Source organism: Polyodon spathula, chromosome 5 (assembly GCF_017654505.1).
Source record: "Polyodon spathula isolate WHYD16114869_AA chromosome 5, ASM1765450v1, whole genome shotgun sequence".
NCBI classification, from domain to species: Eukaryota; Metazoa; Chordata; class Actinopteri; order Acipenseriformes; family Polyodontidae; genus Polyodon; species Polyodon spathula.
Genome location: NC_054538.1, coordinates 31,122,867 through 31,194,955, shown reverse-complemented (window position 1 = coordinate 31,194,955; position 72,089 = coordinate 31,122,867). Strand labels below are relative to the sequence as shown.

Sequence of the window (72,089 nt, the reverse complement as noted above, 5' to 3'; positions counted from 1 at the left end):
AATAAACCTACAATTATGAGCATCCTGCAATGATGGATATCTTTGTTCTCATTCATTTGTGAAAAGCATTTTATTTATTTTTTTAATGAAAAGTCACAGCTGCCCAGCAATGTGAGGTCAGTTATAACACAATGTTCCAAATGTGTCATTTCAATTAGCTGTTTTATACTTATTGAAAGAAAACTTTTGGAAAGACTCCCAACAATACAAGTTACAATGTATCATTCAAAGAAGTGGGCTAGATAGGTCAATTAAACCACACTTTAAAGCTACAATTTTAAGAATTAACAAGGGGAACAGAATATGAACACAGTTTAATTTTTTATTAATCATTTGAAAATATATTTTAGACACAAAATAAACTTTACAATGTAAAGATGTTACCGTAAATACTAAGATGTGTCTGTAAGCTGTTGCACACAATTTATGTTTAAATACTATACAGTGCACTAAGCACAATAGTTAATTTCAGTTAACTTCAAATCGCTGTGTTTAATATGTAAGTTCTAAATGGTCATCTAAACCTCTTCAGCCAGAAATTAATTTGTTTCTTCACAATGAGTGGATGACAAAAGCACATTGAATAAGCAGCCACCTATCTTAAGCAGCCAAAAAGAATCAGTTAGTAGCAGCAGGTGGTAGCAGCAGGTATAATCTCTAGTATTAGTAAAAAAAACAAAACATTTCAAAGCAACATTATCAGCTGGTGATCTGTCAACACAGGTTATCTGTGATGGGTGCAGAGGAATTGCTTTTTTCACTTGAAAGATATGCTACTGACACACCAGCTGGAAACTGTACAGCTCTGTTGTGTGCCTGTGTGTACTATTCACCATGCACACAGTGCTGTGCAGTGATTATGTCACGTGACTATATGCAATCTAGGAGGGAAATTAAAATACTACACACTGTAAACAAGGAAATGGATGACAGTATGGATGTCACTATGGGTTACACATTGTATTTGTTTTGCAAGACCTATGGTGAACATATGTCTGACGTACTAGAACTGAAACCAGTCCTTGATACACTTTACCTATAGGCTGTTAATTACAACACAGTTTCACAAGCTTTGATGTGCTTGAATAGAAGTCACGTTGATTTTGATGTCAGTGCATTTATCTTTATCTTTGATGTTTAAAAAAATAATAGTAATCTGTACACATAATTTCTAAAATAGTCCTGTCCACATTCCGCAAAATATGATACTTTACCCGTGACACTGCTGTGAATTCTAAAGAAAATTTCCACGATTTTAACAGGGCCTTAATCATACTATATCTTCCATCCATTTTCAGTTTCATATTACTGTATGTATTTCTACCATTATTTGTCCTTTATTTAAAGTGAACAAAGCCATTGATGGATACCAGATTAGGTACACAAAACAGGTAACGATGTACAGCATGACAAGATTTGACACCATTTCAATTATCCGAAAGACCACTGAAAAATCTAATTGAACATTTACTACTTTCTTTCTTACAATTCTATCCTCACCATGAATCAGTTATCATAAATGCTTTACATTAATGGTGTACAAATTTAGTAAATAGTAAAATACTGCATATAATTATTGATTAAGACTGTTCAATATTAAAACGTGTTACTACAGCTCAGTCTTTAAAACTCTTTGTACTGGATGGAGTGTTTTACTAGGGACAGCACAAATCATCTTCATTATACCGTTCAGATCAACTTTAACAATATGAAAACATCTTTAATTTATTCATATCAAATTCAGAGGGAAGGGAATATTTTCAGTCCCCGTAATTGAACGGTTAATCTAAGTCCTTGTCATGGATAGCTTGGGTGGTGACGTCAGGCCAGGAAGATAGACACAGACAACTCTGGGTTATGAGTGTGCTGCTTGCGTGTTTTAATTATAAATAAAAAGTTTAAACGTGGGCCAAAGCAAACAGACAAAACACAAAATAAAGCGAACACTAAATCAAACAAGTATTGTGCTGGTTTAAAGCCAGCACGAGTAGCAATTGCTTATATTTGTTTCTAGTTCTTACTGTCTCGCTTTCTCGTTCCAGGTAACTACAGACCAGTAAGCCTGACTTCTATTATATGCAAACTTATGGAAACTATAATAAGATCCAAAATGGAAAATTACCTATATGGTAACAGGGTCCTGGGAGACAGTCAACATGGTTTTAGGAAAGGGAGATCGTGTCTAACTAACTTGCTTGATTTTTTGAGGATGCAACATCGATAATGGATAATTGCAAAGCATATGACATGGTTTATTTAGATTTCCAGAAAGCTTTTGACAAAGTCCCGCACAAAAGATTAATTCTCAAACTGAACGCAGTTGGGATTCAAGGAAACACATGTACATGGATTAGGGAGTGGTTAACATGTAGAAAACAGAAAGTACTGATTAGAGGAAAAACCTCAGAATGGAGTGTGGTAACCAGCGGTGTACCACAGGGATCAATATTAGGTCCTCTGCTATTCCTAATCTACATTAATGATTTAGATTCTGGTATAGTAAGCAAACTTGTTAAATTTGCAGACGACACAAAAGTAGGAGGGGTGGCAAACACTGTTGCAGCAGCAAAGGTCATTCAAAATGATCTAGACAAGATTCAGAACTGGGCAGACACATGGCAAATGACATTTAATAAAGAAAAGTGTAAGGCACTGCACGTAGGAAATAAAAATGTACATTATAAATACCATATGGGAGATACTGAAATTGAAGAAGGAATCTATGAAAATGACCTAGGAGTTTTTGTTGACTCAGAAATGTCTTCATCTAGACAATGTGGGGAAGCTATAAAAAAGGCTAACAAGATGCTCGGATACATTGTGAAAAGTGTTGAATTTAAATCAAGGGAAGTAATGTTAAAACTGTACAATGCGCTAATAAGACCTCATCTTGAATAAAGAGTGCAAAGAAGAGCGACCAGAATTATTCCGGGCTTAAAAGGCATGTCATATGCAGACAGGCTAAAAGACTTGAATCTGTTCAGTCTTGAACAAAGAAGACTACGTGGCGACCTAATTCAAGCATTCAAAATTCTAAAAGGTATTGACAGTGTCGACCCAAGGGACTTTTTCAGCCTGAAAAAAGAAACAAGGACCAGGGGTCACAAATGGAGTTTAGACAAAGGGGCATTCAGAACAGAAAATAGGAGACACTTTTTTACACAGAGAATTGTGAGGGTCTGGAATCAACTCCCCAGTAATGTTGTTGAAGCTGACACCCTGGGGTCCTTCAAGAAGCTGCTTGATGAGATTTTGGGATCAATAAGCTACTAACAACCAAACGAGCAAGATGGGCCAAATGGCCTCCTCTCGTTTGTAAACTTTCTTATGTTCTTATGTTCTTATGTTCCACCTCTGAACAGTCAACACTGTTCAATTCAGCCAAAGCTGCAGGTTTTTTATATTGTGGCTGAGGGGTCACCTGACTATCAATGACCTAATTTACCCCTCAACCACACTCGGCAGGGGTTTTATCATATGTGTGGTCAGCAGCCAGTTTATCAATAATCATTCGCTGTTGACATTCTCACGATTTTATGTGGACAGGGCATTTTAACCCCATCCAGGCTGTAAACAATAATAACAAAACGTTGTGTTTTTCTGCACAAACAATACATTTTAAATAATAATACAACAAATAATATAATACACATAGGGGTGGGGTGTACTTCTTCACAGTCCTTTATAGTTAATGTAAGTAGAGTAAATATCTTCAAATTGAATTTTCTTACCTTTTTATGAAGACTGATGTGCTCCTGATGATAAGAGGAAACTAATTTGATGTCTGAGAAGGAGTGTGCACAATACCGGTTGCTGTATTAGTAAATTTCCATTTATTGATTGCAATATTCGAAAGTTACACACATATAGCTTAAACATTTGTCGTTAGACACAACAAATGTAGCACACAGTTATAAACAGAAATCAGATAATGATCAGTTACCTCATTTTCTTGAAGAAAGCTCAGGTATGGCAATGGTCTGTCGCCAGGATTCAGGTAGCTGTTCCCACTTGCACTCTCAAGTGCTTGTCTTAAATATCTTGCCTAACTGTGTGTAAAGTGGAACTTTTTAATCTCTGCTTACACTCTGTTTTCCTGATAATATCTAAACACTGTCAGTTTCATGGCGTGAGTAACAATGCTGTTCTTTAACACAAGGTCAAATGTACCCAACTTTATCAATTCCTCATTCCTTTGAGTCCCGGGTTGGAAAACATCATTCCACAACTGCTTACTTTACAGCTGTGCTGAGCCAGTCTTCTTAAGTGTGCTCACAATATTTGTTTAACCTTTGTTGACCCTTACAGTAGTGTTAGCACTCAGTAAAAAAACTTTGGCTGATCTAGTCTACATTACAGACGACTATGGAAGACAGCAAGAACTGGAGCAGCTCCTGCCAAAGCACTTTAACACCTTAAAAAATACAATATTTGAGTAATTGCAAAATGAACTCTTTCGGAATGGTTGCAAGAAATGTGGAAAGGTGCAGTATATATTAAAAAAAAATAATAATAATAAAAAACAGAGAAACTTACTCTTTAAAGAATGGTGCTTTGTTTATCACACCATACAGGTGAGGTCTTTCTGTTATCAGCTGTGGCTACTTTTTGTCTTGAATGAAGATATGTTGCTGCAGTTATTAAAGTTAAGTTTTCTTACAATAATATTTCGTTATATTTAACAAAGCTAACTGGCTTTCACAAAAGCTCAATAATATTAGTTAACTAATCATGATTTACATATTTTTTTTTTAAAGTTTGGTAAACATTCTTTTTGGCTGACCTGGAAAAAAATGTACACGGAATTGATAACATTAATGTCTGATGTAAAGGCAGAGGTGGATTTTTCAGAAGGAAATGGTTGCAGTTTCTAAAGGATGCACACCAACAGTCTGCTGTTGGTTTAATTCCCAAGATATTTATCTGGGAATCCATCTGCCTCAGAATTCAATTTACCGAATGATTGGGCGGCACCTATGAATTTGTTTGGTAGGTAGTTAGGTAGAATAATAACATCTCACAGGTAATCAGGTTGGAGCACTGTTTTTGCTTTAATATATATCTGTCTACTTCTAAACAAACACCTATACACCAACTGTACAAAATATAACCACATTAACAGCAAAACGCAACAGTATGAAAAAGGTTCACAAGTTGGTAAGTTTTGACATGCTGTTGCCACCATAATTCACAAAATAATGTTTGTGGTATTCAATTTTAGAAATGGATTCAGTCATATTAACTTTATCCTGTTGTAGAATATAATCTTGCTCATATACAAAGCTCATAAGAAGATGATCTAAAAATAAATTAATGTGTGAGTTTGATGTACTGGGCCCACTGTAACTCTATGCATTCGCTCAAGGACTATGCTTTTGTATACATGTGGCCATGTTAAAATTGTCAATCAAATATCCAATTTAATCTGATCATGTTTTCATGTTTTGCAGATGGATTTCTTCAGCGATGGAAAATTAAAATAAAAAATAGCATATTTACATTCTATATTATTGTGCTGGGTCTTCACCCTGTCACTTACAGTACCATAACATAGATATCACAAAAGCAGTAATATGAACAAACATTGTTATGCATCCCTGTAAGAGGAGCTTGTGTGAGTCTGCAAATCCACTGCTGACACATCTACTGCTGCTAGTATCTCATAAACCATTCAGGCTGGCAACTTCATATTTTCAGTGTTGTGGTACCTCCTCAGGCAAAATCTAACCCTTGACTTTGATCTATGACCTAAGATGGCCTGCCATATTGGGGTCATGTGACTTTTTGGTTTGCGGGTGAAGATAAAATGTTTCAGCTTGATACTCAGTACATAATAATTTTCCTGACTTTTTGCAAAGCTGCTCCCTCCACAGTGTAAAAGCCCTGCATCTCACCCACCATTTCAAATATTGACTTCATATTTGCAGAGTTATATGGCCATGTGACCTTTGAAGCTGCAACTGCGTAGTGACAGTAGATCAGACAGAAATGCTGAATAGACTGATGATGCTACAGTTAATGAAAGACTAAACACAAGGCAGAAACTCCAGTTTGCCTCTTTAGTCAGCACGGAAGCCACAAGCACATTTTGAGTAAATCCCTTAAGGCTCTAGCAGATGACAGGTACCGCTGCTGTAGTGATGAGGTGCTGAAGGAGATAGCAGCGACAATAGATTGAGCTAGGAAACCAGGAAAGGGAGCAATTCAAACAAGAGTCCTCATCCCTTTTGTCAAGTCCGTATTTCAAGGCATAGTAAGATACCAGCAGCTACTGGAGTTCTGGCTATAGCTGAAGACTGGCAGATGCCCATGGACCTGAGAAACAGTTAATATTTCCAAGTTTTGTTGGAGCTTACTGTACACTGGGAGGAGCGCATAAAGGAGTCAAGTGAAAGAAAGAGAAATAAGTAGGAGCTTGTACATCAATGCTGTACTACTGGTTGCTGGGCATGATGTGACCCAATAAAAGTGGGCTGTAGGGGTTTCACTGGTCAGTACCCATGGAGGACACTTCAGACACTTGGTCTCAAGCAAGGAGAGAAAGAGACATTTTTACCATCAATGAAGCAGCAGGGAGAGCTGCGAGGTGGCTGTGGATCAAGAGGCAGGATCAGTGGCCTACACAGTAGTTGCTAATTGGGGTTACCTTAGCTGGGTCACCTGAGAGAGGGTGTATGCTGTTGAATAACCCAAAACACCCCAGGACCATCACTGGCAATGTGTCTAATGCATCATGTGTGTGTAGTTTTTTTTTGCTAAAACTGTACATTGTTATTCATTTACCTCATTGACATACTTTCACAGCAAATCCTATTTAAGGCTATTATAAATTAAATCAAATGTATCATTTTAATATCCATTATATCTGGAAGAAATCCATACCCATTTTCTATTAAAGAAACTGTCTGTGACACATAATAATACTGAAAATATTAGTGCTGAACTGCTTGCTAACTTGATTAATTGAGCCTGGTGCTCTGCAGAATTGAAATGGAATGTATCCAAAGTACAAGTACCTTCAGGAATGGTCTTAACATTTCTGTCCCCAGACCCAGGAAATATCTGAATGTGTAGGTTTGTTTGGTAATTAAAAATGAAAAAGAGCCTTAAAAAGATCTCACTTATTTTTTATTTCAAATATTGCATTGTTCTAGAACAGAGAAAAAAAAAAAAACTTGAGTGCCAGATTTTGAAGTTTAAAGTTACATTTTCTGTGTATAACTACAACTTTTGTGGCAACTATATATTTTCAGTGTTGAGGGAACTCCTAAGGGAAAATCCAACGGTACCCTTCTCTTTGACTTGTGACCTAAGATGGTTGCCATATTTGAGTCAGGTGACCTTTTGGTTACCAGGATAAATAAAGACTTGATGCTTTGAGGTACTGGCTTCATACTCGATACACATATGTACTCCTTCAGTCAAGTTTAATGATGGGTAAAAATAACACTTTTCTGGCAGTTTCAAATGTATTTTTGTTAAAAGCTTAATGTAAAGGGATATGCATCTCTGAGTAAATGACTATAAGAAAACAATCTGTGCCATTGATATGGTTAAAACAATGTGCAATGTAGCACTGTTTTTACTTTACAACAGCTGGAATCAAACTTTATTGACAGAATAATAGAAAACAGCAGTGTATGAACTGTACATACAGTACACAATCTCAGTGCGTGGTCTGTATCAGCGATGTGAAAGCAACAAGTCACATGACCACAGTACAGCTTCCATCTTAGGTCAAAATTAAGGAGTTTTCATAACATCTCATATGAATTATGAGATAAATCAGTAGATTTAAATAACCAGATTATTGAAAAGAAACAAGCAGCTACATCTAGTCAAGTCTATTTAGTCCTCACATTCCCACCCCTCTATCAGACCAGGCATCTTCAGGTATTCAAATTGTATATATAGCTCAAGATATTTTCTTACCACAATTACTCCAACTCTCTCCTCAGGCATCATTTGAAATACTTTTTTAGAGTTCACTTGAAGTCTCTTGTTTTTATTGTCTGGTGGCTCTTTTGGTATTTTTGCAGTGTCTCTTCACCCGTTTTGTTATATTTCACATTGTACCCATCAGAGCCAAACGTTTTCATTTAATTGTGCAGTACTGGCTATGTGGCAGACTGTTGTGCAATGTTCTGTCTAATTTGTAGTCTCCTCTCAGGTCTTCAGATTTTGTTGTGTAATTTTTTTCATTATTTTTCGATTCCCCCATTTCACTCTTTGTTTTCAGTTGTTTCAGATCACTGCAGACTATCATCTGCCTCTTTGAGCCCTATTTAAAAAGCAATTGCCTGCCAGTAAATAGATAGGACTTGAATGCTCTTTTGGGTACGTGCTTTGTACTTTACTACACACAAGTATTCAGTTATTCTGGCATTGATTGCAAAATGTTTCTTTGTATTTATATCAGGCCTTACACTTACTTCCCCCTTCTCTTCTCTGCCATCTGTCTGGATATCCCTTCAATCTTTTTTATTGCTTTTCCATCAGTAAAATGGATCCAGGTCCCTTGATTTTAATTGAAACGGTAAAACATGACCATGGAACAGGTTAAGTTGAATATCAAAATTGTGTCAATATATTCCTAAAGAGACACATGAACAGATTACTTATTTTTATTTTGTATTTTTTTGCATAAGGTTAATTTCTGTATACAAAGATGTTTACCTAATCTTGCATGACTCCCATATGAAACTTGTAATCTTTTTTCTGCACATGGTCGGTATTGTGAAAGGATTCTTTCTAATGGTTGCAGGTATACACAGTGCAAGGACACAGAGACAGTTATTCGATGTTGCTATTAGGGTTCCAGCAATGGTCTCCCTAGTGCGGGAGAAAACACAGTGTTTACACTGTGTAAAATCTCTCAAAACAAAACACATTTCAAAACACAGCTAATACAGGTGGCCAAGCTCAGGCCATGAGCTATTGCTACTATAAACCTGAAAATAATACAAATTGAATATAAAGAACAATAATAATACAACAGTTAAGATAATTCTGGTATTTCCCGTCTAAAAGTTTAACCGTGTATATCTGCATGGTAATTGTGTAGTTTCCCAGTTGTTATACTATTAATTTACCTTAGTTTACCATGGTTTGCAATGTCTTTTAATATGCTTTACCATACTTCTCTTTGCAATGTGTATCTCTGCTTTTCCATGCTTTCACTATGCTTTAATACACTTTGCTGTAGCATGACTGTAGTTCTGATTCGATTTTTTCAGGGTAATACACTGATGTTGTAATTTCAAACATTTTGTGATGGTTATTACATCTTTCTGTGTCAGATTCCCTCTTATTTATATGAGCCAATTTCTCTTTAGAATCCATTCTAGGATTGGAAAATCAATCTTATTTTTTTTTATTTAAATCCTTGAAACACTTTATAAAACCATCCTCGATGTTTTCAGAGTTGGTAACAGAACACATCTAAGGGAAGTACTGCAGGAAATTCGCCTAATTAGTGCCTGTTTCGCTTGATTTACCCAATTTGCTCAATTTGTCAAAATCACCTGATGCTTTGCCTATTATTTACTACCCTTAGCAAATTCTGTCTAAATGAATGCCATAAGAGTTGGCAACACAGGGGCTTAGCAAAATGTGACATGCTGAGCCTCACTGGACTTAATTCTTCTGCTGCTATTATGCACCCTCAGGGGGTTCATTCAATTTAGCTAACAATCTGCAGTTTAAAGGATTTTGTGCATTATTGCAGTGTGTGCTTCATTCGATAAAACAAGTTTTCCAATTTCATGGTCTTAACTTAAAAAAAATGATTTCCATTACATGAAGTTCAGAGTTAAAACTTCATGCTGATATTGGACTCTGCTCTCGCCAAGATAAGCACCAACTAAGACATAGCTTCTTTTACTGTAAACTAATGTGATCCATCTATGTTTCCTTCCATATGATGATGTAGATATCTTTCTGCCTGGTGTTGATGGCTGAAGTGTAATGCTGGCAACAGGGATCAGCCTATTTTGCCTCCCTGGCGTACCAGCATACACAATGGCTGCAATGCTGGCTCCAGGGATCAACCTCCCTAGGGCATCAGCATGACAACTGTCTGGACTGAGCTGAGTAAGGTACTTCTCTGGGGTTTTCAAGTGGGCACCTTCCATCCTTGGTGTTTCGTCGACAAGCCCACGACACCTTAAGAGGACACGCCAGTGATTCTGGCATCCCAGCATCACCCCCCTCCCTCCCCCACTCAGCTAAGCCCAGCTTACTTACCTTCCTTTACACCGATGTTGCTTTCTTTCCACGATGCTTGAGGTCCCCAACCAGAATCTCCTCTCTGCTGCTTCAGATAAGTTCTTCACTATGTGTCGCAACTCTTGACCACTGGATACAATGTCTCTGAGAAACCGAGTTGTAGAGTGTGCCACAAATACTCAACAACCTCCCTCCACTGGGTAAACCTGGACTCTCCATCTTCACTGTTCCGCTTCAGCAACCAGTTGAGCGTACCAAAGTTTCTTCCTTTCATACGTTTCATCCACAACATCCTCCCATGGCACTGTTCATTCTACCAGGTAAACAAGGCGTGATGATTCAGACCAAAAGACAATATCAGGTCGAAGGTTAGTGGTGGCAATCTCAGAGTGGAAAATAAGCTGTTGTCCAAAATCTGCCAGCATTCTCCAGTCTCTAGCATCTTCTAGTTGTCCTAGATGAGTTTTGGTTGTAATACCTTTTCTTGGTGGTTGCTCCTCTGGACAGAAGAATGTTGTTCTTCATGTGTCATATATCGCTGGAATTGGTTGCATCCTGTTGGTCATGCTGTGCTTGTCTTCCAGTGCTAAAGCCAAACATCGCAGCACCTGGTCATGATGTGTAGTAAACCGTCCTTGGCTAAGACCCACCTTACATCCTGTCAAAATATGTTTTAATGTAGCTGCCGATGAACAACAAAGGACACCATGGATCCTCTCCGACCCATAGATTATGGTTCTGTGGTGATGGTAGAATATCATATGTTGACCTGATGAGGAAACTGATCATGCTCAGTTTCATTGTCTATAGATCTCGGCAGCCAGTTTTGCGTTGTTCCACACTCTCCAATCTCGTCCATCCTCCCTGCTTGGCCTGGAAAACTGCCTTTACGCACCTCATCCTCTCCTCCTGCTTTTGCACCTCGTTGAATACCAGCTTCCTCTGTTGAGCTGGGGCTACTTTGTGCCATGTAGGAGGAGCTGAACTGAGACCAAGGCCTCCTCTTCCATGCTGTACTTGCCCCATCATATCACTGATACAAAGGGTAGTCTTGCATCTTCCACAGCTTCCTTTGCCACCCACTTTCTTCCAGTTTTCAACACAGGTGCTGCCACCCTCACGCATTTGTTATGTGACTCTACCTATGTAATTTCCAACTGAACCTTGGTACACTTAAACTCCTCGGTTAGAGATGAGACTGGCAGCTGCAGCATCCCTTTATCATACAGTCCCACTCTGCTGAGGCAGCATGGAACTCCTAACCATTTCCTGACGTATGAACTGATTAACACTTCCAGTTTCTCTGCTGTTGTCAAGGAAACCTCATACACAGTGAGTGGCCACAGAAGTCTTGGGAATAGACCAAACTGAAAGCACCAGAGTTTCAGTTTGCCCGGTAAAGCGTTGCTGTCTATGCTGTTCAACCCTTAATTTGACTTTATCGAATTATTTTTAACTGATCTGTAAAAGGACTTTCTTCCCAACAGTTTCCATTTCTCACCTGAAGAAGAGACCCTTAGTTGTACTTCTCATATATGGATAAACACGTCTTATCCTGTCCTACATATCAGATTCTCCTAAGCCAGCCATTGAAGACATTATAGAAAAAATATAAGCTAGAGATAAGTTAATCCTTCAACAAAGCTTTCAGGATGAACCACACATAAAATCTAACCAGTTTATCTACAGGTTTGCTAGTTAGAAAATCTGCTTAAAGATGACTGACTTGGTAGCGATCATTGGCTTTTATGTTTCTGGTTGGTTTATAGTGTATCTTTGTATGTGTGGATATACAGACACTTATTTACACAGTAGTTTCAATTAGTGTCCATAGTGATCATATACCACAGTATGGTGTGCGTACAAAAGAGCAGGTATGGAGGTTGGAATATTAGGCCTCCTTTCCCAGTATACATTGTATTGTTAGATATTTGCATATTAATCTTGTTTTGCATCAAAATGACTCCACAGGCTGACATACATTATTCCAATGCAGGATTTGGGGGATTATAATTAGGGCTTCTGATTTTCTGTGTTTTCCGTTTTTCGCATTTAAAAATTCAATTGATACCTGTTAAGCCATTCATGTATCTCAATCACAACTGAGAAAGGTGTTAGTTGTAAAATTGATTTAATTTATCGGGGTTTTCTATGAAACAATTTAATGGGCTTTTAAATTGTAACTCTTACTTTTTCATTTAAAAAGCAGAAGCAACTCCTCTTTATCAATGTAAATACAATGAAGCAGAACAATTGTAATAAAGTGTGCCCAGCACAAAATACTTAATTTTTCATTATAGTTAATAACGATGAATCGCTTATTAAAATGTTGTGATCTCATTTGTACATTCTTCTTGTTAATCAAAAATTAAGGCTTGGCCAATTTAAAAGCCAATTGAGTTGTTTCACAGAAAAAACACATAAAGTAAATCAATTTTACTATTCACTCGTTCCTCAGTTGTGATTAAGATACATAAATGGCTCAACAGGTATCAATTTAATTCTTAAAGGTGAGTAGAAAAGTCAGGGTAAAGCACCGAAAATCAGAGGCCCTAATTATAATCTCTGAATAGCTCTTAATTGTGTGGAGCAGTGCATATAGTAATATAGTACATAGGTAATGGAAAGCATAGCCTGCTGTGGTTTCCTCATTTCAAATACAGTGCAGACTTTAGGAAAAAAAAAAAAAATCAGAGTATGACAAATTACCTAGATGACATTATTTTGTCTGCATTATGAAATTATTCCTCAAACCAGAAATATGCTCAGAAACCTGAGAGTTCTGTATTGCTCCAGGGTCAAGAATTATTCTAATAGCTAAAAGCTCTGAACAGAGGAGATTAATAACGGACAATGGGTTTTAAAAAAAAGACTAAATTAAATCTAGCCACCCCTGAAATTAAACAATGACTACAGCCAACCTTGCAATTAAAAAAAATAAACACTTACACCATTGGTTTTTGCGTTTTGACTTGTTTTTACCACAAAATTGCTAATGTCTAGCCTTTACCTCTCAATATGCGAGCCACATTGTGGGGCTCGATGAGACGTATGGCTCAAGAGACATCTGTTGGACACCACTACTCGTCATCCCATAGGAAGGCAAAATTATGTTAACGTAATATTTCAGAGAAAATGATCTTCCTAGGTGTTTACAGCCACTTATATTAAAGTGTAACAGCTCACCTTGTAGTGTTTACAAAGAACATATTACTTCCTTTGCTATATTTTGCACTGTCCGTATCACAGAGATATAGTTTCACATCAGGGAAATAAACTTCTAAACTTTACTTAGGAGGGTTTGCCAGGAAAATAGAATGAAATATTGTGTTGTATACATAGCATGCCCCCTTTCCAATTCTAGTGCTCTGATTAAAATGATTGGAATATTGTGGGAAGAGAACGTGAGCATTGTTGCAAGAGGGAGCATAATTTGGCAAACGCTCTTGAGTATGAAATAATGTAAATCCCAGGTGATTTAAGGCCTGGCCATGATGTGTGAATAAAAATAACAAAACACTTGATTATGTTTAAAAAAAAAAAAATACAACACAGGACACAGCAAGGGCTGTTTTTTTTTTGTAAATGCTGCGTAACACTTTAAAATCACTTATACAAAAAAAAAAAAAAGTTTAAACATTCTCTACCATAGTAGATCATGCAAAAGACCCCAATATGTGCATGACATATTGAGACAGTCTAGTTTAAAGGATAAACGTCTCCCCATATTTTCATCTAAGTTGTGTGTCTGGCCTGTTGGTGGATAGATGCTGTGTCCATTATTTTCACTACATGAGCACACCATTCTGCAGCATGAACATTTCAGTTTACTGAAAGCAATTAAAAGCTTGTAGAGGTTTTTTTTAATTGTATTATTTATTTCAGTGCTGTAGCAGTTTTGTTCGTGCATTGAGGGGGACGGCAGCGAGCTACTCTAGGACGGCCAGGAAGGCCCCAGCCCCTCGTCGCGGCAGGATCGCCATCAAGGCAGGCCGCTATGACAGGACTTTGTCTGAGGAAGCCTTCCGGGTGAAGTTGGCAAATGACATTTAATAGAGAAAAGTGTAAGGTACTGCACGCAGGAAATAAAAATGTACATTATAAATATCATATGGGAGATATTGAAATTGGAGAAGGAATCTATGAAAAAGACCTAGGAGTTTTTGTTGACTCAGAAGTGTCTTCATCTAGACAATGTGGGGCAGCTATAAAAAAGGCTAACAAGATGCTCGGATATATTGTGAAAAGTGTTACATTTAAATCAAGGGAAGTAATGTTAAAACTGTACAATGCACTAGTAAGACCTCATCTTGAATATTGTGTGCAGTTCTGGTCACCTCGCTATAAAAAAGATATTGCTGCTCTAGAAAGAGTGCAAAGAGCGACCAGAATTATTCCGGGCTTAAAAGGCATGTCATATGAAGACAGGCTAAAAGAATTGAATCTGTTCAGTCTTGAACAAAGAAGACTACATGGCGACCTAATTCAAGCATTCAAAATTCTAAAAGGTATTGACAGTGTCGACCCAAGGGACTTTTTCAGCCTGAAAAAAGAAACAAGGACCAGGGGTCACAAATGGAGTTTAGAAAAAGGGGCATTCAGAACAGAAAATAGGAGACACTTTTTTACACAGAGAATTGTGAGGGTCTGGAATCAACTCCCCAGTAATGTTGTTGAAGCTGACACCCTGGGATCCTTCAAGAAGCTGCTTGATGAGATTTTGGGATCAATAAGCTACTAACAACCAAACGAGCAAGATAGGCCGAATGGCCTCCTCTCGTTTGTAAACTTTCTTATGTTCTTATGTTCTTATGTTCTTAAGTTCTGCTAGCGGCCTTGCTGAACGGCTGGGGCCTGTAGAAGGAGGGACACCTGGTAACAGCACTGGAGCATAGCATGTTTTTTGCTCGATTAATTTGTATAACAGAAAAACAAAACACAGGGAATACAGCCAGTGGCTAAACCAGACACTGATTGAGATCTACAAAAAATTTTCTTCACTCAAATGGTCAAACAAGGTTATTGTCATGTCCAAGTAATTACTTCTATATGTGTATATACTGTATGTATATGTATATATACATCTTATTGAAAACAAGACATTTTGTGTTTGAATTGAACGTAATGGTCTCGAGGAGTCGAATGGATCAAAGTTCAACCATATTTTCTTCTAGAGGAATTATCACTTTTTGACATCACTACTGTGATATTATGCCTCTTGTTATGAATGGCTGAGGATGCAAATAAAGCCTTTTATCCATGTGAGTGTGTGTGTGTCTATTATATATATATATATATATATATATATATATATATATATATATATATATATATATATATATATATACAACTATTCTATAATATAACATACTGTCATCATGTAAATAAGTCATAACCACAAATAAGTCACTTACATTTATTCATACTCTAGCCTATTGGGACAGGTTTCTCAATGGGTATCCAGTCTTTTATATTGGAATTCCATTTGCCTTAAAATGTTATCTTTAATACTGTATAGAGACATCAGTTTGTCACTTCCAATCAGTAAGCACCACAAGGAGTCTTCCAGAGAGAGATGTTCCACTGGCAGCTTTTCACCCACAAAACAAGGCTAAACACAGTCAGTTAGCATCAGTGTCTAAAGTTATACACAGACCTTTTGTCAAAGTCCATTAGCCTTAAAAGGTTTTACGGTACTGTGGTTTAACAAATTGTAGTAGAGCATAGGAAAAGTGTAGTGAAGCATGGGAAACCATAAAGAGGCATAGTGGTGCAGAGTTTAAAAAACATAATTGTGGTAAGTGCATAACATAACCACGGTAGACTGAAATACAGGTTAATAGATTATGGCAGGGCAGAAGCCCTGCTGGTGTAAATAGTGTTTGGGGGAACGTAAGGTTGGCAGGGATGTGGTTAAATCTGGCTCTCCCAGCAATCAAAGGTGTGGTCATTCTCCGATTATGTAAATGACCACGTGTATATAGTGCTGGCTTGTATTTTAACCCCTTCAGTGCTAAGGGGCGTACGCCATACGTCCTAAAATAAATCTCATTTAAATTTTTTTTACAATGTGAGGAATGGTTTATGCTCTGAAAGCATGTGCATGGTGTATCGGTCACATCATTTAAAAAGTGCATGATTGACGTGCAAACTGCCCTGTATACGATTTCTCTGTGTTATTTAATGTCAGATGTGGAAGTCAAACAAGCAAACAAAAATGTCTGTATTATATTTTTTATAGTGCTTTGATTGGCACAACATTCGATTGATAAAACTTTTAGGGCATCTAAGGACCTATTTTTAGCAAACTTAATCTTACCTTCATAGTTATTCTCAGAACTCATCGATCGCTATTGATTACTGAATGCTGTCTCTGTTGTACCTTGGCATATGTGGTAGTAAATCAGTGTTTGGGCACTCTATTGTCCAATTGCTTCCGACATTTTAGGATATGTGTGGGAGGGTTTAGTCTCTCCACATGTGATTGGTGAATTGAACATGTCATGGTAAATGATTGATGCGTAAACTGGCCAATAGGATTTCTCTGTGTTGTTCAGTCTGGAATCCAGTAAATCAAATAAACAAACTGAAGAGTTTTGTATTTCGGATCGTGGTTTGATTTGAGTAAATCCTGACGGCTACAACAATTAGAAGACTCACAGGAGATATTTTTTTGTCAAATTTTATTTTATTTTCAACAGTTATTTTCAGTATTAATCAATCGTTATTGATTGCTGTATACTGTCCCAGGCTATGTTGCACCATCCGCATTAATAATAATATTATAAAATATTGGTATATTGGTGCCCTAAAGGCTGCGAGTGAGTAATCAATTACACAATTTATGTAGCGGGATTTAGTCTTTAGAAATTATATTTTGAATTTAGTTTTTGTCTACATTAAAAAATATGTATAGTTTACATATTGACCTGACGATGTATGTTCTGTTTTAAATGTTTATTATTATTATTATTATTATTATTATTATTATTATTATTATTATTATTATTATTATTATTATACAAATGTTGACGCAGCCATTACAGAAACATACTAATTCATAACATATTAACAATGCAAGACACATGCAATTTGTCTAATTACCATGTTAGTAAATTACTTTTTTAGGGCTCAGAAATTGCAATTTGTTATTGTTTTTCCCACTTAATCTGCAATATCTCAATCAGTTGAGTAGATATGACCAAGTGAATTATATCATTGGACAGTTCAGATTGTGCTGAAAAAAACAATATATAGGTTTCTCACAGAGACCTGTGAGAAATTCGACTTTTAAACAATTCAGTCCCAAATTAAAGAAAACCCTCTAGCAGCGAAGGGGTTAAGATAATTCACACATTCCCCAAGTAACGTGGTGAAGAATAGAAACACCAATACAAGGCAATAATTACTTGGAAAAGCCCCATCTAGGGATCATACAATTATAATAGCCATTAAAGAGCTGGTGATAAACAGCCAGACAAGAGAGAATCATTAACCAATTTAGCTTTCGGACAAAATGCTGGAAAGAATGGTTATCAATGTGGAAGGAACCAGGACTCCAAAAACAGGGCCATCAATAGTGTATATTGATACAGACCCCTCAGAAGAGATTATTAAAAGTATTGCAAGTATTATAGTATATCCTAAGGTGCAGGATTGTACCTGTATGGTAATACCACTCATCATATTGGCATGGGTCCTGCAAACAGCTCACACTAAAGGCAAGCAGTGTTTAAGTATACACAATGTACTAAGGAAAGACAAAGTTATATTACACTGTTTTGCTTCACAGCAAAGATGCTGTTTGTTTGTTTTGTTTTTTTTCTGCCAAGAAATCTTGCCTGTGAATAAACTCAGTACATCAACATTGCTGGTATTATACAACAACTAAAAAGTTATTTAAAACTACAGCTAAGGCCAAAAGTTTTGCATCATCTAAATTTTTAGGATTGAGACAATTAAAAATAAAAAATAATAATAATACAAAATGATATTGCAAAAGTCTACCGGAAGCCATAATAGTAGTACAGTATATAAGAGTTCAAAATGTCACATTTTTCAATTTGTCAGTTTCTTAACATGTTAACGGAAGATTATTTAACAGGTTTAATTCAACTTTATGAAGCAAAATTAGTTTATTCTACAGGGTGATGCAAAACTTTTGGCTAGAGCTGTACATAGCTGTTGCATTTTGCCGATAGCTGCCTTCATCAGATACATTCAGAAAATTCAAAACTTGAAATTAAATAGTGATGATTAATCAATAGGGAATGAATAGGTGATAATTGAATGACATAGCAAATGAGGGTTTGCCCATCCCCCCAAACCTAAGTTATAAACTTAATTTCAGTCGTTCAGGACAAACCCCACAATGTTATTGAATTGGTAAAAACAAAGTATTTTACTGATGCAGTATGCGAGGAATGAAACAAAACATATTTGGCATTTCATCTATCTGGATTGAAGATCTCGTGCCTGGCCGTCGGATGAGGCAGGAGACCCCCAAAATAATATCCAGATAAGCCTCAATGCTGCAGATAAGTAGTAGAGTGAGATAGATTACTGATTGAAACCAGCTGCAGGTCTGATCAGCTGTCTGGCTGTTGAAGAAGGCAGCTGTTCCACCCCCTCAAAAAAGGGGATCTGACAAGCGACTCAGTATCGATATATTTCGCCAACTCAAGACAGCAAAAAAACAATTAGCTTTCAGGAGAGGAAAACAAAACCATTAACTAACAAGGGAAATAAACCTCTGGGAATCCATGGCTAACTAAATGTCTTTTCTCCAGGCAGGTGCTCTGAAACTATGGACAGAGTGAATGAATTGCTTTTCTGAGATCAGAAATGCTAGCCCTGATGTATAGCTGATATGCCTCAGATGACCACCGCCCTAGCTGTTTAATTAAGTGGTCAGAGACTCTTTGGCAGGAAGCTGAAGAGACTGCTTCGATTCTGAATGAATGGCCTGAATATTTGTCTGCTGGGAATCCACACCTGGACAGAATCTGACGAAGGTGGACAGAATCTGACGAAGGTGGTAAATTAACCAGTGACAAGTGACGATAGTTTTCTTTTTGTTCAAAAACAGAAAAAAGCCAGTAGAAAAAGAATTTCAAGAGTTTTATTGAGTGAAGCAGAGAGGTACCCGGTTCTGAGAATGAAGCTACACCAAGAAAGAATATCTGACGTGATAGGCAAACTAAAGAGGGAGGAAGGCGCCTCGGAGTGCTAGAGCCCTTTGAGGAGTAAGGAGAGTTGAGATTTAGTGAGACTAGGACTGGGAGCACCGAATATGAGTTTATGAAAAAATTGAATGGCTGAAGACCTGCTTTGATGGAAGACCCTTTCTTGTGACTGTTTCGAAGGAACATGAAGAATAAGGCAATAACTGAGGTTGAGTAAGAGGGAAATGGAACATTGAAGGTAGCTTGAAAGTTTTTAAAATAGGTCTAGATAGACCACTATGTTTCAAGGGTGTGTGATGTGATACTGTGAAGCAAAGTTTCATGGGCTTGAAGGATAAGGGGGTATATTGGGTGATTGAACCAGAGAGAGAGACAGCAATGTTATTTAAATAACCTGGAACATGTTTTGCTGTTAATAAAAATTGGTTATAGACTGAGATTTGGAAGACTTTCGAGAGGCATAATTCTTCGGAGAAGAAATAATCTAGGATAATGGAATCTGAAAGTGAGTTTGTAGGAGCAGCGAGCTGCAGCAAATTGGAAATGAAAGAACGACCCAGCGGAATGATTCTCATTGCGTAGTTTAGATGCCCGAGAAGAGACAAGAGCTCAAGTTTTGAGCGTGGGGCTTCTGATAAAAATTATTAAATGACAGATATGATACATTCTATTTTTTCTTGTGGAAGTGAGGCTTTGATAAAGTTGGAGTTGAGATTAATTCCCAGAAATTCAATGGAAGTGGAGGGGTCGAAGGTATTTTCTTCAGCTAAGGGAATTCATAATTTAGAAAATATATTTTTTAGAATAAATAGGTTTTGAGTGGGGTGGGGAGGATCGACAGACAGAGGATCAGAAATTGCAGAAAGGAGGTTTTTGGTAAATAGTGCTAGACAAAGGGAGGGCTACGAGGTTGGTTGAAAATCTATTAGATAGACCATGCAAAAGGTAGGAGACGAACTGGAGGTCGGGGTATTTAATGAGTTCTGAAGTAAGCACTTGGATATTGACAAGGGTGGATTGAAACTTTATTAAAATTTTGGCATGTAATCTTTTTGTTTTAGATTGGGAATGAGAGGCTTGGGTTCTCGGGGCAGATTGTTTTTTACATGTGCATCACCGCAGGTACTGCAAATGTGTAGGAAATTGAGGGAGGAGAAAGAGCAAATGCCCTGGTTAAAATTGTTGCAAACTTGACAACCTCCTGAAAAAATAATGGGACACTCGCGGATGTCCATTGAGCGAGAGGGAGCGAAGAAGACAGGAGCATTAGAGGCAGTTCTAGCAGGGAGACGGGCGGAGGCAGGAAGGGTTAAAGAGCAGGAGATAGTAGAATGTGAGGTAGAGTTACAAATAGAACATGCGAGAAGATGTAAACTGGTAAAGAAGTGAGAAAATAAATCTTGATCTCCAATAGATGCGCTAAAGATATTAAAAAGACAGAAAGATTTCTGCAATTGACAATCCTGCTGCAGGTGTAATCTAGAGTGTTTGCAAGCAAAGAAACAAGGTTAATATCGGCACCTGAAATAATTTGTTGTCGCAGAGGGAGACAGGTTGATCACTGTATACTGTATTTAATTTGATCTATGAGAAAATACCCTTGCATTAACTCTCACATTACTATCAATTGTGTAAAATTGTACCCCCCCAACCCAGTAGGTTTCTAGACCAGACTATTGCTATGTATGTATCTTATCTGATTGTGTAATACCTTGCTGCCTTTCTTTCTTACTCAAAGTTTAACTTTGTGTTTTAACAAACTGTTCCACTGGTGGCTATTTGAACTGCCTCTGCATCTATATCTTTCATTTAATTGAAAATAATCTATGTTGGGGGTTAAAGTCTAATGATTGGGTATATATTAAAGATATTTTAATAACTAGATAATTTTAATAGCTAGTGAATGTGGCATAGTCAGCTAACTATATTATATCAAACTTACTGCTGATCTGTACACATGGGGGGCACAGGAAAGTGAACAAATACATGAAAGGCAAACTGTCTGACCAATTTACTAATATAGTTATTTTAAAAATCACAAAGTGCATTTTTTAATATTTGAAACAGTGTAAGAAATGGGTTCTTTAATGATTTGACTCGACAGCAGTGCATATCTGCATTTCCATAACACTTTACCATGTACTTTGAAGGATAGATTAATCATTGGAGAGATTATATTCAATTGCTTTTCAATGTCTTCTTTCTGTGCTGCCCCCACCCTCTCCTCCTACTGCATTTGTAAAGACCAGCTGCATTAAAACTGCAGTAAGAATGTGTATAAAAAGAACAGGAGTAGCCTAAAGGCATCAAATGTGTCTATAAAATGTGATGAGCCATCTGCTCTGTTGATCAAATTGGGAATAATTCAACAAGAAACAAAAGGTTATCTCACAAAAAAAGAATATATATTATACATATAATACATTACAATACATACAAAATAAATAATTATAGAACAATAAATATCAAATACTGCCTGGTTCAAGCCAGCTCCAGGAAATCAGATATGTTTATTTTCTACAACTGATTTATATTTAACATACTGTAACAAACCTGGGTGTGCTGTAACCGCGTTTAATTTCAGCAGGATTTCAGAGAAGTCAGAGCCAGGAGAATCGCGACCAATCAGAGACTCGGCTTGCCGTGTGAGTGTTACCCAGTTGCAACACTGTTGGCACAAACCAAGGGACGTGATGTTGCAGCAACCGTGTCTAGTATTGGTGGCTGGTGCACAGGGGGCATGCCCTGAATGAGGAGATAAATAGCGGGCTGCTACTGCTGCTGAGACAGAGACACAAGCTGGAGTGAGAGAAAGAGTGCAGCGGAAACAGCCAAGGAAGAGAGCAGAAGAGAAACAGGATGACAGAAACAAGAAACCAGGGACTGCGCTTAGTGGCTGTAGCACACTGCCCAAACAAAGCAGTATGAGTCCCGGCTTCATAAATCATGAATTCGAGAACCTGCAAAGCCTGTGTGAGACTGCTTCATTTTCCCGCAAACATTGCAATACTTAACATCTGTAGACCAGGTGTTTCAAATAAAAAAAAATACATTTGCCAACTGGAATTACACACATTAATTAGATTTTAATTACATCAATTACCATCTTAATGCCTGTGGCTGCAATGCATTAAAAAAAAAAAAAAAAACGTGCTAAAGCTAATCTTTCGGGTTCAATTTTGTAATGCCAATTTAATAGCCCTAGTAATTTTAATAGCCCTAATAACTTTAATAGCTAATAATAATGTTGTTTTTTATGTTTATTGTTTAATCAGTAGCAAATAGGTAAATCAATCTCTTGCAAAATACTTGTACACCACGCACAGGTATCAAAAATGGGATCTCTATGGTGAAAACCGGCCTACATGCCATTTATATTTGTATTATTTATTTTTTCGTTCCTTTGTGGGTTACTCGCCATTTCAACACATTCCAGTCTTGACCTTTGTTGCTCTGCTACAGTTATGATTGTCTACAGATTGGCGTTAACTGCCTTTCTGTTTGCGAGTGAAAAGATTCAATGAGACATATTTTGTTTTACTTGGGAAGTTAAGCACAGTGACCATACTGGGATGCATATAGTTTTTTTGTCCATATAAAGCTTATTGCAGTATGCCTGCCCAACCTATGTACCGATCATCGGCGGCATCTGTCAGTCAATTTGTAGCTTCACTGTGTCACTGTGGCAGGGCAGTAGCCCTGCTGGTGTAAATAGTATTTGGGGGAATGTAATGTTGGCTGGTATGGGGTTAAATCTGTCCCTGCCATTCTCCAATTAAGTCATTGCGTGCTAATTGGAGAATGGCCAAATGTATATTAGGGGAGTATACTCTTGTGAAGGAGAGTTAGGTGAGTGTTTGCAGTGTGATTTTGAAATATACTGTGAAGGCGAATGTCCAACCTGTATTGTTTTGTGTCAACATTTTGTTTTGGCCACTGTGCCTTGTTTCTTTGAGTTTGTGTTTAATAAAAAAAAAAAAAAAAGTGTGCAACAGCGCTTTAAAACTGCAGTCTTTGTCTCCTGCCGGTAACCAGCCTTGCCAGTGACGCTACCCTTTCACAGTCAATACTATGCGTTCTCCCCTATACACATAAGGTAAAAAAAATAATATTAATAATAATATAAAAATGAACATTGTGGGGTTTTTTTTGTGTGTAAAATGGTTTGCTAAAACTTTTAGGTAATAATAAGCTATACTCAGCACCAGGACCCATTGTTAATTATATATCTTATTGATGTTAAACAGAATAACTTAGTAAATTATAATAAATGTATTTAAAGCACAGTGCTATACATACCAGAAATACATTTGCTATATTTGCAGTTGAGTAAATAACCAAATCAATACATGCCAATTGTACACTATAAATAAAGTATTAATAGAGGTTGACAGATAATCTACTGGAAATAAAATTAGAAATGTAGAATCTGCTCTGCGATACATCGGTAAAAATTAAACTCCCTCAGGCACATCACTAAAAATAAAGAAAGAAGTGATCTCAGGTAAGGCAAACTTACTGAGTAAAAGGCAGAAGAGAAAAGCAGATGAACTAACTGGAGGAGAGGTGTCATCAGTCTGTACTGTGTGCCTGAGAATACCTGTGGTCAAACAGTAGCTGGTGACTAGAGATAATAGCTGCCTTACAGAAAAGCTAAACTGTACAAGCCAGTATAAAAACCATCAATACCATGTGTGTTTGGGCAAATCAATATTACCCACTGCACATTCTACAGTTTTAAAACATTTTTTTTTTTTTAATATTACTTTTTTAACTTGCAAAGGCTGTTTTAGTATGCTGGTGTGCGATTATAATTTCTATCAAGAAGATAACAGAATTTATGATTTGATCATTGCATTATTCACATATTTAGGTCAAATAATCCTAAGGTTATTTCAAATCAGCCAAGCTCATGAGTTGCTGGATACAAACTGTGTTTAAAGGGCCCACTAGTGTGTAACAAACTGGCATCCAAACCCACTGAATTGAATGGATAGGCGATGGCTGGACCCAGACCTCAAACCATACGGTTCAAAGACGAACATCGTACCATCCCGACTACAGAGCAAGCTATGTCGTTGAGAGGTCAGTACAGTGCATGTCTGTGGCGGAATGTCCCACCCTTTTATGTTTATAAGTATTTTATGTTGTATGTAGTGCGTTTAATGTTGGTGTTTATGTATAAAATACACAGGATATAAATATGGGTTACGAGCACAAGTGTTTAAAATGTATATTTGTATTTAGGCACAAGGATTGCACAACACTTCACGTGCAGGTAAAATAATGTGAGCACGGGGAATTGCACTTTTATTAATTCACGTGCAGTTGTACCGAGACTCCAACTGACTGATTGATTAGCAATAGCACGGTACAGCTGCATAAAAGCTGCATGTTTTCACACACTCTGGGTTTGTGTGTTCGTGAGTGGAGAACGGGTGAGAGAGAGGAGTTTTTGAGATTAAAAATAACAATTGCTACAGCGTGCTAGAAGTGCCAGTACGGTACTTGTTTGTTAGGTTTGTCCACGTTTGTTTTGTCTGTCTGTTTTGTTTGTTTTGTTTAAATCTTTTTGTTTGTTTTATTATTCACTGCCATTCATCAGTGTTTGGAGTCTATTTCTGGTCTGACGTCACCCCTGCAAAGCCATCCTGTTCGCAATGTCTTACACGCATGTCAGTGTTATTAACTCATCAGCCGCAAGGAGGAGATCCATTATAAATGCATTATAATTTGATATATAAACAAAAGGGTTGTACAATTCTGATGTAAATGGCATTAGAATTGTCAAAAATTATAGTATGTGGTGATTATAGGTCACTTTGAGCTGCTGCTGTGGGAAATAAAAAACTTAAGACGTTTTAACAGTGCTGTTAAGTTCATGTTCCAAAATGCCGCAGACTCAAAGATATAAAAAGGTGTTATATATGTGCAGCTGTTTGCTAATTGAGCAAAACAATTGTATGTGACCACAATACTGCATTTAGGGAATACTTCAGAATAATTATCTCCCTAAAAGGTTGGTGAATGTAAACATACTTCTAAAACTTTATTATTTTTTTTAAATCTGTTTACCAGACAGAGAAAGGTGGGGTTGATCTTTTAGTCACAGCAAGCAGTCTCAGTGGAAAGCCATTTGTTAGTCTCCTATCAGCGCTTGCAGCACATATATATCTAAAACACTGCTTCTTATCCCACGGACTCTGCAATTTGGCAGATTGTATAATAAATAGCCCTACTGAGCACAGTAGGAGTAAACTTCAACTCTATAAAACATTGCCTTTTTAACATAAAAGGACAGCTGTCTTTCACATGTATTCAATTTTGGATTTATACCTCCAAAGAATTTGATTAAACTCAGATTACACGTTCATTGAAGAATATTGGCATTGTAATAAGAAACTGCATATCTCTGGCAAACATTACTAGGTCTTTCAAATATAAGAAATAATATTTTCCAGTTTTCAGGGTCACAGCGCTGGCTGTATTCAGAAAACCTTAACATAGCTTTTAGAAGTTGATTCATGAAACTATTGTGAGACTGTTTCTATAGAGGGTTTGGTGTTCATTATTCTGTTCAAAACATTATAGACCCTTAGAAAACGTTTACATAATGCTTTGATATATGGCCCACTTCATTGTTACAAACACTGTTAGATTCAGAATAGACAATATGCAAGAAGTAACCTATAGCTGTAATGTCTTACCATTCAAAACAGATGTCTGTTCTTCATTGTTGATACCCTTCTGTGCATTCATTGTACAGGCATTCCAGTTTGTTTACATTTTGTAAAGGTTCAGTTTCAGCTCTAGGTATAGTGTTCCATCCCTCTCTGAAGCCTTGTCACTTTGGAGTCTAGTCATAAAGGGTTAACGCCTGTCGAAATGAAAACAGCACTATATGAATGGATTTCGTCCATAACCACCTATTTAACGGCAGTTGCTATTCATAAGAGATAATTCAGATGCGACGTTAAGCCCCATCGTTTTTCGTCTATGAAGACATGTTTTTAACAAATTGAGAGAAAGGTTAATGATTACCTCATTAGCATCATTTTCATTGGTCCGGAGCGTCAACCTGCTATTAGTAAGAGTGAACAAAAGCAAAATGCTGTCGATAACTAGGAGTTATTGAACGCTTTCTACAATCAAGTCTAAACTAACGACAGCCTCGGCACAAAATTTATTTTAAAGACATATTTTATTACTACACTTGCGCTGTTATACAGTTTGACACACCCATGATTAACACTGCCTATTTAAAAAAAAAAAAAAAAACTCTGTAGCTTTATATCAAGGAAAATATTTAATATAAATATATACTCACACAAGAACATATTCTCTGGCATAATCATTTTTAAACAGAGATATGAAGTGGAGAGCAAGTGAGAGACTGAGAACAGACAGACGTTAAGTTATTTTATTATTATTTATTTGCCGAAAATCTTATGTGTGCATATGGAAATGTGTTTATAATGAAAATACAAAGTACTTATTTAAAAAAAAAAAAAATTCTAAATTATGACATGTCCCAAATTTTTGGCAGACATGATAGGGGCATTGGAATCACGTTTTGAAAGCTGCCCGTGACTGGCAGCTGCAGACTTGGGTTTCGGTAGTACTGTCGGTGGATTCTGTTTTTCTTTTTGCAACAGCTATCGACGTCACCCAGGGAATATTAATAATGCTGATGATGTCATCAAAAAGAGGCGGATTTTCGTTCTTGAACGACTGTATACCCATTCATAAAGTGCTTTGCGACAGACTCCTGTATTCTCAGATCATTATATGAATAGCAATATGGACAACTTTCGTAGTTTTAAACAAAATTAGTTTTATTACAACAGTCAGCAAATACTTTTATGAATAGGGCCCTGTGGAAGGGTGTGGGTATTCACTGACACGGGAGACAGAAGTGTATTTGTAAACACCGCACAGGTGCCCAGTTTTATTTGTTTCTTATTTTATTTTTTTCAGGAATTTATTTTAGCCCGCAGAGGGCGCTGTTGTCTGTGGTCTGAATACCGGCAACGGTAAGCAGGACCACAGGGTTACCAACTCAGGTACAGTCAGGTTAATGCTGACTCACTCACAGGTGCTCAAAAGAATAATGAAAATGAAAGGCGAAAGATAAAGGGAAACTAAAACACTGTAATAAAACTACAAAACAAAGGTGCTGCTTACGCTGTGCCCCCACTGCCGCAATGCCGGTCAGCTCAGGTCTCCGTCTACGCTTGGCTATTCTCTATACACTGGGGTTGCCAGAGTTCCCCGCATATATACACGTCCCCTCAGGTACTTAATACTTTATTTTATAAGGTCTTGTTTCTCTAGGCTGGTCGTCTCCCTCATCCATGCTTGCCTATTTGCCAGCATCTCTTTGTATTCTCAATCACAGCCATCCGAATGCATAACCAAGCAAAGTACTTATGGGCCGAGCAATCCCCCAAGGGATCCCACCTCTCAGCCACTCAGAGAGAGGGAAAGCCAACACACCCTCTTCCCCACATCTCCTTGTCATCGCCACGACTGACAGGTGGATCTTACGGGGCTACTGCCCTCGTCCTGCAGTACCACGCATGCGCCAGTCAGTCTTTATAATTTACAGGAGTGCTAACCAAGGTTTCTTACTTTTTATTAACATTAACAGTATTATCACTGGTCTTCATTTACTCTTAAAGATATTTTAGTTCCTTGCTTGTATTATAAATTATAAATACATCAAAACACCAGATTCCAGTAAGCCTTATATCATGCACAATCAGTTGACAATAATTCTTAAAACATGAACAATGGCATTTACAATGTGTTGTTTTTATTTTTTATTATTAAAACATGATTTATACTGTTAAGGTTATGCCCACCAAACATGCTCACAAGAATACGCTCCTATAATATAAGACAGGGTCAAAAGTACCTATTAAATTATACAGTACTTTAATCGGCCAGTTTCTCGAGATGAAAATGTGTTGCTGAATCCTGGTACCTAATTACTCCATGTGTTGTAGCTCACATTAATTGTGTTGCTGCAATTAGACCATGCGACCATGGCAGTTACTAGCTATGAGGACACTGAGGCCATGTCCACTGCTGTTTTTTGCATCATCAATGCTGATGTTCATGTAAAAATTCTAGTAAAGTACAAAAACTCCTAAATTTCCTGTGTTGGTTTGCCGTATAACATAGATTTGGAGGCTGAATAGTAAATACCAAGCAGTCATATAAATACTGCCAGCTATAGCTTGAAACCTAAGTTTGACCTCTGTAAAATATCAACTCGCTGCACGTGACCTATAGCAAAGATGTCAGGATGCAACAGTTAAAATTATTCCCACCTTGTTTATAACATTTGATTAATTTGTAAGTATATTAAAATCTCAGTTTAAAAAGGAAGTCATTATATTGCTAAATTATTTGAGTGTCTTTCAAGCGATTTGGTTTGATTCATATTAAGTTTCAACAACTAAAGCTTTTAGTCTGATTAAAACAAATCTCCCTTTACCATAATTTAGTCACAGTACCTGTCATCAGGGAGACGTGCTTGTTCTCTGAGCTACAATATGTTTAAACTGTAATTCATTAAAATAATTAACTCCCTTGGTTTGTTTGTATCTTAGTTATTTAGCAGGAAGATTGTGTTTTATAGTAAAAGTACAGCACTCCTATAAAAATAACTTGGATTCTATTTCCCATCCCCACTCATACATATACATTTTGAAATGTGTTCAGATTATGCTGTTGTTAAATTCAAATTGGTTACATTTTATATTAAAAGCATGTTGTAACACTCCATATGTTCAGTGAAATCAGGCATGCAAAATGACATAAACCATTCACACCTGTCGGGGCTTATGATTTACTGGACATCCTCCTGCACCGAATAAAAAACGTGTACCACAGTCATTCAGTATCCTCTATGTATGTGCATAGAACATAGAGTCTGACCATTGTAAAGTACAATTTTTTTTTATGTTTAATATTCTTGAGTAAAATCTTCATTTTTGTGATTTACATTAAGTTAATATATTGTGTGTAGGGCGTCTATTATCCAAAATAATTTCACACAGTTTAACGACAACAACTAAGCTGTAGTTTGAAGTCCTTGTAGTGTTTATGGGATTAAAATTGAATAAGAAATGTGATTAATTAACAAAACTGATATAACACCACACTTTCTGTATTTCTATAGGGAAGGAAAACATGCACAAGCTGTAATTATTTATTATAGACATCCCTCATTGCCCTACTGCCATATCTCACATTTTACACTGGAACAGTTTAAAAAAATGTTAGATATGGTATTTTGAACTGACCCCTTGCTGAAGTTAGTTTTTTTGGAGGCATTTATAACAAGTACAATTTTTCATACTGTATTTGATAGAAATATTGACAAAGAAAGCAGTACTGTGTTGTTTTATCTGAACCTGTTAAATCCCCAAAAGCATTATAAAATGTAACAATAGAGAGAGGGTCAGCTCAATTATGGATGGCCCATGGGAAATTCATGGATGAGGACCCTACATGATCTGGAGTTGAAATAAGATCTCACGGTCACCTCTTTATTCTATAGGGCACTCTTTCAAAAACCATGGCATGGCTGAGTAGCACTAGATTGTAAAGATCCATCTACTGTATCTGTGTTGAAATATTCCCAGTTGCCATGTACAACAAAACACCATATCACAAAGCTATTTCACAAGCTGATATACTTTGCTTCAGTTTAACATTTTATCCTAATTTGCCATCTATTACTTTACGCTGTACTCACATGGTACATTGTTTATCACCCTGCATAGTTTACAAAATACTGTGGTATGCTGAACTGCTATTCTTCCTGGTTTGCTTTGAAATACATTGTAAATTCAAGATATCTTATTTTTCAGTCAGGAATGCTTTTTTTTTTCATTTCCTGTTACAATACAATACAATAATGTAATTGCCGCAATAACTTGGTCCATTGGTCTCACCAGTTAGAGCCTTTAGCACAATCAGCTATAGCAAGAAATGAAGCCTCTCGAGACGAAACCTACTGAAAGGTGGAGAAGGGAAAGGTTGTCGGTGGAATAATATATATGAGTTATATTACTGAAATCCAATTTTAAAAATATATACAAAAAAATAAATCCACAAAATGTAAAGGATTGGGTAATTTATCACATTTGTCACACTGAGTTGAGCTAGTGCAACTGAAATTGAATCAATGATGCCATTGCTAAGCGCTTGCAGTACCCTGTAGATCACACCATCTCTTAAATATTGGTGTCATCAATAATGGAGGAGCATCCAATCAGGTAAGATGGGCTGGATGGAGACAATCATTGGTAACAGAGAGGAGTGTGCACGTCATTCTTTAATTTACCCTCCTCAATGTTAGAATTACAAGTGTTTTTTTGAGGTTTTCTTTTGATGTTGTAATGCCGCTGTTTTACTGTATATCTCTGTTGTAATGATCTCCTTGTTCAGTTGAATGCAAAATTGTACCGTTCTGTCCTGATTTTTAAAATAATAAAAACTGTTTTCCAAAACGGTTTAATTGAACCAATTAAACTTCCATCAAAGTCATAAAGTAGGTGGCCCATCCCCGCCCTGATCACTCAGCTAATATAAGTGAAGATTAAACAATAATAGATATAATAGATAATACAGTCACCACCACTTACACCTCACAGGGTTATTTTGGGCAGACATTTATGTTGGACAAGTAGCGTTTGCTGTTTTTCATTCCTGTTGATTTCAATAACAAAGACATTGTTTATCACCATGTTAAGTAAGTCGTATATACAACGTGGTAATGAACCTGATTATGGTTGAAGGTGAAGGTAATGGGTGAAGGTAATGGGAGTACTCTGTAAATAATGTGTGTTTGTAAACTGTGTTATTCTTGTTCAGATCTGTTATCGTTCTCTGTGTGTTTTGGCGCTTGTGTGACTTAGAGCTGAAAGACTGCCTGTGTGTGAGTGCGACACTGAGGAGGGTGGGAGCAGGTCTGACACGAGCAGTTACAGATAGGGAGTGTTGGACCAATGAGTGAGAAAGGGGGAGGAACTTGGGTGTGTGTGTGTATGTGTGTGAGGAGATGGACAGTTTGAAAGAGAAGTGGGATCTGGCTACGGGAGAATTGAGAAAGAGTTAAGAGAGGTTGAATTTAAGAGTGAAAGGAGAGGAGTGAAAGCCATTGTTCACTAAAAGCTAAATAAATAATAAATACAGAGGTTTCCTACTGCTTTGAACAGCAACTGTTGTCTGTCTCATATCCTGGAAACCCTGCAGCTCAGTGCTACACTATGTAAATAAATCCTGTTTGCCTGAGGGGCGTATCAAATTCAACCTCTGTCTCGATCTCCTGCCTGTCACTCAGCAGTGATTGTACGCATCCACACGGCAGGTGGATAGATTGTCATAAGCATTAATACCCTGCATCTTTCTAAACAAGGGATTTAATAACAAGGGAAATAATATAGTACAGTAATTGTTACAGCTCTATATAATGGTATTTAAAACAGGATTCAGGATTCAGGATTACTCCGGTCCCATTGCAATCAGATACATGATGGATTACTGTACTTTGTATTACATTCATAGGTTTTAATACATATTTTTTTTATTAGTATAATGAGCGTCTTAAAGATTTTTAACCTCATACATGCTTGTTTGTTCTGATTACTGTACAGGTGATTTTGGGGACATTTTGAATGTCATGTTATTGGGTGGGAGTTTATACTGTCCATCGTTTACTGCTGGTGAATCATGCCGGCACAAACACAAACGCGCCCATTCTAAGCAGTGGCGACTGACGGGGGGGGGGTTGAAAAAAATGCCCATTACATGAGAGTAGATGTTGAACTGATAGGGTACATCTCTGGGGTCTTCAAGTGGGCACTTTCCATCCTTGGTGTTTTGTTGACTTGCCCACGACACCTCAAGAAGGCTCAACAGTGATTCTGGTGTCCCAGCATCACCCCCCTCTATCCCCCACTCAGCTCAGCCCAGCTTACTTACCTGTACATCAGCGTTGCTTTCTTTCTATTGTGCTTGAGATCCCCATCCAGAATCTTTTCGTCAACCACAGACAGTTGCTGCTCCTTTCTGCTGCTTCAGATAAGTTCTTCACTGTGCGACGCAACTCTTGGCCACTGAACCCGGCGTCTCTGAGAAACCATTTTATAAATGCTGACCCACAATTGAATTTTGATGCATTAGCAGGGAATTCAAAGGTGATGTGTTACTTGAATTTTGAGTTAGTGAAATTATGTGTTTCTTTATCCTTATAACACCTCACAATGTGTTGAGATAGACAGTAGCCAATGTATGTCCATGATCTATAATAACAAATTTGTATTCAGAAAAAAAAAACATGAATTGTGACTATGCTTACTAGTTTAAGTTTAAATATTAACCTTAAGTGTGCACATGGAATAATACAAAAAAATCAGGGGTGCTGCCAATAGACAAACACCAAGAGTAAAGACTAGAAGGAAATAGGTATGTGAAAATCAGATGAAAAAGTGGTAGATTAGGCTTGCACAGCTACTGATGATCTGAAATACATAAATACTATTTATTTTGTAAAAGCTTATAAACAAATGTAATTTACAAAAACCAAGACAACTCCCACATAGGATAGCCCACCTGTTCACTACACAACAATAAAATAACATACACATTATTGAAGATTATAGTATAAGTGGCACAGAATAACAAAAATAACATATCAGACATCAATTAAATTTGGATTGAAGTTTGAGAGTACTGAAAAGAGGAAACCTCTGGGGATATCATAGCTTAATCTTTCAGCAGAGAGAAATACAGTCATTAAATCAAAGACATAGAAAATTATATGAAATCCCAGTTCTCTGATTAAAAATCCTCTAATAGTCATTTTAAAGCATGAATATATTTAAGTTGCATGAAATTCTGTCTGGGCCTCTCATAACAATATTGAAAACAATAAGTTGCTGTTTTTTTCGCATTGTCATCCTCAGTGCAATTTTTGATGGATTTGTTCTCCCATAAACTGGCATTTACATAAGCATCTGCGCAAAAAGTGTGAAAGGTCCAAAAAGTCACACTCGATTAGCTCAAATTACGGTTTGTTGCAAGGCTGTTAGGATTTATCAAGGCTTTATATGACACTGTAACACCCTGTGACGTGACACACCCCACTCCTGTGTGTATTTTGTATAATTTTGTATTATTATTATTATTATTATTATTATTATTATTATTATTATTATTATTATTATTATTATTATTATTTAAATGGCATTGTTTAGTGTTTAAATACAAAATGTTTTGTTATTGTTGTTTTACAGCAATTAAATTCCCCATCCATGCTAAACTCATGTCGAATGTAACCATCTCCAGGTTGATTCATTTATTGCTAATACAGTCACATGCATAAAAAACTGTCCGCTTTGGCTGAATGGGGTTGGTGATCAAAGTGAAGAACGAGAGATGTGAGTCGTGAGATAAGAAAGCAAGAATAAAAACAATTGCTACTTTTGCTGGATATAAATGTTTGTCTGTTTGTTTTGGCCATCGTGCCATTTTGTTTTGTGAAAGTGTTTTGTTTTCTGTTCAACCTTTTTATTTAATTAATAAACACGTGCATCAGCGCTTCCATACCCCGGTACTGTATATATATATCTCTTCCTGGTCTGACATCACCACAAGCCACCCGGTTCACATATCCCAAGAAAAAGAAAAAAAAAATCCAGAAAAAAATGAGGTCATTCATACAGCAGATGACAAAGAAGTTACATATTTAAGTAAAGTTGCCTACATGGAGTGCTCCTCACTTGGTGATTATTCCTCAAAATGTTTTCTATATGGATTAAATATTTAAAATTAAAAAGTAAAAAGAATGGGGTTGTAATTTAGCGCATTCCAAAATCTACAGATTCTTTAAATGTATCCGAAGAATTAAGTGCAGCTCTAATTGTACCATCAAGAAGGTGGCATGGATCACAAAGACAAAATGCATTGAATTCTGGAATAGCTTTCTTGAGGTCTTGGCATAGCTTTTTCATATAACTTGCAGAATCACTGTATATGCAAACTACATCAGACCACGATTTGTTGAACTTTTCAAGAACTTTCTGCATTAAGGTTGCAATTGATACAACATTGCCGGCTTCAACAATATCTAACTTTGCCATTACAGTATGTCGGCAATCCTCTTTACTTTTTGCAGCAGCTAGATCGGCATGCATCTCAGGAGCCTTGTCAGTCTCAAGCACTTCAGGCAAGTATTTACTGTACACTTGCTATGATTTGGGCATTGGCTTGGCTGCCAGTGTCTGATTTCGAAACCACTGTCCTATTAATCCATCAGCTTGGTTGAGGCTAAATCCGGACTGGGCCATAGCCGTGACAAATTCGTAAGAAATGTAATTTTCATCTTCACGTTATCTTTTAAACAGAGTAATTGTTTCTTTAAGAGACAGCTAGCTTGGAGCACCAACTGGCTTTAGCGGTGGATTCTTCAATTTTAAGTGAGTTTTTTAATTCATATGTTCCATGATGTGTATGGCTGTCTTACCTTTTACAATGTGGATTGAAAGTAAGGCTGAGGGGATGCATCGTATTGTTTGAAAACTATCAAGCCTTTGCATCATTTTTGTGTAAAAGGTTTAAACAAAGAAAAGTTTTTATTCAATTTGGAATCGGACATTATTTTTTGCATTAAGCGCAGAGCTTCTTTGCTCCCCTCAAGTCTAATCTATTTACAAGATTTAACATTTAACTAAATATTAAATCTCTTAACGAGATTTAACAACAAATCTTAAATCTCTTATTCACATACAAACTCCAGATTTAGCTGGCCAGTTAAATATTTAGCTAAATCTTAAATCTAGTTAAGAGATTTCAGATTTAGAAAAATATTTAGCTAAATGTTAAATCTTGTAATTAGATTTATAAATTATATCTGAATGTGCACATTTAAAAAAAAAAAAAAAAATATATATATATATATATATATATATATATATATATATATATATATATATATATATATATATATATATATATATCTGGGGAAAAAATACAAGAGTTAAGTCAAATCTGGGGAATGTGTATTTTTTTTTACACATGGCACCCTATATATGACTGTTACTAAGGGCAGTACAGCAAACCTATACAGTAAAACTTCTATTATGCAAACTAAATGGCACAGGGGGTGTTCAGATAATCAAATTGTTGTTATAATCTACTGAATGGAATTACAACCAACTGATTATCACTCATTCTCCTAGATAGACTATCTGTTTAGTTTCACTGGTTTTATGATTACCAGATTTCACTGCAGTAATTTCATTCTGACCTTCATTTTCAATGTATTGCCATTGGTGTTGCCATTCTCTGTAATGCCTTTAGTGCATGATGATACTGTGCATGTCTTTTTCTGAGACAAAACACATCTGAAACTAAGGTAATGGAGCTGACCAAAAACTATGAAATCAGTTTATGATAAATTGATTCATCCTGCCTCATCAAAAAGTAATTTGAATATCCTGCATCAGTAATAACATGTTTTCACTGAATATGTTAAAGAACCTCCCGACCATCGGTAGTAACATCTGCAGTGCATCCATTTTTCAAATCTCATATTAACAACTGGACTCACTGATAGCCAGACTGAGCACTCCTTCAGTTGTGAGTTCTGGGGATCAAGGCAGTAACCAAGGGTCTTTTTGGTGCTGTCTGGTCAATTGAGAAGCTGGTTTTCTTGACGTGAAACCAGTCTCATGCAATCTGTTTCTCACATCTTATTTGCTTTTGGTAACTCCAGTTGCTGTCCTGAAGAGCATATTGAGCCCATGTGCAACTGACTGGTGATTCCTCAGTGCCATATTGTGTAGATATCAGCCAATGCCTGGCGTGCCTGACACCTGATGCCCTTGTCCAGGACGCTGTGTACAAACCTGTGTTTTGATAATTTGTCCACAATTGGGAGACAACAGAAAGGGTCACACCAAACTGACCAGCTACAGTACATGTCTTTGTATATCTCCAGATTCCAGCATTCAACCCTTCTGCTCTGGTGAACATTCGACTTGTTTGAGGTCTGACTGACATAACATGACTTTCGTCTTGTGTATCAAGACAACTATCCACTGAAAGTATACCATATTATACCTTTCTAAAAAGCTGAGAATCTGAGGATTATTAAGAGAATAACCTGTTCACTCTATCATAAAATATACCCTACAATTACCTAGTTTGAATGTAAAAAATACATTTTATAATATACTCAAACATTAATTTTCATTTAGAAATATCTCATTAAGTGTAATTTAGTGAGCTCCTACCTAAAGACTATCAGTGGTAGCCACAGCTCTCAGGAAGTAGGATTAGAAAGAATTAATACCGTGTCTGGTTTTAATTTTACAACAAGTTGTTTAACGGGTACGTAATGTAAAAATGTTCGCTATCAGATTGATCTGTCAACTCATCAGCATTTACTGTAACAGAATAAATAAATATTTATTTCTGATCGGTAAGCAGTTTTGGTTATGTAAAGTAATTTAATATGCTTTCCGGTAATTTTTTTATTATCAGAGTGTTTTAATATATATATATATATATATATATATATATATATATATCTATATATATATATATATATATATATATATATATATATATATAGAGAGAGAGAGAGAGAGAGAGAGAGAGAGAGAGAGAGAGAGAGAGATTCTTTCATTTTTTTTTATTAGGACTTGTGATTTATTTATGTTGTGTTTACCTGCTGGATGAGGGAGACCAGGATATGCTTTTGTATTTGTAGACAGTGCTCCGCTTGTGGAACGGAATCTCGCACTTTACCGGTTGCCATTGACTAGATAATTATTACTGTTTAACTCAGCATCTGTTTTCCATTAAGATGATGAAAGAGGTCAGATTGTATTAATCCTTTTAATTGCTTGCACCTTATTGTCCTTCCTGCCTATAAAACAAGGAGGTGAGCAACAGGAAAATCAGAGGGGAACTGGACAGAGAAAATGAAGCTGGACAGAGGAAGAGCCGGGTCAACCATGAGGGGAACAAGAATTAGAGTGCAGTAATTGAGCTAAAGTAACCAGGAGAAGAAGAGTGAAGAGCTGTTGGCTGTACAGTAGCTGGGCACAGTTGGATTTGTGGAAGGAAGAGGATAATGAGGACTTGGATTAGGCCAGCAGGAAGTATACTTATCTTGGCTGGATTATCAAGTGGAATATACGTTGCCGACATCACAATCAGATTGAGGAACCTGGGAACGGTCAGCTTTACTGTGTGCTGTTGAGTCACCACTCCAAGCTGTTCCAGCTTCCCTGCAGATAAGCCCCCCATTTAATTTTATCAGTGTTTCCAAAACCAGCAACAGCAGCCACTTGACTAATAATCAAATCTGACCTAAATAGGGCTACCTGATTTTAAGGGAGGGCAGAAAAGCTTGATTTTCACTGGCTGTTTTCCTGCATACTGAACTTGTGACACCGTCTGGGACTCCCCTCCACTCATCTTTCAGGCAGCTAGGGAACTCACTGCCCAATCGCTTTTCTAAGTCCTGCTTGCTAACCCTGATAACATTTGTTCCTATCACAATTAAAACTGGAATGGCTGCATAGGTCTGGTCTAGAAAAGACAAGTTCAAATGCAACACCCCTTGATGTGGGACCTCGTGACCTCCAGCCCCTTTTATGCAGACAGCTGGTCTCAGGTTTCTGAAGGTGGGGTGTTGACGCCAAAACCCCTCAGTAACTGATGTCATCTGGGATCCTGAATCAATTAGGGCTCTACAGGGGACACTGTTAACCACAGCAAAATCTTCATTTATTGGCCTAACTAAACTGGAAGAATTTGTCTCCCCACTGCATTCCAACTGTGGCGCACTATGAACACAGTTAACTATAGGGCTGCTCTTGTTTTCGGTGCCATCCACTTGCCCCACAGTGTCAGGCTGTACTAGTTTAATTGAGAATTGTTTTCTCCTACACTGTGCTGCATAGTATACTGTAAGCATTTGGCTGGTTATGGCACCCCTGAGCAATGTGGCCAACTTGACCACACTGATGGCACACAAAGGGCTCCTGGCAATGCGGAGGCCTCTGAGTTGCTGCTCCATCACCACTTCCTTGGCTACTGGCAGGGACATACCTTTAGGTAATAGCAGTTTGTTGCATAACCATGGCCTTCAAATGTCCCATCTTCTCAGACTGCTGTCTCTAGTGAGTGGTAAGGTCCTGGACCAGTGTGGTAAGGCCTTGAACAGCATCACTTAACCCAGTGTAGCTGCTGCTTCCTGGTGGGGCAAAACATTACTTTGCGTACTTTGCACTGACTGCAGCCTGCTGCATGCTGCTAACACTCTTGGCTCTCACCTTGTTGTTGCCTTGTGAATTTTTCTCCCTCAACAGCTGTCTCAGTTCACCCTGTAGCTGTCTGAACCTAATATAGTGAGGCTGCATGGGGGCAAGACGATCGCGTACATCTTTCTCACTTACTGCACGGATGAACTGCTGGGTGAACTGTCTTGGAGTGCTCCGCCTCCATTTATTTTTTCTTTATTGCTCCTCAATAAGGCATCTAACTCTATGGCATAGGTGGAGGCCGACTCACCTGGACGCTGGTGTCACTCATAAAAGTCTGCCATTGGGTCAAGGGATAAATGGCAGTCACTGTACTCAGCCCAAAACTCCTCAAAAGCTCTGGAGGCGATCTGCTATTCTAATGGAAGGTTCAATACGAGCTTCCAGGCTCCATCACTCAGGTAACGCACCAGTGTGTCAAAATGTAGGGACTTTGGAACATGCGTGGCACTTAACAGGTATGGCATATCCTTAATCCAGTCTTCTATATCAATCCTGCAATCTTTAGTATTGCTGAATAATGGCATACCTCGCACCTGATGCATCACTGGCACATGGGCAGGAGTTGGGCCCACTGGGGACGTTTTTTCCTTTTGTCAACTGGGGCAAGGGCTCTGCTCTCCTCCACATCATCAGAACACCTTCTGCCCCTAGGCATCTTCTGTGTCCAGTACTCCCTCAATCCAGCAGTAAAAGCTTTTCCTTCCCAGCACTAAACTGCTTAGCCATAGGTTTGCTTTATTAGTAATAGCTAGTTGTTCACTTAAACTTTATTATTATTATTATTATTATTATTATTATTATTATTATTAATTTTATTAATTTCTCCATATTCACCTTTTGTTTATTTATTTATTTATTTAATTTATGTCTACACTTCCCTTAAAAGCTGCCCACCTGGATCACGGCACCAGAAATAGAAAAAAATGTAACCCTTATTAAAAAAAACATTACATGCCGGACCACACAGTTACGTATTGGGCAGCCAGGCTGCGTCTCCTCGTAAGCATCAGTTTCGGTATGTTTGGAATGGGAAGTATCACTGTGGTTAAAACAACTTGTTGTTTAGCGTACTCTGCATTGTGTTGTGTATTATTTGTTTGATCCGGACTACAATCATTTTTATGCAGACTCATGAACAACAGAGTTTATTTTCGTATCAGCTTCTGCAAACGAAACCAAGTATAACAGACGGACATCAGCACACTGTTGCACAGCTGGAAGCCATTTTACACCTAAATCCAGTATGCTAAGGTAAACAATCCACATGGAGAAGGCAGGTTTCCTTCCTGCCCGGGAAACAGGAAGCGTCCCAGAATTTCCCACCAGCTTGTAGTTCTTTTGCTGACTTGTTAAACCAGCTGGCTACACATGCAAACAGATAACCCAAGAATGAGGCATGAACTGAGAGCTTTCTTTAACCTAATGTAGTAGCAGACACACGTTTTAAAATGAGAATGCACATGTGCTATAACTAAAATTTTGACTACTTAATTTAGTTTTTTAAACTTTTAACTCAGAATTTATGATTAAGCAATAATATACTACAACTGGATCTTCACTGCTATTCACATAATCATCCATTGCTAAACACTTCATGCAAAATGTAGAAATACTAAAGAAAACTTCTGAATTCAATGACAAATGTTTCTACTAGAAGTCTTTTTCAATGTCTTCAATATAAATGGGTTACCTGGATATGAACTGTCTGCTCTTCTCCACTCAAAACAGCTTATTTAGCATTTAAACAGCAAGATATAAAGTTAGATGTTTTTCTCTTAGTCTATTTAATGATCACAGTTACAATGATTATAATTATAGTTGCTCTGATTAATGAACTAAAGATCTGATCGCAGATTAATTCTTTTTACAATTTAATTGTGCATAATTGTATTTTTGAATATAAAATAAAATCAACCAATAGAAGAGCTGCATTTTTCTCTGCGGAAGACCAATCATAAGTGAACAGAGGTGGGACATAAACAGTTGAAGGTCTTGAGTAGGTTTAACCAATGGGAGAGTCAAAGATCTGCTCTGGTTTTACAGATGTCCAATCATTAGTGAGCAGGGGCAGGACATAAATATGCTAGGGGAAACGGGGTAGCTGAATTTCGAACGATATTGCTAATATTATGGACCGTTATTGAGAATTATATTGAGAAGTTCAAAGTCATATTTTGAATTGCTTTTTACATTGTAGTTGCTGTGATTACGAATCAATTTTCAAGAACTTTCTCAGAATTGGAGACTGTTAAAAAAAGGGAGGTAAACCAGAAATACCTGAACTGACACAGGAAGGGAAGATATATACTCACCACTTTCAAAATTCAAAGTATGAAAGGTATCTGTGGATAATCAGTAGCTGTCAATTAAAAAAAAAAAAAAAATATATATATATATATATATATATATATATATATAATATATATATATATATATATATATATATATATATATATATACTGCTGGAACTGTTTTTGTTCAGTACAGAAAAGGTAATATGGAACAGCACTGGCTACAGCAATCTAGGATCTCTATCGAAGTCAGCACAAAAACATGAGCGTTCTCAAACTCACTTGAGCCACTGGAACACTCAAAACTTCTGGACAAACCCAGACTGATGTTCAACTGAATGAGCAGAAGCTCAGGGATACAATACATCACAATGAGCAACTAATACAATTCTGTGCAGTTCTTAAACACTTTATTGATTATGTTGTTTACCTTGGCAAGCAAGAACTGGCATTCAGAAGACACAATGAAGGCACCATTCCTTGAATAGACGTAATTATGCAATATTTACAGTGATGTCAGGATAAACAAACTCATTCACATTTATACGTTTCATCGTTTACACGTGTAAATGAGATTCACCCTATCCTTCTCTTTGGCAATTTTTTTCAGCCACAAACCTGATTTACACAAGTGATTCTCCCAAACGTGCACGCGCATCGCCATTTCATGGAAACACCATGAATGATACGCATTACAGCTGTCAGCCAGTTGTTCTCAGTTGTTCTCATTTATATGCTATTGGACAGATAGTAAACATTTAATTGACTGTCAAAAGTGTTTTGTTTTTTTTAATGAAAATGACCTACATTTAAAGATGTAACACTGTGTCAGTTTGAAATGTATGCAAGGAGATGGATAGTTTAAAAAGTAAAACGTATCTCTTGTTTACAGTTAAACAGATAATCATATCTGATAGAAATAGAGGGATGGTAATTTTGAAAAAATTGAAAGTTCTGTTCTATTAGGCATTATTTTATGGTAACCAATGATGAGTTATAATATAAATGGTACAATCAACTTGCGATGCATTGCTTTAGAAAAAGAGTTTACTATGACTCAGTACGATTTTAAAATGACCTGAAAAAAGGACAAGCTCATTTACAAGAGCATCGCAGCTAGATTGCAGAGTAATACAGCATAGTATCCATGTCATTTTAATAACAAACTGAAAAACCCTAACACAATAAGACAGTCAACAGTTACATATGCCGGCATAGGTTCCTTCCTAATGTAATCAGACACAGTTGTGGGCCGTTGATTTTGTGATCTTAAAAATGTCTTGGATCTGCTTAATGTCTGTGTCAGTAGATGGATCTTGATTTACATCGGATGTAATGGAATCATGCCTCTTGTTGTTTTCTTTTTCTATTCTGAGAACAGATAAATGCAATTATTTGTTCAATGATTCCCTCAAAGCTTCAAATCAGCAGTGAATGTGCTGGAAGTTGTGCAAACACAAATAATTCCCTTAAAGCAACTAATTACTTACTATACATTTCTGCCTCCTCAGATAATACATGGGTCAAGTGAGGAGATGAAACAAGTGTCTGCATCACACCCTGGTGATCATGTATTGATTAGACAGCAAACTTGTTAAAAATATAGCATTTTTATTGTTGAATGTACATTTTATTATTATTTTATTTTACATAAATTACATTTTACCAAAGACAGATGCAATTTGAGTTAGTTTTGAGTTTTTTTTTTTACAGCATCACATGGATAGCGGTGTCCCTTTCTCGCATGCTACTAAACAGCACTGCCTTTTACCTCTTAAATTGTACAATAAAGTGTCCTACCTCTGACACTACTACACCTGTGGGAATATGCTGTGCCATTTTACAATAAGTATTTATGTCTGACATATTATTTTTCCATTTTACTATTTAGCTCCTAACAAATTGCTTAACCCTGGTGTTTAAAATATTGTCAAAATCAAATTACAAGTACAAAATTAACTACTAAACCTGTCCCTCATCTTCCTGTTTTCTACAACTGCTGATGTCCCTGTAGCCATATCAATTAAGAAAAGATATCTGGCCTAAATATGCTTGGCATCGCTTCTCTAACCACTTTCAATATAACATTCTATCAATGTATTCAGGAATTATTGGGCACTATTCACAAAACTTTAAGGATTTAAGGAATATTTTAGGATTGTTTTTAAAGCCTATTTAGATGAATACAATTTCAGTCCAACTGTTTTAGAGAAATGTACTCTCTGTTTACAAAAAACAGTTTCAGCTAAAATAAAGTAACAAACACTCTTTAAGAAACAATGGAGACAAAAATATAAATATAATAAAACACATTTTATTTCAGTTTGATTACTCTTTTCCTCCCATTAAAAGAAAACGGGTAATGCCTAGTATTTTAATGCTACTTGATACCGGTAATATTAAATGGTAATTGAAATGTCATTTAAGTGTAATCATTGACATTTAAAATCAATCTCCCAAGAGTTTGATTTTTAACTGTCATTCTACCGTGGGCCGCTAATACATTAAAACGTACAGAACCCATATTACTACAAACTTTTTAAATGGAGTAAAGTGACTTCGATAAATTGTTATAGACATAGATTTTTTCTTATCAAACAATAACAAACTCATAAGGTCAATTTCTGTTTGTTATGGCTGACACGTGACAAATCACTTATTTTAACAGTATACTGCAATTGCATATGGGGGAAAAAACTAAACACAAAACTCTCTGAATTAGTTTAAACCCTATGGCTTATTCCATCAGAAAATGGTAACAGGAAAGACTTCAGCTTTGACTGAAGGAGACAGAAGATCGAAGGTGGCCAAATTTCTGATAGAAGTCTTCTTGAGCGTGAACAAGAGCATCTTCATCAATGTATACTGCAGCTCTTCTGGAAGTGACATAATACTGCACCTTCCTGAGACTCCACCCCATGACATACATGAGGAGCCCACACACTGCAGCCGTAGACCTGCCAACCCCAGCATTGCAGTGGACGTAGACATTATGGCCATTCTCTAGAAGCCCATGGAGCAGGAAGACAGCCTGAGGCAACATTCGTATCCTACCTGCAAAACAGATTCATTTTCATTATATTGAGATGCACTGTTCCAAGATGAACATTAAAAGCTATTTATAATCGGGGCTTGTGTAACTTGCAGCTTTTGAAAAAAAGGAAATCAGGATAATTTATTTTGTACTAAATATTTATTTGATTACTGACAAATGCAACTTAGGAAAAAGAAAAATCAATTTCTATTTGTTCTGTTCATTGACCTTGAAGCCTCTTGGCAGATCTCCAACTTTCTCTATTCTGAGCCTAATGAGTGCCCCAGCATGATGTTAGGGGTACTAGGTTGCAGGAGGTGCCATCTTTCAGATGAGACATGAGGTCCTGTCTACTTTGTAGAAATTTGTACATCTTTCAAGCAGGACCAGGGGTATTAACCTTGGTGTCTTGGATAGGTTCTGATATAGATCAATAAATAGGGGCAGGACATCCCAAAAAAGTTGGTATTGCATCTAAGTGGCTGAAACATATAATAATAATAATAATAATAATAATAATAATAATAATAATAATAATAATAATAATAATAATAATAATAATACTGGCTGTCTTTGATCAGCTATGATTTCCCCAGGTGCATTCTACAGCGTCATGATGTTTGCCATAGGATTACCATGTTTATAATATTTTTAGTGTCAATGGCCAGCACACTTCTGGTGCAACTGGCCAGATATAGTGATACATTTAAAACAGAGCCAAATGTATACGTCTTATTAAATACATCTTTCAACACGGGAGACATGAAGGGAGGCAATCTTTCCCTGGTGCTTACACTGCATGTAAGTAGATATACACATAGTGCAGCAGGCTAGTCACGTTGCAAGTAAGCTGTGAAATAATCATCAGCTGTTTTAATGAAACCCTAACTACTATAGTAGTAAGAATGTAGTATATACTAGCTGGATACACTGTGTCTACCTTTGTTTATCTTTCTTTACAGTAAATAGGACACCAGTTCTTTGGTTTGTAACTTTTATCTCCTTGGCATATGTTTTTGTGCATTGCTGTACTTTGCCACAATGTACAGTTTTAAGTGAATCAATACTGCTGATTCAAAGATAAAGGTTACTGTGCAAATGTCAAACAAGTAAGGATAAGTGTGAAACAAACACTTGTATTCTACACTGTGGCACAGTAGCACAACTGCCAGACTGCTCATATAATCGGTATGAAAATCTATAGGCAAGCAGGTCATAAGGTATTAAAAGGAGACAATGGAAAATACATCAGTGTCCTTATCAGTATATAGAGGTAGTGACTGAGGATGATAGATTTCAAAAGATGACCATTAAATGGGAATCAAGATTAAAAAGCTTTCCCATCAACATTGACTAACTTTTGCAACAAGAATAACCTCATGCTTTACCTTCTGTGCTCATGTCTGGAGTTGGGATCCATACATAGACAAGACCGTTGTCTCTGTATAGCTCCATCATAGTCTCCGGTCTCATGGACTCAGATTTTCTGGGTCTGCAGCCACTGGAATTCTGGACGACGTCCCACTCAGTTTGGAAGTTCATAACTGCAGTGACGCCCAGCTCGTGCTTCAGTTTCACTGTTACATGTTCTAACTGGCGTGGGCAGCTACCAAGCCAGATCCTGGGGAGAACCCTGGAGGAAGGTTAAACAATATGATTATGTCTCGCCAAGCATGTCAGGAATCACGATACCATGGACTCCAATGTGCAATCACAATTTGTAACCTGCAATTACAATTTGCTTGGCTAGTATGTGTTTCTGCATACCCTTGCAGACAACATTTGTAACCTGCTGTGCTTATAAGCCACAGACTGCATTAGTATTCACGTACTCACTAATGCGAATGTAAAACCTGGCTAATGTGTTAAAAAGCACAAAATTACAACTACGTCATAAGTATGCAGCTCAGTGGTTGGAAGGTACATGCTTAAAGGGTTTCTCTGGGTGCTACAGGGCTCTACTTAAGACATTTTACTTTTGAGTTGCATAAAAGAAATTAGATAGCTGTGATGTTAAAATAGTCATTTTGAATCAAAACATATTCCTAAAGTCTATGTAGACATGAACTGGTGACAAGAAACTTGTTTTTAATGATCAGTTGCTTTTGCACCAGCATAACATAAGTATATTTACTCAGCTGGCCTTGTGAATAAGGCCTGTGTAAAATGGGCACAATCAAGTGATCAGCCATTTTACTTTGCTGGGGGACCAGCTGCACACTCAGGCTTATACTCAGTTACGAAAAGTCCCTGAGAATTTCAGTTTTTCATCTGCAATGAACTTCATCTAGGTGGCTCTCACTAGATTCTAGTGACTCAGCAGCAACAGCTTATACTCAGTGCCTTCTTAAGTAATCCAATTAATTTTCCTCACTTTTAAAAAAAAATAAACTCAATAATCTTGGTAAAAGAGTTTTTAGAAACCTCCCTTTTCTTTGTAATTTGAGCTACTGTTTTCAGCCACAGTTCTTCCAAATGCAAACTGATATTTTATTTTTTGCATACCGCTTTGCTTGCTTTTGGACAGTACTTTAAGCCCACCTTTGTACTCCATTTATCGATGGGTCACATTTGCAGCACTGCCTTGCCTTGCCATGTATTCTGTAATATACTGTTTAAAGAAACAGCAGAAAATCACACCAACAAGCCCTTTGTCTTCAATTGATTAAACAAGGTCAACAGTCTGGCACTGCACCTAGAACATCAAGTTACGCAATTTTTAAAAAGCAAATTGGCTCATAAATTTTGTTAAGTATCTAGTCTGGGTTTAATTGGGTGATAATGAAATGCACCACCTTGGCCCACTCCTTGACTCTCATTAGAGAATGCTGTCGACATGCGATGCATTGCACCTCTACTTTATCTTGGAAATGTAACAAGGTAATGTAACTGATAAGCTAGATGAAAGAAACATAATGCAACTCCCTTAGTGATCATTTTGAGATGTGATTATTACATTCGGTAGTTTAAATACTCTTTTGAGTATTTTTGTTTACATTTAATTTAAATATGCATTAGTTAACGCTTTGAATCTAGAGAATAAATGTTAGAAAAAAACCACTTTATACACTGAAGTAGCGCTGTTTAAGTTTTGAGGTTTTTGGGGGTGTGGAGGGAAGTGACAACCACAATACATTACACCAGTCGATTTAGATCGATTCAGAGTGCTGTAAACAGACAGGACTGGATCAATAAGGCTTGCACAATGATTTCATACTCTCTACTTCCACAGGAGCAAGCCTTAAACTTGAGATGAGAAGGCCTGGTGCTTCTGTATAACTGGCTTAGTCGTCATCATCCTTGGTTATTATAACCAGGGTTATTATGACTGATGTGGGCTTCGTGTTGTTCAGAAGTTGGCAGACATACTATGATTGAGTGCTCTGTATTTTGAAACCTGCTGGTATTAGTTCTCTAATGCCTCTTTTCCACTATACAACAGAGCCCTCACGGTGCAGTTAAGGGGAGCTTGGGTTATTTTTCCACTGCAGCGCTGAGCCGTGCTACTGATGTCACTCGCAACAAAAGACAGCTGTCATTAATAATTATTATTAATTAACTCAGTTTGCCAAAAAGTGTGCAAACAAATGGTGTTCAAAAATTAATAGACCAATGGTACAGCTACATCTTGTATCTTTGGGAATTTCTTTATAATCCACACATTTTACTGATCATATCAACTTAATGAAGTTCAATTAGCTCTGTTGAAGGGGAAAAAAGAAGGTTTTAAAAATATAGTTTGCCAACGATATCTCATTTTAAGGATAGTTGTCTTTTTTTTCTAGAGTTGTTTTTTATTTGGGTGCTTAAACAAAAAGAAGCTGCGTGAGGGCAATGAGAGCTGTTGTTGTGTGTATGGTACAGCTTTATTTTGTTTTACTGTATTTTTGTAAATAAGTTTGTAATTGTTGTACTTTTCTCTCATCACACTCGCTGCCTGGCACGTTGTTTGTCTTTGTGAAGCGTACTGACTGACTGATGCAACGTAATGATGAAAATTCTTAACCCTGCCCCGGCTTGGCTCGGGTCGCAGACGGATTCAAATGTCTTGTGATACCTGAGTTTCATGTTTGGTTCTCGCTCGGCTCGACAAATAGCCAGTGGAGAACCACACATACCCATACCATACCAAGCTGTCATGGGTTGGCTGAGCCAGTGGAGAAGGTATATAAGGTGCTAGACTTCCCCCACTTTCAGGGCTTCCACTAGTCACCAAGCAAAGCCTTTTCATTTTGACATCCCTTTTGTTATTTGGCAGAATATGTTGTTTCTAAGCAATATGCAATAAACATAAGAAAACAGGATACAAAATAGAAATTACATACTGTACCTTAATGACATTCAACTAAGGCTTTTCTTTAAAGTATATTAGGAATATTTTGAACCAAAAGAGACATCATTATGTCTCAGAATAGTGCATTTGATTCAAAACCCAAGATATTGAATTATGTTCATTAGCTAACATCCATGGGCTTAAATAAAATCACTTGGGATGACAACAGATGGTAAGAAATATTTATAGACATGACAATGGCTAAAAGCTTCAGACTGTAAAAATAAAATTATAGGAATGACATTACTTATCTAAGCACCTACATGAACATAAGAACATATGAACATAAGAAAGTTTACAAACGAGAGGAGGCCATTCGGCCCATCTTGCTCGTTTGGTTGTTAGTAGCTTATTGATCCCAAAATCTCATCAAGCAGCTTCTTGAAGGATCCCAGGGTGTCAGCTTCAACAACATTACTGGGGAGTTGATTCCAGACCCTCACAATTCTCTGTGTAAAAAAGTGTCTCCTATTTTCTGTTCTGAATGCCCCTTTTTCTAAACTCCATTTGTGACCCCTGGTCCTTGTTTCTTTTTTCAGGCTGAAAAAGTCCCTTGGGTCGACACTGTCAATACCTTTTAGAATTTTGAATGCTTGAATTAGGTCGCCACGTAGTCTTCTTTGTTCAAGACTGAACAGATTCAATTCTTTTAGCCTGTCTGCATATGACATGCCTTTTAAGCCCGGAATAATTCTGGTCGCTCTTCTTTGCACTCTTTCTAGAGCAGCAATATCTTTTTTATAGCGAGGTGACCAGAACTGCACACAATATTCAAGATGAGGTCTTACTAGTGCATTGTACAGTTTTAACATTACTTCCCTTGATTTAAATTCAACACTTTTCACAATATATCCGAGCATCTTGTTAGCCTTTTTTATAGCTGCCCCACATTGTCTAGATGAAGACATTTCTGAGTCAACAAAAACTCCTAGGTCTTTTTCATAGATTCCTTCTCCAATTTCAATATCTCCCATATGATATTTATAATGTACATTTTTATTTCCTGCGTGCAGTACCTTACACTTTTCTTTATTAAATGTCATTTGCCATGTGTCTGCCCAGTTCTGAATCTTGTCTAGATCATTTTGAATGACCTTTGCTGCTGCAACAGTGTTTGCCACTCCTCCTACTTTTGTGTCGTCTGCAAATTTAACAAGTTTGCTTACTATACCAGAATCTAAATCATTAATGTAGATTAGGAATAGCAGAGGACCTAATACTGATCCCTGTGGTACACCGCTGGTTACCACACTCCATTCTGAGGTTTTTCCTCTAATCAGTACTTTCTGTTTTCTACATGTTAACCACTCCCTAATCCATGTACATGTGTTTCCTTGAATCCCAACTGCGTTCAGTTTGAGAATTAATCTTTTGTGCGGGACTTTGTCAAAAGCTTTCTGGAAATCTAAATAAACCATGTCATATGCTTTGCAATTATCCATTATGGATGTTGCATCCTCAAAAAAATCAAGCAAGTTAGTTAGGCACGATCTCCCTTTCCTAAAACCATGTTGACTGTCTCCCAGTACCCTGTTACCATATAGGTAATTTTCCATTTTGGAATAAGATACATTTTGGATCTTATTCCATTTTGGATCTTATTATAGTTTCCATAAGTTTGCATATAATATGTTCATACATTGGGCTCAAAAAAACCATATATAAAGTTGTATTTTAATCTATATATAACACAAAATATCAGCACAATCTTTCATAAAAGATCGGAACAGTGCATGCCTTTCAGGGGTTCAACTCAAGCCATAAATTCACTCTGAAAATCCCTCGACTGATGTAAAAATGGGGTTAGAAGGTATATTTTGTTGTTTCCATTCAATTCGATTCCATCTAAAGGCCACTACACAATGTGATTTTTCATCGTGTGGCAAGATACTTTCGCAGAGTCATGACCACACACACCTGAAGCGAAACAGACGCGACGCGACAGATTGGAAAACTGCCAGGTATTTTATATGGGATTAATTTCACACCAAAACAAATACAAAACAATTAAAAATTGTTATGGACAAGACTATGATCAAGACTCATCAACTTGATGTGGAAATTGTTGGTATTTTAACATATGTGGCAGTAAACCATGCATACCAGGCATATCCAGTTCCTTCCTAATGGACTCCTACATATTCTCTTTCATCTCTGTGTCTTTATAATTGCGATGACTTTTGTCATAAAGCTCTGGGTAACGCAAGTATTACTTTTTCCCTGCTGTTCTCCGATTGCTTAAATCCTTAGCTGTTGCACAAAGAAATCACAGAAATTAGGATTCAATCCTATTTATGTCGCCCCTGTATTGCCTGGGGTGTGAAAGTATAGGTTCACTGAATATTTGCTTGTTGCATCACGTCTGGTGTGTAGTGCCCTTCATTTTAGGTTCTGAAAAATGTAGTAGTTACCTCGGCAGTTACATCTGTTATATTTTGGTATGACTTCAAATGCTTCATTAGTGCTGTTTGTGACTTACTTGGAAAAATGCATCGCCTGGTGGTCGGCAATGTTGAAGTAAAAATCTGTGGTGTGCTTCATCTCATTGGTGTATCCAGTTATTTCTATCCAGTGACCAATCGGGTAACAGTAAACACCATCCACCACATTGCTCTCATCATAGGTGCAGAATCGGTCATGGTGTGGTCCATTGCCTAGAACAGTGGGAGGGGAAAAACAGTTCCTTTTAAGGGTGAGATAACTAAGATAAAGATAATTGCATATGCTTCATGGACATAAAACCCCCAAATAAAAGCAAATTCATTCAAAAAACCGACACACCAGATGGAATGATGAGTTTCAGTCAGAAAGCCTGTATTAAATGTCATTTATTAAAGTACAGTATACAGAGTACTGAGTTTGTAGTAAGCCTATTGTACAAAAACACTCATGTAATGTCAGTAATAATATTAGAATGATAAAAACTGCAAAATGTCATTTATTCCATGTTTAAAATGCAAAGAAAAAAAATCTACAGGCTTATTGAAAAACAGGCTAATGACCTGAAAATAGCTCCCCTTACCAAATGCAAAAAATAATAATGAATGTTAGAACATGTATGAAAAAAAGAAATGTCTGTTTTAAACTGTTTTGTGTTTTTGAGCCTTTATATTGGGGTGAGAGGTAATAACTAAACGATCCACAGGCATACACTGTTCTGATTTCTGGGATGATAAATGAAACATGACTATTTGATATGACAGACTTTGCAGAAATTCTGTCCACAAATTTATCAAGAAAATATAAAAGTAGGTTAGTATTTATACCTTCATAAATCACCCAGTTCCAATGCAATTCTCCCCATGCCTGGACAGCACTATGCAGGGATGAGTATTGAACTTGCAACCCAAGATAAATCTCATTAACTTCTTATAAACCGTAGCAAAGTTTCATCCCATATTGTTTGACACACCTTATCAAACGTATCTACACAGCAATAGTGTTACAGTAAAGTGGATTATTTTGGCACCACAAGAAAATGTATGTCTTTCTGTGTCTATAAGGATTTTTTTTTGTGAAATGTTGAACAATTTACACCTAACATTTGGTCCAGACACTACGAACAGACTGTGTGAAATAAAACCAGTAAAGTTTCCTATAGTAAAGTGCCACCTAGAGAACAAGTCCATTAAAGTGCACTACTTAGGCTATATCTGGAAAAAGGGATAACTACCTTCAAGTGCTTTACTGCAATTTTATTTTACCTCAGTTACTGTCAAAACTGCCTATCGAAATCATGCTCTGTTACAATTATGTTCATCAAGCTATCAAGTTAATTGAAAGGGGTCTTAAAGAATAAGTAGCAGGGTTCTGAAAAATATAGCGTTAAATGTCCCCACGTTTTAAATAACGTACCTGTAATTTTTATTTTCATTGTTACTATCCTGACAACTTTTACACTTACAACTTTAACGTTTGCTTCAAAGCTCTTTTTTCAAAATGTCCACTCTAGTGCACTGGGATTTGAGATCTGTCATCTAAATCACTGCAGGAAGAGCAATTTAGTTCCGTACAGAGAATAAGGAGGAGAGAGAGGCAGCATGGGAAGTTTAGCGAGTTAGTGACAGACAGGAGAGCAGTTTCAGTGGAGTGAGTAGAGCGGAGACCAGATTGGAGAGGGTCAAACAGAGAGTGGTTAGACAGGAAAGCAGAGAGTTGGCGGTGTACTGCCCCCTCGAGGGTTTTAGAGAGGAAGGGTAAGACGGAGACAGGATGGTAGTTCGGGAGGGAGGTGAGGTCGAGGGTAGATTTTTTGAGGAGGGGGGTGATAGAAGCTTGTTTGAAGGCAGAGGGAAAGAGGCCACAGAGGAGAGCGACAGCGAGTGGAAGCGACAGCGAGTGGGAGAAGTACAGGCATGGAAAAGTACAGAGCAGATTCGAAGCAGAAAGGAGAAATTGCATCTTGAATTGTTTTAATCAGAAAACAGAGGACATTGGGGAAACACAGCAGCAGCTCAAAGTCAAACAGCCGCGTGTGTTTTTCTGATAACAAACAAGCTGAAACTCGGAGCAGCTGATTCAAATTCAGCGCCGTTTTGAGACACGGGCGAGGGGAGGAGCCAACAGCACAGCAGAACAACGCAGTTAAACGAGGCAGTCTTCCCAGCGACAGCGAGTGGAAGCGACAGCAAGTGGGAGAAGTACAGGCATGGAAAAGTACAGAGCAGTTTCGAAGCAGAAAGGAGAAATTGCATCTTGAATTGTTTTAATCAGAAAACAGAGGACATTGGGGAAACACAGCAGCAGCTCAAAGTCAAACAGCCGCGTGTGTTTTTCTGATAACAAACAAGCTGAAACTCGGAGCAGCTGATTCAAATTCAGCGCCGTTTTGAGACACGGGCGAGGGGAGGAGCCAACAGCACAGCAGAACAACGCAGTTAAACGAGGCAGTCTTCCCAGCGACAGCGAGTGGAAGCGACAGCGAGTGGGAGAAGTACAGGCATGGAAAAGTACAGAGCAGTTTAGAAGCAGAAAGGAGAAATTGCATCTTGAATTGCTTTAATCAGAAAACAGAGGACATTGGGGAAACACAGCAGCAGCTCAAAGTCAAACAGCCGCGTGTGTTTTTCTGATAACAAACAAGCTGAAACTCGGAGCAGCTGATTCAAATTCAGCGCCGTTTTGAGACACGGGCGAGGGGAGGAGCCAACAGCACAGCAGAACAACGCAGTTAAACGAGGCAGTCTTCCCAGCGACAGCGAGTGGAAGCGACAGCGAGTGGGAGAAGTACAGGCGTGGAAAAGTACAGAGCAGTTTCGAAGCAGTTTGAAAGCAGGTTGACGGCTGCAGAAGAAACTAAACTTCAAAAAAAACCCTCAACATGGTCTTCAAGCCAGTAATCTGTGACACCTGCTTGATGTGGGAAATCCGAGAAAACCCAGCGGAGCTAAACCAAGTGTGCGTAAAGTGCCGCGCGATCCAGGATTTGCATAAACTAGTAAGTATGCTAGAAATGGAGCTGGAAGAAGTGAGACAGCAACAGGATCTTGAGGAACTGGCACACCCACAATTCATGGAAGTCTGCATCACCCCTAACAGACTGAAAGCCACCAGGGAGATAGAAGGTCAGAACAGCTGGGTTCAGGTAGGCAGAAGCAGGGAAAAAAAGAAACTTCGTCAAACACAACCACCAGAAATCAAAACAACCAACAGATTTGAGTCACTTCAGAATTTTGATGAGCAGAACCAACAACAAGAGAATGAAAGGAACAACATCCAGGACCCTATTGACAGTGGTGACCAGACAGCAAAAAGAAGGGAGGTCATGATTGTTGGGGACTCCATATTGAGAAACACAGCAAGTTCAATTCGCAGTTTGGACCCCCTTACTACAACAGTGTGCTGCCTTCCGGGAGCCTCGGTCAAGCACATCACTGAGAACGTGGACAGGCTCCTAGAACGAACAGGAGACGACCCGGTAGTAGTCGTCCACATTGGTACAAACAACATTGGAAGAGACAGACCAAAATCCCTGCAAAACAAATTCAGAGAGCTAGGAAGGAAATTAAAAGAGAAAACCAAAACTGTGGTATTTTCTGGTATACTACCCGCACCTTGCAAAGGACCATATGGACAGCTGGAAATAATTAATCAAAACGCATGGCTGAAGACGTGGTGCACACGGGAAGGCTTCACCTATCTTGATCATTGGACCACATTCTACAACGAGGACTATCTGTATAGACGGGATGGACTGCACTTAAATAACAAGGGAACTAGTCTACTCGGAGAAAAGATCCTCGAGCAGGTTCGGAAGCATTTAAACTAGAAAGGAAGGGGGGAGAAATCAACAAAAAAACAGAAGGGAGACCGCATCAAAACAAGAACAACAACTCAGGTAAGACAACCATTAAATGTATTTATCTAAATGCTAGAAGTATCAGAAACAAAATTCTAGAACTTGAAGCTACTGCACTAACAGGTAACTATGATGTGATAGGTGTTACAGAAACGTGGTTGTCTGAGAGTGATGGGGACGAATTTAATATTTGTGGGTATACACTGTATAGGAAAGACAGGCAGGACAGAAGAGGAGGAGGGGTAGCGCTATACATAAGAAACAGTCTTGAAGCCCAGGTGTTAAACCTGGACAAAGAAAATAAAACCGAATCAATATGGGTCAGAATAACGGACAAAAATTCAAAAGGCATAATAATAGGAGCATGCTATAGACCGCCAGATTCAGACGGTGAGCACAATAATCTGTTATACAATGACATTAGAAATGTGTGTAGCAAAGGAGAAGCCATACTAATGGGGGATTTCAACTTCCCCCAAATAAAATGGGAAAACCCGGTGGGTAGCGCGAAGGATGAAATAGAAATGGTGGAAATGACAAATGACTGCTTCCTAACACAATTTGTGAAGGCACCCACTAGAGGGGAGGCATGCCTTGATTTAGTCTTTTCAAATAACGAAGATAGAATAACTAAAACAGAGGTCAGAGAACCACTGGCAAACTCAGACCACAACATGGTCTCATTTGAAGTGTTTTTTAAATCCCCAAAAGAAATGACTAAAGCTAAGGTTTACAATTTTAGAAAAGCAAACTATGAAGGTATGAAACAGAGACTAACAGAAGTAGATTGGAGTAAAATAGAGAAAACACCCACAGAAGAAGGATGGTTGTTCTTCAAAAATGTAGTACTAGAGGCACAAAACAATTATATCCCTAAAGTAGACAAATCTAAATGTAAAACTAAATTGCCAAAATGGTTTAATAGATCAATTAAAAAAAATATTCAGTGAAAAAAGGCACTTTACAGAGCATTAAAAAAGGACCAAAAAGAAAGTACGCAGAAAGAGTACACAGAACTGCAAACGCAAGTCAAAAAGGAAGTTAGAAAGGCCAAGACAATGTTGTTGAAGCTGACACCCTGGGATCCTTCAAGAAGCTGCTTGATGAGATTTTGGGATCAATAAGCTACTAACAACCAAACGAGCAAGATGGGCCGAATGGCCTCCTCTCGTTTGTAAACTTTCTTATGTTCTTATGTTCTTATGAGAGAGGTGTTGAGAAGGGAGGAGATGAAGGGGAGTAGAGCAGGAGCAGCAGCTAGAAAGAGGTGAGTGGGGAGGGGGTCCAGGGCGCACTTGATGGGTTTTTGGCCCTGGAGAAGGGAGGTCAGAATCTAGGAGGGGACAGGAGGAGAAGGAGGGTGAGTTAGTAGGGGAGACAGAGGGTGTTGGGGTTGGAGCAGGAGGGGGTGGGGGGAGGGAGAGGTGTTAAAGAGTTTGCGGATATCAGATTTTAGAGGAGAAGAAAGAGGCAAAGTCATCAGAGGAGATAGATGAGGGAGGAGGATGGGGGAGGGAGGAGGAAGGGGGAAGGGAGGAGAAGGTAGAGAATAGTTTCCGGGGGTTGTTAGTGGAGGATTGGATAAGAGATCAGAGGGGACACAAAAGAGTAGAAGGACAGAGGAGAAGACCAGTCCCACCTCCCTGTCCAGTGAGATGCGAAGTATGGGACAGGATGTATAGATAGGACAGTGCAGCAGGAGTTAGTGTTATCAGGAGAGAGCCAGGTTTCAGTGACAGCAAGGAAATTGAGAGAGAGGTGGAGGCAAAGACAGAGATGAAATCTGCTTTGTTAGAAGAAGAGTGACAGTTCCAGAAGGCACCAGAGAGAGTGCGGGAGGGGAGACTGGGAGGGGGGAGAGGCAGAGGGATGAGGTTAGGGGGGTTAAGGGAGCAGCGGCGGAGACAGGACAGAGGATGGGAGTGAAAGGACAGAATAACAAGGATGTGAGAGACAGTCTAGCAGGATAGGCGAGAAAGAGAGGTACATTCGTAGTGGGAGGGTATTAGGAGTCTTATTTCCATCCTTGTGTGTCTGTCTGTCTCTCTGTCAGAATGTATCTATTGTGGGCTGGGGTGGGGTTTTGGGTTACATATGTTCCTTACAATATTAAACTCGGCACAGTTGGAAAATGCAGTAGAGCAGCTGACAACGTGACAATTGTCCATAGCTAAAAGCTAAGTATTTTACTTTGTTTATCTGTATCCGGGTTAATTCATAAATTCTAGTTTTATTGAATTTACCTGTATAATTTTACATGTATGTTAATAATAAAACCTGATTACTGTTACTTGAAATTGTTAGTTGTGTCTGTTCATTTTTACTCTCAGGGTCTCAATAGATATTAAGAAAATATTAGGCATTGTTTTCTTACATTGCATATCATGTTAATTTCAGTAATAACATCCTGTGATTGTAAATAACAAGAATAACAGATATGATATCTGATTTCACACCTCTACAAGTTGCTCTTTAATATTAATTGTTTGAAAAAAAAAAAAAAAAAAGGCCATCAATTTTCAACTATCCTTTGCACAATTTCATTGTCTGGAAATCAGTTTATCCTTTATCAGGACCAACATGCAAACGGAAGCGGGTCACCTGTAGAGACCATCTCAGGAACGATTAGCCTCCCAGCAGCAAATTTAACAACAATTTCCTTTTCTGATTTATTTTTTATTTTTTTTATTATAAAACATATAATCACCCTTTGCCATCTGTTTAAATAACAAAATAAATAACAAATAAAATAACCCAGCTTGGAACTTATCCACAGTCTCATTCTCATCTTCAAATTATGTAATGTAAACTTTCAAAAAAGACTTTTACTACACAAAGGGACAGATGTACTAAGATAGGCCAGTTGCAGCTCAAACATACTGCAATTTCCATTTTCGTTGCAACAATTAGCAAAGTATACATTTTGAAAAGAGCCGCAACATACTAATTTAAATATCTGTTGCATCATCTTAGCGAGATCTCTAGCATTGCGAGAATCATGTGACATTGTTTCAAATAAATAGTTGGAGTTGAGTTGTGGTTTGCTGCAGAAGAGGTTGCCCGAAGGATAACATATATACATGCTAAATAATGTTGTTTTTGTTAACACTAGAACCGCCATGTGGGTCAATTTGACCCATTTTGGATTTAAAATGTTAATTACTCTTCCATCATAAATCTTATGTGTATGCCCGTGTAACAGGGCGAGAAGCCCTGTACAGTATTGTTTGTTTATTTTTAGAACAGGGTCCCCCCCTCCGCACCTGTGTTATTTTGTGTTTGTTTATTGTATTTATGACAGTGAAAGCTGTGTTATTGTGTATTTGTGTTTATTTAAGAAAATGCATTGCCGGCGTAGCCGCGTTGTTTTTGTTATTGTTTTGTTTGGGTGTGTTCTGGCAGAGGCAAGGTCAGGAGATGGTCACCTGCATAAAAGCATGCAGCTCTCTGCCCTCAGGGTGGGTGTTCAGAGGAGGAAATGGGAGAGCGAGAGGAGAGAGAAATTTAAAAACAAAACCGAAACTAATGGGATCAGTGAAGGCAATTGCCCAGCCTGACCTGGGTTTGGTGTTTAATTTGTGTTTATGATTTGATGATGATGACGATGCGAGCAAGTGTTTTTTTGTTCAACCTTTTATTTATTTTTTGTATTTAAATAAACGGCGCACTGCACGTCTTTTGCCTGCAGTACCTTGCCTTTGTTTCTTTCCAGCACTCTGGCCTGAAGTCACCACAAAGCCGTCCTGTCATAGCCCGTTTTTTACTTTTCCTAAATATATGAATTAAATATCCAGGCGTCGTTTCATCAACAGAATCGCAAAAATGATATAAACAGTTCTAAACAGCTCTACCTAGAACCGCCACATGGGTCAATGTGACCCATGCATTACAATACTTTTTTTTTTTTAATATAACGTATGATATTCTATTATTTAGTAAATGCAGCAAACAAAACATGCCTCCTCCTCCTAGCACACATGTTTTTTTTTTTTATTTCAAGCCTTTCTTTGTTTGTAGACTGACTGAGACATAGATTACTATGATTGTGGATTTGTCAAGATGCCAACTCAGTGAAAGCCTAGTTGCTTATTTTTCAATGCAACTGGGAGACAACAATCCTTCATTTTGTTCCACAAATGCAACTGGGAATATATCAGGAGGAAATATTTATTCTTGAAAGTAGTCATTTTGATTGGAATACGGCAAGCTGCACTCAGATGCATAAAGCAAACTGAAATGACAGGTAGGATAACAACTTATGTACCTAATATGAAACATATGTTATATATTCTTTTTTTATATTACTATTAGAAAAAAAAAAACATTTCAGTTTTACAGGTTTGTATGTACCAGTTTACATGTGTTTACACAATAGTGTTCAATGGAATTGCGTCTGTGTTTACAACACAGCTCCTGGATGCAGGCAGTCAGCTGACAGAAGCGTCCGCTCCTCCATAGAGTACAATGCAGCCGTTATACTGGTAGTGTTATTTTTACGTAGTATTAGAAACAATGATTTTGGTTTTATAATTTACACCTGTACACGGGTATATGTACATACCCGTTTCTTTTGAAATTTGTATTTTATATTTTTTCACTGTAGTCATGCTGTATATGCGCTAATTTTAAAATTATGTTTCCATTTAAAAATGGTGTTTCTGCGATGTAAATGTTATATGATGTTCATGAATAAACCTTTTAAGTTGTATCCGATAGTATGTCTTTCATTTTCATAACGAAGCAGTTTAAAAATGTATGGGTCAAAGTGACCCGCCTGGCGGTTCTAGGTAGTTCAAAAATCTGGTGGTTCTAGTGTTAACACATGTCACTAAAGTGTAGCACAGGTGAATTACATACAGAAAAACAAGAAAACTCAACTAAGGTGTATCCTTAAACCTAGTACTCTTCCAAAAAACATTTATATATTATCTTATACTTATCAGTTTAGCATTCCTGACATTAAACATTTGTAGCTAAAATTCTTGAAGTTTTGCAGTATGATATTGAAGACAATTTTTTGCATAAATGGCATGCGCTTCCAATGACTTTCTTGGTGTTAAAGACATCAAAGCATGCTGTGACCCATTTGCAAAGCATTGTGGAGTGTACCGCACTAAAGGTCACACCTTAACAAAGAAGCAGATCAAGGGCCACAAGAAGCTGAACTTTGTGTATGGTCAGAATTTACGTTACCCTTGTATGAAGTTGCTAGCCCATCGTCCTCCTGACCAAGACCAAACATCACCTTCAACACAAAGTGACCCCAAGGAGTCTAGTTCCAGAGAATCCAGCCCTCATGCTGTTCAAGACAAACAACCTGAAAGCAATGGAATTTTCGAAGCTGAAAAGGAACATGAGATTTCACAAATAAACAAGGGCTTGGAGGCAGTACAAAAATCTCCACTGATGAGAAGGAAATTGCCACAAAAAAGGTATATGCAGCTCAGAAGGTAAAAAAGGTTGGCGAAGCAATGAAGAGAAAGCTAAGAGGTTTGCCCACAAACAGAAGTGGAAGACCGTGAAACAATCAAGGAGCAGGCTTAGGCAGGAAAAATGTAATTCAAATATCAGTTAAACTCAGCATGTTCATATTTTGATAGCTGTCCCAATGTCTATATGGAGGAAGCAGAGTTTGGTGCAACCTACCACATGTCCAGGACAGCCAAGGCTTTACAGGAAGAGAAGGTAATGACTATCGGATCCAAATCCAAAAATTGGGGGGAGAACGCTAACAGAGGAGATTGCTCAAATGGTAAATTTGTTCTACAAGATGTTAGTCGACACAAGACCGAAGAGAAAAATTTTGTTTTTGTTTACAATAAAGAGTCGGGAAGAAGGGAGCACCAACAAAAACGGCTTGTTCTCTGCAATCTTTCACAGGCTTATTGTTTCTTCAAATTACAGCAACCTGACATTAATATTGGCTTCTCCAAACTTGCAGAGCTGAAACCAAAGAAGTGTGTATTGGCAAGCAGTAGTGGTGTACATGCTGTCTGTGTCTGCACAACACACTAGAATGTAAAACTGATGTTCATTTGTTCTAAGCTTCTACAACTGAGTGCCAGTAGAGAGGTGCCTTGAATAACTATCGGCATTACTTCTCTTATCTCGTGTGTTCCTCACCTAACATCGATTGCCACTTAGGAAAGTGTGAAAATTATCAATCACTTGAAGATCTACAATTATCTACAAATGCTCTTTCAAGGTAGCCTGGTGGATGCAGTGGAGTATCTGAAGTGGAACAACTGACAGATCCACCCTTCAGACAATCAATGAACCTGATGATCAGTTCATAAAGACTTTCACAAGCCATCTCCAACGTCTTCGTCGACATGATTTCATTGAAAAGATGCAGGCTGCATACAATCAAGAGCTGAGGGATGAACTCCTTCAAGAAAATGAATTCCTAGTTGTTGGTGATTTTGCAGAAACTTCACTTTTGTCATGCAAGATGAAGCACAATCACACCATTGGAACAACTCTTGGGCAACCATACATTCTTTTGTTTTCTATTGGCGAGACAAAGATGGGAATTATCAGCACATCTCATATGTTGCAATATCAGAATACATGACTCATGACAGTCATTGTTTACCTCTTTCAAAAGCACCTTTTGAGGTTCTTGGAGAACAAATTTGGGAGGCGCTTGAGATAAATCTATTACTTCTCTGACGGGTGTGTAGGGCAATATAAGAATTGTAAAAATGTCCTCAACATTTACCAGCACTTGGAAGATTCTGGTGTGGAAATAGAGTGGAACTTCTTTGCAACATCACATGGCAAAGGACCCTGTGATGGTGTAGGAGGAACCATTAAACGAATAACAACAAAAGCCAGTTTGCAGCGTCCATACCATGACCAGATCCAGATTTGTGTTGTATGCAGATACAGAGACCTGAAAATGAAATAGCTACATTTCCACCACTTCTAACAATACATTTTCTTTTCCAGGCTCACTGATTCATTGGATTTGAACAGTGGTAATTACAGCTCCTGCAGAATCATCACTTAAAATACCAAACATGTGTTGACAGAAGTACCACTGGTGGGGACAAAATTAAACGTGCAAAATTCAGTAATAATAATATCTTTATATAGCACCTTTCATAGTGGATAAGCATCACAAAGTGCTTTACAGAGGTAGGCTATGAAATGTGCATTATATGTAGTCACTTACAATAGGATGTTGATTTAACATCTCATCCTCAGGATGGAGTACAAGGAGGTTAAGTGACTAGCTCAGGGTCACTTCCTGGTGGTAAATCTCCCTCCTGACTTATAAGGGTGCTAAGTCAGTCAGGGGCATTGGTGGGATTTGAACCAGTGTCTTTCTGGTTACAAGCCCTGGACTTTAACCACTGGACCACACTGCCTCCTCATGACAGAAAGATAACGATTCTTGGTGGTAAATCTCCCTCTTGACCTGTGAGGGCGCTAAGTAATGGGAACAGAATACCCTGGACCATTCCTTGGGTTAAAAGGAAGTCGGTCATTTAGAAAAGGGGCGGAGCTTCGGTACATTAACTCATTGACCTGAAATGAAGGGAGCAATCATTTACCAAGGGATTATGAGCGACGTAATCTGTTCTTTCACTTTGGTTAAGAGAAAGAACCTGGAAGGACCTGTGTTTTGTGTATCCGTATCGTGACTGTTGATTTGTTTGTCTCTAATTGTGTATTTTTATTAGTAGACTGCTAACACATTCCGGAGCTGTCGCCAGAGGCCAGCGCAAACCCGTAACAGCACTGCACTTGTATTACAAATAACTGTATTTGCACCACGAGCACCAATTCATGCACTGATGGACTTGTGTATGTGTTTTGTGTGGGTATATAAAAAACAGGACTTCGGGACAAACCCAGGGATTACAATTTAAGTAATACACAACACTATAACACTTGGCATCCTTTACTGTTTACTGTTTGTTTTGCCATCAGGTCCTGGACACACAAACCCATTAAACAACTTTGCACCTGGATTATAACTGTCTGTCTGTTCATTGATCACCTTCACATGCACACTGTTAACCACTTTGCCACACTCCAGTATTGATTTATATTTAATTTACCTGTATATGTTTGTTTTAGCCAATTTGTGTAAATAGGGCACCTTAGTTAATTCATTAATATACTAACAGCTGTTGCAGCTGCACTAGTTCATTGCAGCTTCAATATAACAGGAGACGAGAGTATACTCGATTGCAAATTAATATTTTTGTTTAATTGTATTAGGTGTGTAATTGTTTTACTTAGAAGATTTTCCTGACACTGCAATCAACTCTGTGCTGTGCCTCAATCAATGGTAGGCGCAAAGTGAAGCTTGCAGGAAATGTAGATAAGGGTCTAGGCTACAATCTATCAAAAACTGACCAAAAAAAAACAAAAAAAGGCTAGGCGATTTGACCTGGGTGGGGTCAAAGGTCACAGATTCACACAACTTGTTTATACATTGGCTCTCAAAAGTATTCACCCCTTGGACTTTTCCACATTTTATTGTGTTGCAACATGGAATCAAAATGGATTTAATTAGGAGTTTCTGCCACTGATCAACACAAAAAAGGCCATAATGTCAAAGGGAAAAATAAAATCTACAAATTGTTCTAAATTAATTACAAATATAAAACAGAAAATAATTGATTGCATAAGTATTCATCCCTTTGCTATGACTCACCTAAATAAGCTCTGGTGCAACCAATTGTCTTTAGAAGTCACATAATTAGTTGAATGGGGTCCATCTGTGTGCAATTAAGGTGTTTCACATGATTTCAGGTTAAATACACCTGTCTCTGAGAGGTCCCATAGTTGGTTTGTACATTTCCTAACAAAAACTACATCATGAAGACAAAGGAACATTTAAAGCAAATCCGGAATAAGGTTCTTCAAAGCATCAATCAGAGGTAGGATATAAGAACATTTCCAAGGCATTGAATATCCCCCGGAGCACAGTAAAGTCCATTATTAAGAAATGGAGAGAATATGGCAGAAGTGTGAATATGTCTAGAACAGGCTGTCCTCAAAAACTGAGTACCCGGGCAAGAAGGGCACTAGTAAGGGAGGCCACCAAGAGGCCTATGACAACTCTAAAAGAGTTACAGTCTTCCACGGCTGAGCTGGGAGACACTGTGCATACGGCAACAATAGCCTGGGTGCTTAAAAAAACTGGCCTTCATGGGAGAGTGGCAAAAAAAAGCCACTTGAAAAAAACTCACATCAAATCTTGGCTAGAGTTTGCCAGAAGGCATGTGGGAGACTCTGAGACCAAGTAGAAGACGATTCTATGGTCTGATGAGACCAAAATAGAGCTTTTTGGCCTCAACGCTAAGCGCTATGTTTGGTGCAAGCCTAACACCGCACATCATCCTGAGAACACCATCCCTACTGTGAAGCATGGTGGTGGCAGCATCATGCTATGGGGATGCTTCTCTGTGTCAGGGCCTGGAATGCTTGTGAAGATAGAGGGCAAAATGGATGCAGCAAAGTACAGAAAAATCCTGGAGGAAAACCTGCTGAAGTCTGCAAGAGACTTGGGACTTGGGAGAAGATTCATCTTCCAGCAGGACAATGACCCCAAACATACAGCCAAAGCCACATTGGAGTGGCTTAAAAACAAAAAGGTCAATGTCCTGGAGTGGCCCAGTCAAAGCCCGGACCTCAATCCAATTGAGAATATGTGGAAAGAGTTAAAAATTGCTGTTCACCAAAGGTTCCCATCCAACTTGACGGAGCTTGAGCGATTCCGCAAAGAAGAATGGGTAGAAATTGCAGTGTCCAGATGTGCAAAGCTGGTAGAGACTTATCCAAATAGACTCATGGCTGTAATTGCTGCCAAAGGTGCCTCTACCAAATATTGACTCAAGGGGGTGAATACTTATGCAATCATTTATTTTCTGTTTTGTATTTGTAATTAATTTAGAACAATTTGTAGATTTTATTTTTTCAAAATATTATCAAAAATATTACCAAAATATCAAAATATTAAAATATATATTTACATTTCTTTATTAAATTATCATAACATTGCAAATCTTCTACATGCCTTCCAAGAGCTACTTATTTTAAGACAATGGTTTAGTTATCTTAAAGTTAAGAACATTTTTAAGAAAAAGGTAGAAAAACATTTTTTCTAAGTTTGTTCTAAGAATAAAGTTAAGAAAAGTCCTAAGGAGAATAGTAGTTCTTGTTAATTTTGTTCTTAAGTCCAAAGTTAAGAAAAAAGTTTTTTTTTTTTTTTTTTAAAGAACGTTTCAAGAATAGGGCCCCGTGTTCTGAATTATTGGAGAATACAAAGATATACATTCACACTTCAATGTCTAAACATCAGTCCAATTTTCCAGAATACTACAATACCTAACACAAATGATACTAATTGTAATGTGACAGAGTGGCCGAGGACAGTGTAAATTATCAGGCTGGAGGCTTAATTTACAGTTTTAAACTGGTGTTGATTTTATTTTTCTTACACTGCGGTGGCAAAACAACGCTAATAAAACAAACAAAACAAACCTAGCTCCCCGCTGGAGCACTAACAGTACTTTGTGTGGAACAAACACTAGATATCTTACTCAAGTTGTTGTTTATTTGTGTTACTTCTACTTCCTTACGCCTCTATATACTCATCACAAAGCTATCGGCTAAGCCATTTCTATCGAGGGGTCATTAACTTTAACAAACAGTTAACTAATTCACTACTATCCATAATTCGTTAAGGAAAGCAGCTGTGGATTTTTCGTGGCCGTGCATAGATGCGGGAACTCGTGACATCTAGTGGTCAACCCGTTACACTGCAGCACTGTAACAGAGTGAGGTAGCCTCTAACACAAATCGTAATCAAAACTCTAAATATCTTGCAAACAAAATTACTGAAAAAGAAAAACAACCTGAAAGATTTATACCATAGTCAACTCAGGACAAAGACACACGCAAACATTACCACAGCACAGAAAATATTAGCAGTCTTTGAATATCCTGTAACTGCCACCGGTGAGACAAAGTATCATCGCATATCCCGGGTGAAGCACGACCCAGTCCACTCCAATTTTATAAAGTGTGTCTTCAAGAAAGATGGCGAGGAATACAGACCTAATTCTGTTAGAGGCATAGTGGACAGTACCTCCAGATATATTACTCGTCATAGCTAAAAGTCTCGTATTGCCATGGAAATGCGAACCAATTTTGAGTGGTCTGCACAGTATCCTACCACTATGTGTACTACACAGCTTTCTATGTTACAGCCACCTAACGACACCTATTGGTGCAACATTATACCTGCACATTATCAAATTCTCTGTGGACATCAGCAAGACCAGTACTGTATTGGGCACTTCACATACAGCATCCCAAATACACAACAATTAAGCACATAGCACATATTAAGAAATACTGTTAAATTCATAAAGGAGTAAAGCTATTAAAAAATGAAATCTGAAAATCGATTCCGAAAATCGATACACATACAGCACAGTAATGACAAATGGTATATAACGTTGTTATGACTAAAAATTGCATGTAAACAGGAGACATTATTTAACAAGCTGGGTACAGTACCTTCCCACGTAAAGTGGTCACCGAACCGTTTTATGAATTTAAACCAGAAGGTCTCCTTGAAGGGTTCTTTCAGAATAATTTCTCCAATCCAGCACGAGGGTTCAGACGTCGATAGCATAGCTTGCGCTGGTTTCAATGGCACTGCATTATTTGGGTCCCACTGTCCCATTTCTGACCTCGATCCCAACACAAACACTTCAGTGTCCGTGCATTCCAGAGTCAGGATTACACCAAATCTGAACAGCATCATCGTGTTAGTGAAATACTGCCAACAGTCCCCAAAAAGCAGATATACTGTTATAGGCAGGCTAACTAGAAGTATTAATCTCACAATACTAGAAATTGCTTACTCGCTCAGTTTCATTTACCAGCCGCCTTATCAATGTATTAATTCTTAATAACAAATAAGCGTAAACAAATAAATGATGACGTTTTCCAGTTGCCCTGTGATCTGCAGTAAAACTGACCTCTGGAATTATTTAAAGTAGGCTTGCTCAGCTCCGGAGAATTAACAGCAACTAAAAATATACTGGGGTCAGATACGAATACAGCAACTGAGGAAGGACAATCTTTAAACTCGCTTTATATATTGGAATATAAGCGTTCATTAAAAAAAAAAAGTGTTTCAATACAACTGTGTCATGTGTGGCGTACAGGGCACCTAACAAACACATCCTGAGAATCATATAGCTGTAGCAGGAAATTTGATAAGAAAACGTCATGAAAATGAACACTGCCGTCTGCAGACTAAGGAGAGTGCCTGCAACTGACACAAAAACAATACTTGTTGAAGGGTAGTGTATACTTGCGAGGTCATGTTATTGACTGCATGTAGAGACCTCATGCCCTTTCTTGAATAAAGAACACTCCAAGGACATTGCTGTCAACATTATGAACTAGTCGGGAGTGCCAGTTTTTTTTTAATCAAACCCTGTTGCAGGCACCCTTCTGGGGACAGGCAGCATAGTAAATATCCCAATGAAATGGTTGGGTGTAAGCCAATTCCAGTGGTTGCAAAGTACAACTTTTAAATCAATTTGGTAATTTTGAGAAAAACTGGTGTAGTTGAGAAAAAATGGTCACAGTCAATTTGTTCATCAGAATGAATGCAGACCAACTTTTCCAAGCAATGCCATTGTTAGTGTCAGGTTACAGATTTTTCTTTTCTTCAACAAGAAGTAGAATTAGATCATACTGGGTATATTTGACTATAAATGCTCATGCTTCTCCCACACATGTACAAATACATGGTCATTTCTTCTTAACACATTTTTTTTTTTTTTAGATTAATTTTAGCATGTGATGTTTCTAAACAGCGACATAAGGAGACAGGGACTCCCAACAATTGGAATGGTCATGTAAATGTTCAATATTTCCTACAAAGTAAAGTTACAGTATAGGGTTTCTCTATTTTTTATCTATATGTATTATATTGAGCAAAACACATTTTATTCCAGCTCTGGTGTCATCACAGTGCCTACATTAGTTAGGATGAATGTATAACATTTCAAACTGGAATTGGAACAAACTAAGCTAGTAATTTTCCTTGCCTTATTTATTCCCGCTTACTTTATCATTAATTAAATGAAGTTCACTGGTACATGATTCAATTCATTATTTGCATTTATGGCTGAAGTGGCTGGCATGCTGTAAGAAGAAGCTACCTTATTAATCCCTTTTCAATAAGTTCCTGCCATTACAGTGCTGGATAAGATATATAGTCTTGAAGAGTTGCTGGAATTCAGCAGATGTGATTTGTGCTCCTCTAAAAAGACAAGCATATTTCAGTCTCTTCTACTCCACCATATTCAATGTGTAAGGATACGTTACGGTTTTATAGTCACCATTCTCCAGCAAATTATTGCACTTGAATAACAAAACTTAAAGCAACTGCAGACTCTTAACAGCATGTCTGAAAGATGACCTTGAGAGACTTCAGCATATTCATTATGCCTCATTAGTCTTCTATAGACGAGAGTGTCCTCACACTATCGTGAACTTTCTTTTCTTGAAAGGAGAATGAAAAGAAATATATTATTTCTTATAAGGACACTTGCTGTTTGTGGTGAAAAGAATACCACTCTGTTTGAAGTCAAAACAGTTCCCCTAGCAACTGGGGTTGGCAAGGTTAGTGTTTTGTTTATTAAGAATTGGTCTTGCCAGCAGGACTAAAACATGAAAAATACACTATCATATGTTTTGTTTTCTAAATTGTTGAGGCCATTGGTTGCTTCTTTTGATGTTCTTTTGATATTTATAAAAGATTTAATAGAACTCGTATCTCCAATGGGTCAGCTATGACCTAACTTCTGATGCTGTACCTTAAGCTACTATTTATATTTAGTTATTAATAGGACAATAGTCACAACAAATCAAACTTAAATATGGCATTCTAGTCTACTGTATATAAATCTATAGTATTAAAACAAATACAAAACACAGTATACACTCTATACAAGACTGGCGTGATCTGTATCTCTCAAAAGCTATATATATATATAATTGATTTTTATTGAAATATTCATAAGCTTGAGCAACTGCACGAGGACTACTATCATTGGCTCCATCAGAGATATATGCTACATGGATTTTACATAAAATATGGACATTATTATGCAGAGTTGGAAACTGAACAGAAATGCTACTGGAAGAAAAAGTACACATTTTATTATTAATCAAACTGATAAATTAATAAAGGGTGGTGCAAGAATTATATTGGACTACTGCAAACCACATAACAGAAATTAAAATCAGACATAACCGTGTAAAATAATGCATTTTTACAGATTTGACAAAACCATTCTGCATTTACGTATCACAGTGGTACAGAGTGCTTTCCAAGATCACGTACAGCAAAGAATCACACATTCTGCATGACTGAACCACACACCTAGCGACAGTCCCATGGATACCACCATGCAGGGGACAGAGAGGGTAAATGATAACTGTTACCCCAGTGATATAAAGTTGTATTTAAAGACAACAGTGACAACAGCATTCACCAGCATTTTTTTTTAAAGGGCGTTTTTTTATTATTAGTATACATCACAGTGGTAATGATTTAACACAACATGACAGATAAACATGTTATAAAAGTGTACATTCTGTGTACTGTTAAACTACATTCTATGATCGGCCAATGATTTGCCAAGTACATGAATTGTATTTTGACTGTGATAGGTGTCCGCATATAGATGTCAGTAGTGCAAGTTTCCCTTAGCAGCAAATAGCAGACAATCTTCAATGGATATCTTGCTTGAGTTGTGTTGGTGATAGTTTTTTGACCTACTGTTTATTCTTATCAAAAAAGAAATAAAAAATTGTTAAACACCACTGTTAATCTCCCCCCCCCCCAAAAAAAAAAACCCAACAGTACTGTATACCTTCACTATACTGTGTAGTTTGACTAAATATACCTATTTTAACTTAAATAATTTATTTTTCTGTTGCCAATAAATGACTTAACTTCAAGGAATAGCAATACAGTCATTCAATGCACTACTACAGTTAAATTCTATAATAAAAAAACAAAAATAAAATACACCACATATTTGCCAAATGTGAAAGAGATGTTAATCATTTTTGTAACAAAGGACCAATTAATCTAATCAATACATAATACGATAATATTGCAGAGCATTGTTTCATCCCCTTACACAGCACAACAGCAGCAGCTATAAATCAGCTCACCCATAAATGTAATGTCTAGTCAACCAAATCCCTGACCTTTAACAAGAGAAAGACTAATGTCATGTTAATCACAAAAAAACACTTGCTATTGCCTCATTGATAGCTCCTGTGCTAATTAATGGGTAGAAACTTTACTATCACTATCAATTAATTTAAATGAGGTTGTCATTTCACGGATCATTCTTTAACATTTATCGTACTTTAAGATTCAAACAATTAGAGGCTAGTGTAAAGGGCAAGCCCCACATAAAGGGTCTGGAGTAAAGACTGTACTATGGTACTTTTTCTATTGCACAGAACGCATTAAGACAGATAAGGATTGTAGATAAGTTGTCGTTTTATAATATCTTCTTACCCATTAACAGCACGGGGGCAATGTATATTGACCATCTTTTTCCAATTAGCAACACAAAAATAAAAAAAAACTTCTAGGTGAATAACTGTTACAGTTTCTGATACTATGTAGCATGAAATAGTGTTCACCCGCATAATACAATGATTAAGACCACAGTCCTTTCCAGAGGTCTCAATTATATTTTTCACTTTACAGCCCCAACAACAAACAAAAAAAAAAACCTGACAAACAGATGCTTTACACGTGTTTCAGAAATAATGTGAAGAGATATTGGCTCCATATAACCCACTTCTACTCCATTCCATCAAGAAACGTTCTGACTGCACAAGTGCACTTCCACGTGTTTTTATTCCTTTATTTTAAAGTGAGTTAACAAAGGTACTATTGTAACAAGCTAGTGAAATACAAATATTCTTTTTTTTATTTTTTTTTGGTAAACTTGTTATGAAAAGTAATATAAATTGTGAAAAATAATTAATGTGAAGAAAAAAACCTGAATGTAGATGGGGGTACTTTTTTTTTTTTTTTTTTTTTTTTTTTTTAAAACAAAATAAATAATTTTGCTCCCCCCAAGTGTCAAAGATTTTACAAGTTCATATTACATTAAAAAGTAAACTTAAATTACACTTCAAGTACAAAGTGCTAGAAGTGATATTAACACTACAGGCTTGTATTAAAAAATATTTTCTTTTACAATAAAATACTTTCTTTTACAATAAAATATTTATTTTCATATGCACAGTCTAGAACTCTTATATTATGATTTGTATACAATCACTTCTGCTTATATTACATTGCTATAAAATGGGAAGAAACCTTGCAAGCTTTCCTTTGTGACAAAAAAAGTATAACCTTCACAAGCAGCATTTTTTTTAGTAAGGCGAATTACTGCTTCACCACTTGCATTTTCATAAATCACTGAAATATAATCAAACTCGTCTTTAAACTTGAATGTGTCAAGGCTCAACTTGATATCGGAAGACCAGGTATGGCTAGTTAAAATGTGTACACACTCACAAGCATTTAATACATCGTCAAAAGTGTTTACTTATGATATATAATTGTTGACTGTTTGGTCAGGATGCAAAACAAACAAAAAAACATTTCCTTGAGTTGCCTGTTGTGATGTGCAAGAACACTTTCTTTTTAGTTACCCATAAACAGGGCACTGAAGAGCAAACCATGCAAGATAATAGTTCAATATACAGACATAATAATCCCACAGGGAAAGTGAAAAGAAAGATACAAATCAAATCAACTCTACCATATCCAGCAAGTTCAGTGTTATTACATATATTAAGGCTCCTCATGTGTGTACACACACACACATATATACATACACATGTGTGTGTGTGTGTGTATATATATATATAATATATATATATATATATATATATATATATATATATATATATATATATATATATATATATATATCAAAACATTATTTTATATACAGTAAAAGTGGATTTGCTGTTGAAGTTGTCTGTGGTACAATGGTAAAGTGTCATATTACAAAGAGAGTATGTGGAGGGCTTCAACTCTTTCAACACTAGGTTTGTGGAGTAATAGATCTGTGTTTTATAGTAATGGCTTTAGAACTGAGCGCAGCGATCGTCCTTCTTTAGTGAGTTCCCTTGTCACACACATGCAAGGCAAAGGGATTGCCTCCTCCCGCCTCTCCACAGTATTGAACTTGCACTTCTTCAGATGGTCAGCCATGCTGGTGATGTTTGCAAACTTCCAGACATTCACCGTGCCAAAAGCAGTACTGAAT

The 72,089-nt window shown here is 37.4% G+C and overlaps 2 protein-coding genes across 2 annotated transcripts in view; both read right to left on the bottom strand.

Annotated features, from left to right (window-relative positions):
* Positions 1–42,701: 42,701 nt before the first annotated feature.
* On the bottom strand, positions 42,702–66,911 carry epm2a (EPM2A glucan phosphatase, laforin). The gene is made up of 4 exons (XM_041250316.1): positions 66,268–66,911; positions 50,905–51,079; positions 45,481–45,725; positions 42,702–44,112 (listed from the first exon to the last, which is right to left on the bottom strand). The coding sequence occupies exons 1-4, from the start codon at positions 66,515–66,517 to the stop codon at positions 43,829–43,831; spliced, it is 954 nt and encodes a 317-aa protein (XP_041106250.1). The 5' UTR covers positions 66,518–66,911; the 3' UTR covers positions 42,702–43,828.
* A 4,828-nt stretch (positions 66,912–71,739) lies between these two features.
* Positions 71,740–72,089, bottom strand: part of LOC121315836 (F-box only protein 30-like) — a 7,257-nt gene continuing 6,907 nt past the window's right edge. Inside the window, exon 3 of the mRNA XM_041250315.1 lies at positions 71,740–72,089. This exon is cut by the window's right edge and continues 8 nt beyond it. Within this exon, the coding sequence (XP_041106249.1) occupies positions 71,894–72,089 (196 nt within the window). The 3' untranslated portion in view covers positions 71,740–71,893.

Excerpts from the sequence above, each read along its gene's own strand:
- epm2a (XM_041250316.1), bottom strand. The coding sequence starts at position 66,517 with ATGATGCTGTTCAGATTTGGTGTAATCCTGACTCTGGAATGCACGGAC. Across the intron at positions 45,726-50,904 it reads CAGGCGATGCATTTTTCCAA|GGTTCTCCCCAGGATCTGGC; the intron begins GTAAGTCACAAA and ends ACCTTCCTCCAG. Across the intron at positions 44,113-45,480 it reads TCCAGACATGAGCACAGAAG|GTAGGATACGAATGTTGCCT; the intron begins GTAAAGCATGAG and ends TCTGTTTTGCAG.